The sequence below is a fragment of the Coturnix japonica genome, chromosome 27, assembly GCF_001577835.2.
Source record: "Coturnix japonica isolate 7356 chromosome 27, Coturnix japonica 2.1, whole genome shotgun sequence".
Lineage (NCBI taxonomy): Eukaryota > Metazoa > Chordata > Aves > Galliformes > Phasianidae > Coturnix > Coturnix japonica.
The window spans coordinates 3,138,273-3,206,736 of NC_029542.1; the positions used below are offsets into that span (position 1 = coordinate 3,138,273).

The window sequence follows — 68,464 nt, forward strand, 5'->3', positions numbered from 1 at the left end:
TGGCGGTGAGGACTCACCTGGTCACATTTACTTGCGACGGTCTTTGCAAGAGCTTAACCCAGAACTCACCTTGGTTGGAGCCCGAGACTGACTCTGCTTTTTCAGACCAGGGAGCGTTTCGCTCTAGCTGGGGGAGTGGGGGTTGGAGGGGGGGGCTCTTATTACCTTGATTGATGTAAAAAATAAAAGTAAATTCGACCTCCGGCACTGGGCTCCGGCTTTCTGTGCCCATCATCGGGACCTTCGCGATTATTTCTTTTTATTATTATTATTATTTCAAATGAAAATGGACGGCTTCTTCCCAGAGCCTCTTGCAGAGGGTCTCTGTTTCTCGACGTGGGGAGAAGTGTCCTTCCATCACACTGCGGGGCAACGAAAAACACCGCTGATGGGAATAAGGGAAAATCTAACTGTTTGAGTGTCGGGATTTTAGAGCCTTAATGATCACCCCGTATCTGTAAAACAACTCTGGTAGCAAACTCATGCATAGGTTTTGTACAGACGAGCATATAAGAGTCGTGTACACACACACATATGGTATCACAGACAGAGAGAGATGCGAAATATGCCTTTCCTTGATTTCAGGTGACTATTAGCACCCTCCAATGTTATTATTAGCCCGTTAATACAGGCTATATAATACTTACATCCCTATATACTTCAGGAAGGATTCGCGATGATTTATCATACCTAGAAATCTCTTTGCCCTTCACATTAAATATCCTTCTGTGTTGGGATGAGAGGAAGAAGGGCGGAGGGGCAATAGATTAAAGGAGGCGAATTGATCCAGACTGTTACAGCTGAAGTCCAGAAAACACTTTTGCCCTAATCACACCGCGCACCTTTTCCTTAACCAACATTTACGACGCCATCAGATCATCTCGCAATAAACGCATTTATCATAATAAGTCGGGAAAAACTGACCCTGTTACCCCGCACCGCCGGGCGGGACCCGCACCAAACCGGAGCCGCGCGTCAATCATCGCTTCCAGGGCTGGAAAAAAGAGAAATAAAAATTATAATTCTAATTAAAATTAAGCCGAAATGAGTCGGATCGCCGATAACGCCGTCGGGGAGAGGGCGGCGGGGGGGTGGAGGGGAGGCGGCACGCACACATACAAGCGGTGCTATAAGCGAGGTGTGCGGGGGGGGGAACACCGTGACTGGAAAGGCGAGGGATCCCTTTTTTTTCCCCCCCTTTCTTTTTCCACAGGCAATAAATTCAGGACTATAAAAATCCAAGAAAGCTAATGTAAGTTTTATTAAACTCTTTAACCGTCGCAAGTCGGAGGCACTCCGCAACAAAGCAGAGTCAGTGGCGCTCGGTATTTCACCGGGCTTGTAAAGTTCAATGAAGGTTTCTGATTCCAGCGACGTGGTGAATCACGCTGGTTCGGCTCCAGCAAAGCAACCCCGACATTATGCCGCAAAACACGTGAAGATGAATTCATACACGGAGCGGTTTTTGGATGCGATACGGATAGAAGCACTCAGCCGAGGGCATGGGGAGGGGGAGCAGGGAGGAAGGGGGGGGATCGTGTCTGCAGCTCGCTGCTCCGAGCCGTAATGTCACGCATATGCCACTCACATTTGAAATTTCATATTTGCCCCCATGATCGTACCACGTTAGCATCCATTTTCCGATGCCAGAGGGTTTGTTATTTACAACACCCTCCCACGACTCTCGCTTTTCCTTCCCAAAACGCATCTGTATGCGCATCGTGTGCATGTCGTGTAATGCACACACGAGTATGTGTGTATACGAAACCACTGGGGTGCGGGTCGGAGGGAGGGGGGGATGGGGGGGTAGGGGGGGTTGATTTCTATGTATTTTCTGCCTTTTGGTTTTTGTTTTTTGCTATCGTACTCTGGAGCCCGAGTGGCAAAGAATAGCTTTTATCTCCCATTCCCCCATGGTGGTTATTAAAGGCGAAGTGAATACATCAGCATCTTTCATTAAAAAACAAGGAAAAGAAAAGAAACCCGGACCCCCTCCCGGACCCCCCCCCCCTCCATAACAACAGCAAAATCTACGTAGGGAGATATCAGCCCCAGCTCTGCCCGTTTCGTGGCTTTTCTAAACTCCTGACGTTTTGCAACATTGCATAAACATAAAACAATCCATCCTTGATATGGAATGCAAGGGCGGATGACAGCGCAGCGCAGCCCCCTCGGCTTCGATTGATTTACGCCGAGACTGACGCTTTATCAGGCACACGAAAAAAGTTTGACCAATCATTTTGCTGGGAGCTCACAACACAGCAGCCCAACTGTACTTTGTTGGCTAGGAAGTTCGAGAAGGGGGTAGAGTACAAATCTAGATCTGTCCTATATATTTTTTTTTTCCCTTCATTGAACCGTGCTTTGTATGATGTCTGAGAATGTCCATTTCTGGGACTCTTAGCAATTACTATGTCGACTCTATTATAAGTCATGAAAGTGAAGACTCGCCTTCAGCTAAATTTTCATCTGGGCAATATACGAGTTCCAGGCAAGCTGGGCACAATGAACATCTAGAATTCCCCTCTTGTAGTTTTCAGCCAAAACCTCCTGTTTTCAGCGCCTCCTGGACTCCTTTGAATCCACATTCTTCTGGTACCCTTCCTGCCGTCTACCATCCATATATTCAACATCAAAGCGTCCCATCTGATAGCAGGTATCTACGGAGCTGGCTGGATCCAGTGCCCAGAGCAGAGACCCTCCCCGGGCAGGGATCTGTTAAGGCTGAGCCGCTGCTGGGCCGTCCCGGGGATGTCCATAAACAGGGAACACAGGAGTACAATTTAGAAACTTCTGCTGCAAGGGAAGGGATCGTTTCCAATCAAAGGCCCAGCTTCGAGGACAATAAAGTTTGTGAAGGAAGCGAAGACAAAGACAGAACAGATCAAAGTAAGTTATAAAAGTGAGGAAGTAAACAGTATAAAAGCTGGAGGAGGTGCAATAAAAGGGGACAATGCTGCGTAAAGTTTAAAATCAGGGCTTAAAGAAAACTCTCAGATGGCTGATGCCAACCTAAGGGGAGAGGTGGGGAGGGGAGAGGGGTGGCATTGTTTCTGGGGGGAAATACAAATAAATATTAAAACGAGAGTCGTCTCCGACCAAAACAGAGTCCAGAGAGGACAAAAGCTGGATCGAGCCGTCCTCCTTCCTACAGAACGCTGACTCCGGCAGCGGAGATCATTGCTGTAAGAGGGAGTGAGGGAGTGCGGGGCTGCGGGTGGAGAGAACCGAGGGACTGGAGGGGGGGGAGAGTGCGGGGAAACGCGGGGAGAAGGGCCGGGAGAGGAGAGCGGAGGTCGGGGGAGAGAAGGGAAAGGGAAAATCGAGGAGGAAAAGTTCACGTGGGGGGGAAGTAAACAGCGGCGGGGGCTTTTCCGTGCCCGCTGAGCTGCGCTGCGCCGGCAGATTGAAGGCTCGGGGCTCCCCTTCACCTCGGGGTTTGTTGTTTTTTTGCTGCCGTGGGTGTATTTGTCGTGAGCGTTTTGCTTGGTTTCCTTTTTCCCTTTTCTTTTGTTTTTATTCTTCTTTTATTATTATTTTATTTTATTCTTTTTTTTTTTGCACGCCTCCGCTTCTTTCTGTTTCCAATTACTCGTATATTCGTGCCTCACTTCAGGGTCTGACTGTTCCAAAGCCGAAATATCACTATTTCCAAACTCCCTCCGAGTTGAGTTAAAAAGAGAGAGAGGGGGGAGTGCTTCCAGCTTAATTAGCTCTTTATTTGTAACGTAGCCAGATTGGAGAACAGCTAAACTTCAGCCTGTGCCTTTTTAGTGACCTGGTTTCTCTTTTATTAGCCCTAAAACGCAGAATGAAGAATCGTTTTGATGTGTTTAATAAGATTATGGTTAGTGCTGCTTGTAATACGCGTTGTTGTTGTTATTAAAATGACGCAAGAGAGTTTGAGTGTGTAAGAATGGGGGGTCTTCACCCCGCACCGGTTCGGTTGGTACCCGGGGTCCATCTGGGAGGTGAAAGGGCTGAGAGGGAGAAATTTGGCTCCAATATCGCGGCGAATGTTTGAGCAATGAAAGGCGAAGTTGTTGCGGAGTGTTGGGTTGGAGAGGGCAGAGAAAGCCCCCGCTAAAGGTACAGCGTGCGGAGCGTGTGCAGGACACCCTGGCACAGTCATTCCGTGAATTAACTTCATTTTGGTTTTTCCACCCCATCTCAACCCCCCCTTCCCCCTCCTCAACCCCTCACCCAAGTGTAGGAGCAACAGTACTGAAAACGCGGTGTATTCCCCCCTCCGTGTGCACGATGGTGCGGGGGCATTCTTTTTTTCCCCTATCGTTTGGCTTGCACCGTGCACACTCACTCACACACACACTCACACACACACAAAAAGAAAGTCCTGTTCTATTGTGCTGGGCAGAGATCCAGAACAAACTGCAAGCGGGAGGTGAATGGTCGGAGAGAATGAAATATCCAGGTTCTGTGCTCAATGTCCCTGAAATTCAATATAGAAAAGCCTCGTCCAAGAAAATGTTATTAAGTCCTAAGTAAGCGCAGGGACCAGAGCTAAGAGGATGCAGTGTGGTTTCTCTATGGCGTGTGGTTACGACGCATATTTTGTTTTAAATAATAGTTTAATTTGGGCTAATGTGGAGAGGCTGCCAGGGCTGGGAGACGGAGCTGTTTTGCAGCGAGCACTCCCACCCATTTCCCTGACTCTTTCAATTTTTTGAAAGTATTTCACAATAATGAATCTCTAGGCCGGTTATGGCACCGGGATCTGTGAATTTATTTGCTAGGTTTGCAGGAAACCATGTGCCAGAGCCTCCCCTCATTTGCTCGCCCATTCAGGAGGGTGTATACAGTCAGTAAATAAAATACCCGCGTTTCAAATGCCTCCGATTTTAACGATCCGAGATGCGACCGAAAAAATAAAAGAAAATAAAACCCGACCAAATAAAAATGCGTTATGAAGCAGAGCCCTCCGTTGCCATTAAAAGATGGGTAGCAGGATTAACAGTATCAATTATTAACAGCTTTCTTCCTCTTTAATATTTAATTCTGCATATTAGATCGAGTCAATTACATTAAGGAAATAGCAGCGCAGATTCGGAGGAGGCAGTACTTACAGGGGAAGATTAAGCGGATTATTTGTAAAAATATTCCATATATTTCGTTTTACGTGGAGGGGAAAGTCGTGATGGGGCGCGTGTGTGTATGTATATATTTATAACGGCCCGTTTAATTGGTGTGAAGGTTTACGGCTTACGGCCATCATTTCAGAGGACGAAAGGGAAATAAAATAGAAATACGTGGTCTGTCCTTTTCCTTTCCCTCCTCTCCTCACCCCAACACTCCTCCGATATTTGCATGTGATTAACGAACACTCCATTATTCGCCCCCGAAGCGCTTCACCTTTGGGTGCGACCTCACCCAGCACTGAGTCTGCGGGGCTCGTATCTTAAAATGGTGTTTTTAATCCCTCACCTCCCACCTCCTCCTCTTCCTCCCTCCCAAACCCCCATCCCAGCATTGGGTTTAAGCCCGAAATGTGTTTTTATGCAGAATGTTCCCACGTAACTTCTCTCACACGCGAGTTATGGAGGGGGCTGGGGGGGGGAGGGGGGGGATTATATTGGGGCCGCTGTTCTCCCTTCACATCGGCCCTACAAACGTCCATGCTTCAGCATAACACTGTCCAGACCTCCTGTAGCAGAGTCCAGCCAGCCCTGAGGATGTTTATGGTATCGAGATCGTTTCTTGCCACGCAGCAAAAATAAGCAGGATTTATTCAAGGGGCCTTTTTTTTGCCCCCCCACCCCCCCTCCCCTTTCCTCTGCCTCAGTCCCCTCTACCCGCAACTCTGTCTCTACGGGAGTGCACCCGCAGACACGTGGGGAAAAGCATCTGAAATAGATGCGGGATTTTGGCTTTGCTTTCTCCCATAGCAAGGAGAGAACATCACTGCTGCACCTTGGGAATGGGTAGGAGAGGGGGGTGAATTCTGGCCCCCACTTGTGGGCAGGGCTCGCTTTGCCGAGGCTGGGCTGCTTTCAATCCGTCTCCCATCTCGGGTTCGCATATGCGTGTGTATAATCTTCGTATTTGATGGCATGATGAAAACCTTCTGAGAAACACTCAGGCTGTATCGTATTGATCTTGGTGCTTTTCTTTCAGCCAACCCAGCTGCCAGCTGGCTGCACGCCCGCTCCTCCAGGAAAAAGCGATGCCCTTACACGAAATACCAGACCCTGGAACTAGAGAAGGAGTTTTTATTCAATATGTACCTGACGAGGGACCGTAGACACGAAGTGGCCAGACTCCTCAACCTGAGTGAGAGACAAGTCAAAATCTGGTTTCAGAACCGAAGGATGAAAATGAAGAAAATGAACAAGGAGCAGGGCAAGGAGTGAAAAGCAGCAGAGCAGCACCCTCCCCTTCCTTCCCCCCCTTAACTCCCCCCAGCCCCCAGCTCCGAGCACCCGAGCTGCAGTGCTAACACACAACCCGAACCAAGGGGAAAACCTTCCCAATTCCCCATCTCCACCTTTGCATGCGAGATGTTGCTTAATATCCTTTTTATCCTCTTAGCGTTGCCACGTAGGAGGCAACTTAGAGAAAAAAATAGTGCAGTTCCTCTTTGGGGGGCACATGCTGGGTTTTGTTTCTGTTCTCTTGTTGTCTTTCTCTATTTCTTTTTTTTTCTTCTCCCCACAGTGTAACACAGACACAGGGCTCCTGTAGGAGCAGCAGCTTTCCCTGCTTGCATTCTCTCCATGGAAAGCAAGACGACAAACACAACCGGCCACAAACCCCCACCAAAGCACGCTGCCTTTCTTTCTCCACGTAAGGACAATGCTTCGCACTCACAGCACCCGGCACACACACAAACACACACGTTGAGGTGGCCGAGGAACCGGAGGATTTAATTAAACTGCCGCAAGACAGACACATTCGTAAGGCTTGCGTTTAATTGCACCCAACAAATCATTTTCAATTCGTCAACTTTACAGTAGGCAAATCGCTCAGTGACAGCCCCCACTCCCGACTGCGCTGGGATTCTGCTTCCTTTTTCTTTTCCTCTTCCTTTTATTATTATTATTTCTCTTTGTTTTTATGATGCGGGGTTTTATTTCCATCTTACCATGGTAGATATGTGACTTTGACCTGAAAGTTTAGTAGGAACCTTCCAGGAGAACCACCCCTCCACCCCCTTCCAACCCACTCATCTGGTAGTTTTATATTGGGTCACTTGGAAAAGGAGACCGGAGGGGTGGTGTTGGGGGGGAGGAGAGGAGAGAGGCTGTGTGTGGGGCACACTCAGAGCCGCATTGTAAATTATTTAGGAGAAAAAAAGGGCGGAAGAACCCCTGCCAACTTATTCCTAACTTTTAGAGGGGGAGGAAGAATGGGATTTTCTAGTTTAAAAACTACCTTCGTAGCGCTATTAGGGGAGGGGAAGGTTGTGTTCTTAGTGCTAGCATATTTATAATTTATTGTGGATTGACTTTTCCTAAAGCAGTAGGCTGTTGCAGAGATAAAGTGCCAACCCTGGCGTGTGTGTATTTCTTCCCCTCCTGTTTGCTGAGACGCTGTTAACGCTCGGGTGCTGTGGAGTTTGGGTTGCAGCGGTTCCTGGCTCCGTTTCCCCTCCGTTCCAGGGCCACCCCAAGCGTCCCCATCTCCATCCTCATCCCCATTCCCATCTCCATCCCCTTTCCCATCTCCATCCCCATCCCGGCTCAACGAGCTCTACCAGGAGCTCTACCAGGAGCTTCCCCCCCCCTCTTCTCCCTCCAAGCACTCTCTATAGCCCACCCAGCCCCGATGGTTTACGGCGAGGGCTCCCGGCATTCCGGACGGATGCTTTCTGCTCTGACAGATCCGCTGCAGGTTTCTCCCCAACCATGCAGGACTGAGTTTCCTTTATCTCTGTAAGACTTCACTTTGTTTTGGGAAGGGGGGGGTAGGAAGGGGTGGGGGGGAGGGAGCGGTGGGGGTGGGTGGGTGGGGGGTGGATTAGTACCAGTTGATGATATGGTGGCTATTGTAAAACGTGGTTGTGGTTGTGCTTCTGTGAATGTCGAAGCTCGTTTTCTGTTTCTATTGTGGCTTTTAAGTATACAAAGAGTTCCTCAGTTGTTAGTTGGTGGAAAAAGAAAAAAAATATATATGGAAATAAACCTCTCTCTTTTTCTTCGTGTGCAAGTTTGTATGTTTAGCTGCCAGGAGTCTCTTAAGGAACGAGGGGGTGTGAGGTAGAGCGTGTTTTTTTTGGGGGGGGGAGGAAAGGGAAAGAAGAAGAGAAATCTGTTTCTGCTGTCTGCGCGGATGAACCGGCACAAATCTGTTCTGATAAGCTGCTGGGCATCTTTAGCACGAGGGCTGTGAGGCTGCTTTTATCTGCTGGGAACAAAAATGGCCCTGGGAAGGAGCGATAGGCAGATTTGAGACAGTGTTCCTGTTTCCCCCCCCACTCCCCCCCGCTCCCTTTCCCCCCTCGATGCAGAGATAAGGGCTGGGAGCTGCGCTGAGAATCGCACCAGTTCAGTTCCTCGTGATCTCGGGGGTGGCGGGGGTGGGGGGGAAACAAATCCTCCTCTCGACCAGAAACCAGACCTGCTGTGTTTAATTCCATTCCCTCCCAAAGTTTGTTTTCGTGCCCAGACTTTTCCCGTTTGAAAAGTTCCATCCTTCAAGAGCTCCTTTGGGAATGGAAAGTGGGGGGTAAGGGAGGGTTGGGTTGAGTTGGGTTGGGTTTGGGAGGGAGGGGTTCCAGGTGTTGATAGAGCACAACTGAACTCCCTGTTGAGCCCACGGTCCCACTCTCCTTCCTCCAATCCGCGCTCAGAAAAGCTGTTGCAAAGAGATTTGGAGTTCTGGAGCTGAGGAGAAAGTTTGTGGCTTCAGAACCATTGCCCCAAATCCGGATTTATTGAACAAATATAAATATATATACATATACGCATCTCTGTATAAATCGAGATGCTCGGTTGGGGGAGATGATGGAGGAGCATGGAAAGCAGGCAACCATTTCAGTTTTGTTTGGTCCTTCTCAAGGGTGAAGGAGCTTCATCTGCTCCTCGCATTGGATTGACGAGCCCATATTTCGAGCTGAGCGTTGGGTTAAATCCGTGTCAGTGGATGTTCAGGAGCGCACCCATCTCATTGACATTGGATGAGTTCTTCCCTTTCCTTAAATCAAAGGGCAGTTATGTTTCAAATAACAACGGGCTTCTATTGGTTTTCATAGCATTAGAAGCATCAGCGCGGGTTTGGTTGTTCTCTTTTAATTTTGATCTTTAGGAAATATACTTGAAAATGTTTGGGGGGGTTGGGAGGGGAAACGTCTTTTGTAGCGTCAGCCCGGATGTATTTTCTGCGGATGTTTAATGCTCCAGAATAAAAATCGATCTGAGAACAACAGCCCCGATATGTCATTGTGTTATACGGCTTCACCTAAAATCCCAGAAATATTTTCTCGGTGTTTTTCCTCGTTCTTTAGTGCCTCATTAAGTGTATTATCAGAATCCATTTCTGCTTAGGTTAAAGGAATAAAAAAGGCTCCAAGAAACAAACGGAAATAATTCCGGTGCAGCAAGTGCGTCTCGGTCTCTTACAGCCTCGGTGCGTTTCTAAGTCTTATTCTTTTTCTCTCTTTTCTCTCTTCTTTTTTTACGGTATCAACTCGAAGATCGTTTTTTTCCGATTCCCTTTCAGGGCTGCAGTTCTTTTCCTCGCTTGTTTGTTGGTTCGTTTGGAAGCTTTTCGTCTTTGCATCCTCACATCGGCCGCGGGGCAGACGGGCATTGCGGGCGCGCTCGGTTTGACGGTCTCCGTTTATACCTCAATGCACGGAGATACCAGAAACCCCAAAGTAACACGGGGACACCCCACCCCACTGGCATCACCTCGGCTTTGACACCCCGTTCCTTTTGCCGTGGGCTCAGCGAGAGGTAATTCCGCCTCTAAATTCGTTTGACGTTTTATTGCTCGTGAAGGGAGAGAAGTGCCGGGAAAGTGCTTCTCTCTATTAAAGAAATCAACAAGAAAATACATAAAATAAAATAAGAAACCCCAGCAAAACCAAAACCAAACAGAATCCAAGACCCGCTCAGCCCTGCGGGAAGCAGGTAGTGAGAAACCCAACCCAGAATCTCTTTCCACTAATTTTTAACATAATGGGAGCTCTAAAGGGTAATTTTTCACTTCTTTTTCTTTCCCGAAGAAAATCCTTTCTTTAAGGGCAGCAACGAAAAGAAAACAATAGAAGAAAAAAGATATTCGGAGCTTACAGAGGGAAAAAGAGAGAGAAAGGGAAGGAACTTGTCATAAAAAAAGGAAAATTCAGTGCAGTGTGCTGCAATAAAAGAATATGACCGCTATAAAACTTTATAGGGTATAAATTTCTGAAGGTTAAGGAACTAAACGGCTGTAAAGCAAACAGTGCAAGAAAACTTTCAGGAACTCCTAAATTACTACAACGACTTGGGAATGTGGGGAAACCCAACGCGTAAATGTTCTTATTTCTGCTTCGGTCGCATATAAAGTTGCTTTCTTTATTCTTGTTTTGTTTTGTTTCCTAACGGGGGGGGAAGTGAAAAAATAGGAGATAAACCAGGGGGGAGAGAAAAGGTGGGGAGGGACTTTGGCTAATTTATTCTTCTCCTGCAGTTGCCTTGAAAATCCCGCACTCTGGATGATACCCTTTGTTCTTTTCTTTTTCCTTTCCTTTCTTTCTTTTATTTTTCTTCTTCTTAACCCCCCCCTCCTCCCCAATCCTTTCTCTTTCTTTAAAGCAATTCCAGGCTGCCAGAATGCAGAGCCTTGCACACAACAACACACACAGGGGCACCCCCGCACTCACACACTCCAAGTTCTGGCGAGACGTCTGGGCTTGGGAAGCTCTTTATCGGTTTACAGCCCTGGCCTTCCCCCTCCAGAGCAGAATGACCAATTGTTTAGTCTCGGAATTTGAAACAATAGTGGTTTTCAAAAGCAACCCCGTTTTGTCTCTTTTATTGCTAGCAGAGCGGCTGGATGATGGGGCTCTCGGAACGCAACCCTCCAACGCTAAGAAGCGAGAAGGATGAGGTCCATTTTTCTTTTCCTTACCCTCTCCTTTCCCCACCTCCCTTCCTTGGCAGATCCGTGCCCCCCCAAACCCAACTCTGCACCTCACTGAGACCCCCGTACCCCCGGCAGCGCTGCAGTACCTCATTTGGCCGCGAGGTGGCGCCATTGCTCCACGATAGACTAGAGCCCCCATGCGCGGTGCTCCGCGCAACACCTTGATTTCATTAACTGGCGAGCAGGAACCATCCCGAGGCATAAAATATAGGATTAATTATAGCTGTTTTGCCGATTTTATAGGTTACATCTATTTTTCTTTTATTTCTTTTCCCTTTTTTTTCCCCCCCTGCGAGGGTGAATTGTGTGATGCTCAAAGGGAAAAAAAAATAAATAAATAGAGGAGGGGAGTTAATCTGTCGGCTGGGATGGAGTGAGAGGTGGGACACGCATCTATTTCCAATGTTCATTTAAAGGGGAGAAAACGGATCGGTTTTGTCTTCTGCGAGTTCGGGTGGAGGTGGGAGGACAACTTAATTGTCTCCCAACCGAAGATTTACGTTTGGGGGACTGAAAAGGAGAGTGGAATGGAGAGTTCGGGCAGAAACGGGCACGTAGAATGAGGATGTTTTTCCTTGGCACTGTATCTTGGCCATTAGGATGATCTGTTCGATCTCAGCTCTTCGTTTTGTACGTTTTAGATTCATAAGCATCGCCAAAAACACGCTTATGTGGGATTTAGTTCTTGCTCTTTTTGGTAACGCTGCCTCTTCTTCGTGCCTAAAGACTCCGCTTAACAAGCTTGAAATACTCCTAAATGTCACAAAATAGTCCAACACGATGAACTTACAGCGCTTTATAATGTGCGCCATCCCTTCGGTAACTCAACAGCATCAAAACGCAAACTTTTAGCCCTATTAATTCACTTTTATTTCGGCCTTATTCCCCCCCACACCCCATCATAACTACGAGGCAACCACCGTGCAGACTCTCCAACCCTTCCGTTCATAACAAGGCAGGCAGAAAAGCCGGCAAACGCTGCCAGGAGCGTTTTCCTCTCGAATCGATGCAGCTTTGCTTCGGCTGAAGTTGTGAGGGGAAGAAAAAAACCATTCCCCGATCTGCTGTTTTCTGCTGAATAATGCCTCAAAGTTACAGCGATGCGCACACGGGAACGGCTCTCAAAGCGATTTCAAGCATTACCCAAAGAGGGAAAAGTCTCAACACCTCGAGATTCCGTCTCGAACCCATCCAGTGAGACGCACGTGGGAAGAGATACGGATAAAATAACAATAATAATCATAGCAATAAAGCAGACGGGGGGGAAATCGTGCCCTCGTGAAAGCGCAGAGCAGCGTAAAGTTAAGGTTTACCTAACAGAGGGTTCGGGGCCGTTCTTTTGCCTTTCTTGCCCGTGGATTCCCAATAAATCTCTCCTCCGTTGGGTCTTTATAAATTACCTCTACCGCACACACCCCACACACATCCGCACCCGTTCAGCTTTTTCTTCTTTCCCCCCCTCCCTCCCCTTCTTTAGAATAGAAACATTTTCCTTTCATCGGGAATCCGAGTACAGTAGATGAGTGATTTAAGATCACTATTGATTTGCAGTGCATTGATGAGTTACCGTCACATCACGGCCATAAAATCCTACCGCCCTGTCTATAAACGCCAACTTCCAACAACCAACTTTCCCTTCTCTCCTCCTCGGGGCTCCGTTTAGGAATGGGAACCGCTGTGGTTTTCAATTTTACCACTATCAAATGGATGCGGGGACGGCTGTAAAGGCACAGAGAGGGACGCGAATCCTTTGCTGGGGTTTCTTTGGCCAATTCAATGTTTGGCTCTGTTGAAAATCCGAGCCCCGCGCATCCCCACACTGCGCTATTCAGCTCTGTTTCCTTATGCGCACCCATTTCTGGGCTTTTATGTGCGAAGATGAAACCAAAATCTGCTCAATCGACGATAAAAGTGTGGAGAAAAATAAAATGTTAACTTGCCTTTTAGGGGGAGAAAAGCCTTAATTATACCACTGCAAGTACTCCAACAACAATAATTACTTGAAAAGGCTCTTAGACTCGGCTCAAATTATCCCTGCTCAAAAGAGGCGAAACGTGTTTACTTAAATTATTTCTCTAAGGGTGCTTTTAAAGTTTTATTCCGTTATTATCTTTGTTTTCTTTCTTTCTTTCTCCTTTCCTCTCTTTTCTTTCCTCGTACCTTCATTCCCCGCCCGCTCCCACAGCCAATTTTAATGCAGGCATTTTTACCACCACCAAAACGAAGTGACCAAAACCAGGGCAACTTTTCTCCTCTTTCTTTTTTCACGTTGTTTAGGGCTGAAAACCTCCCCTCCGCTCCAGGCAAGCTAAAGGAAAAGGGCTTTTTCTACCCAACGCCGTGAGGGAAGGTGCAGAGTAAAGCGGGGGTCTCAGGACGAAGGGGAAAGCGAAGTGTTTGGAAGTGTCTTTGAGTTGTCTTGGAGGAAGAAGGGTCGGGAAGCAGAGCGGGCATTGCGAGGGGGGACAGCGTTGGGGTGGGAGGGGTTGGGTCCGTTATTAGCCGGAATGCGTCTCCGTAAATACATATTTGCTGAGTGCGAGAAATGGATTTCCAAATCTACCCCCTGTGTGTTTTCGATGGTGGGAAATCGCAGCGTTGGCATCTTAGGGGGTGAGTTTGCTCCGCTGTTACGCCCATAAAACAGACGGGCTCGCTCTTGTTTCCCCTCTGCCACCCTTCCCCCCCCCACCCCCGACCCCCCCAACACACACACACCTCTTCTCCCCATCTTTCCTGGTAAGTCTCAACCAACAACAAGAAGAACAACAACAAAAAAAGAAGAAGTTGTTGAGGAGGGGGGCGAAGTGAGGAAGCGGCCATCAGTGAGCGAGCATAGAGGTTCTGCTCCGGAGGTGATAAGAGAAACAATACTCGGAGTTTGCAATCATCCCCGACCACATCTTTGAGGAGTCCTCGGAGTGAGGAGGGCAGGGGGAGAGGGGGAGGATGGAGGGAGGGGGGGGGGTGTTGCGAGAGAAGCACCAAAAGTCAATGTTATATACGAAAAACCATAATCATTTTAATTCAATATTGACACCTCCACATCTCGCCGTAATGCGGACGAGTCCAATCGAAACCTCTGTTTTATAGCAGTAGAGGAAAGAACTCGTAAAATCCTAACGGCTTTTATGTAGTGCGGTATAAACAACAACAACATCCCCGGCTTTATGGCGTTTTATAGTTTGTTAAACAGTTTACAGCCTTTTTTGGGGCTATTACAAATGCAATTCCCTTCATGCGATAGTTAAACCTTTATCAATAATAAGGAAATTGATCATTAAAATGTTAAATATGACTACCTCGTTTGTTTTAAAATATGTTTAGGGTAAGAAGCTGTATGATTTGATAACTTGTATTAAAATACCAATTACATTTATAGGACCTTTTAAAACTGCTAGCAATTAAATCGTGTTCTTTTACAGTTTTCCAAAGCGACCCTGACATTTAAAAAGGCTAAAACTGCCTCGTTAAAATTTCGAAATTAACGACTGGGAGCGTTTCTCTTTCATTTTCCAACACTCCCCAAAAATCAATCTTTGGGGTGGTCGAGGTGCGTGATTTGTTGTGAGGCGAGCGATATCTCATTAATGTAGGTAGTTAAACATATTTAATCCGTATATTCACCCCACCTCCTCTCCGTCTCCCTCCCGCTCCCTCTCTCTCTCTCTCTCTCTCTCTCTCTCTCTCGCTCCCCCTCGCTTGCTTTTCCTTCTTTATTCTCTCACACTCTTCCTTTCACAATCATGCAGTGCAGAGTCCGTGTGGAGTAAGGAGAAGCCAATAGGATGAGGTTTTGGTAATAGATGCAAATGATCATGAAAAGACACTGCAAAATATGAAACAACTCATTTGCGCCGAAGTAAATCACTGAAAACTGTTTATGAACTGGCATCTCTTCTTGGAAATGTAAAGCGAGAACTCTTTAAGTGGCGATCTTTTTTTTTTTTTTTTTTTTTTAAGGGGGTTTTTGGGGGGGGGGGGGGAGGAAAGAATTCAGTACCATGCAGGCTTAGAGTTTTGATTATATCCTCCTTTTATATTCCTGGAAATCACAAAGTGTCGTCGCTTTGCATCTTAGCGCTTTCTTTTTTTTCTGCCTAATAGACTCCGGTGGTTTTTTGCTTCGGTTGGGTTTTTTTTTTTTCCTTTCTTTTTTATTTTTCCTTTTTTTTTTTTTTCCCCCCCTCCCCTCCTTCCCTTTTCCTTCCTCCGTACCGATATTATTATTTAAATTAAGATGAGCTCTTATTTTGTCAACTCACTCTTCTCCAAATACAAAACCGGGGACTCTTTGCGTCCCAATTACTATGACTGCGGGTTCGCTCAGGATCTTGGGGGCAGACCCACGGTGGTGTACGGACCCAGCACGGGGGGCACCTTCCAGCATCCGACCCAAATCCAGGAGTTCTACCACGGAGCATCATCACTTTCCAGCTCCCCTTACCAACAGAATCCCTGCGCCGTGGCGTGCCATGGGGACCCCGGCAACTTCTATGGCTACGACCCTTTGCAAAGGCAGAGCCTCTTCAGCGCCCAGGAGTCGGACTTGGTGCAGTACACGGACTGCAAGCTTGCTGCCAGCGGCCTTGGAGAGGAGGCGGAGAGCTCGGAGCAGAGCCCTTCTCCGACCCAGCTTTTCCCCTGGATGCGACCGCAAGGTGAGGCGAGATGGGAAGGACAGCTAAGAGGCATTTCCTGAGCCCATAAAGTATCCCTCCTATCTTTCTTTCTGTCCCCCTTCCTTTCTTTCTGCCCCCCTTCCTTTCTTTCTGCCCCTCTTTCTTTCTGCCCTTCTTTCTTTCTGCCCCCCTTTCTTTCTCTCATTTTCTTCCCTTTCTTTCTTTCTCCCTTTCTCTCTTTCTTTCGCTCCCCTTTTCTTCCCCAATGACTGTATTTTAGTGCTTTATGGGGGTAAACTTTTGCACTTGTAAATTGCTTTATAGTTTAATTACCCTGAAGGAGCCCTTTTCTTCTGGGGGCTGAACGAGCCGGGCTTTCAGTGGAAGGAAGCGTCCTTAAAGTTTATGGCACTTTTATAGCCTTAAGAAAGCCCCTTCATTTTTTTTGTTTCGCGTTTGATTTGGGATTTCGGCGGTGCTGTTGGCTCTCCCCGGGCTGCGGTTCTTTTTGTGCCCTTACATCCCCCGGTGCCGGAGCTGTTGTTGTTGTTGTTCGGGTAATAAGGAGTGCGCGAGTGGAGGCTTTGCTGGGCTGCTCGGAGTGGGCTCGAGGTGACCCTCCCCACCCCCCACCCCCCCCCGCCCCCCCCCCCCCCCCACCACCATCACCCTGTTCCTTCAGAACCATCTTCCCTTTATAATATCATACAGCAGCCTTTCCTCTCGCTCTTTGCTTCCTGCCTCGCTTCTGCGAGCCCTTTCTCCCCCCCCCCTCCCTCCCCTCACCTCCTTGTGTGTGTGTATGTGTGTGTGTGAGTGTGTGTGCGCCCATTCCCGAGCCTGGTTTATGTATCTTTCAACCTCCTCTTCTTCCCCTTTCCACCCAACCTTTGCAATTCCCCAGCAGCCGCTGGACGGAGGAGGGGGAGGCAAACCTACAGCCGCTACCAGACGCTGGAACTGGAGAAGGAATTTCTATTTAATCCCTACCTGACCCGCAAACGGAGGATCGAGGTCTCGCATGCCCTGGGATTGACAGAAAGGCAGGTCAAAATCTGGTTCCAGAACAGGAGGATGAAATGGAAAAAGGAAAACAACAAAGACAAGTTTCCCAGCAGCAAATGCGAGCAGGAAGAACTGGAAAAACAGAAAATGGAAAGAGCCCAGGAGGTGGACGAGGAAGGGGAAGCACAGAAGGCGGACAAGAAATAAAAAGGAGTTTTGAGGACTGAAAGGAGAGCGCTGCTGGGGTGGAAGAGCCCCCGAGCCCCACGTTAATGGTAGTTAATGTAAGGGAGGGGTATTGGGGGGGTTTGGGGGGGGGGAACCAACAGCGCATAGAAAAGAGAAAGAAAGAAAAAAAAAAGACCCCCCCATCCCCCCCATTTTATTGCTGTAAAACAATATAGCTGTAAGCACCACTTTCCTGATTATCCTTTGATACAATGAAGAGTGATGCAAAAGCGCCGCGGAGCTCTGCCCTGCCTTTTGCCAGTTATTAACTAGTGGTAGTGTAACGCAATAGCTTATGTAAAACATGACTGTGAAATCTTCTCTCTCTCTCTCTCTCTCCCTCTCTGTCTTTCTGTCTCTTTCTTCTTTCCTTGGGGGGCGGGAGGGTTGGGGGGGTGGGGTGGGGGGGTGTTGGTTAACATAGCTTTCAATGCTATAGGAGTTCTGTGAAATTACATTCGTGCACTTTTTGTTTGGTTTTAATTATTCTTATTTTCCACTTATTATTATTTCTCTTCTTATGTTTCTTTGCGCTTTATCTGTATGTGCTGGAGGTAGCTATTGAGACAAACATCCCAACAACATGAAACTGCCTATTTATGCTAGAGTTATCTCTTTCTCTCTCCTTTTACTTTCCTTCCCTCTGTTCTTTTGTTCGCTTCGGGATTTTTTCCTTTCCTGTTTGTTCGTTTGGTTGCGATTTTTCAATGTCTCTTAAAAAAAATAAGAAAAAAAAAAGAGAAAAATAAGAAAAAAAAAAAAGAAAGAAAAAAGATCATGAAAAAAAAGCGTTTTTTCCTCTCCTTTAGTTAGCATGCGCACAGTGAAGCAAGTTGTAAAGTGATCCTTAGGTTAACTGTGAAAAAGAATGTATACTGTATACGTGAATTACTTTATTGGGGGAACTAATGATATATTTTGTTGTTCTTTCATCACTTTGTTCTATTGTCTAAACCTGGAAGCGGCGGAAGAAAGTTACAATAAAGTTTACAAGCGAGAATTCCGTGACATCATTCTTTTACCCTGCTCCATTTCCTCCAGGACCACTTTGATAGAAAGGAAATAAAAGTCAATTGTGTGGGAGCTGCAACCCCGGCCATCAAAGCCCGCAATGCCTGAGAGATGCTGGGCCGCTGCTGGGCCGGGCAGGGGCCGGGGAAGGGGCGGGGGGGGGGGTTGGAAGAGGTGGGGGGGACACAGCGATGGCTTCTGCTCTTGTTGTTGTTTCTAACTGTTCATGCGTGGTGACAGGTTGGGAGATGTGTGGAAAATCATCCCGAAGGTAACGTGTGTTTTCATTGCCCTTCTTTCTCTCTGTGTCTCTCTGCCCTCTCTCCCTCTTCCTAAAGCTTTCTCTGCACGACGGAGCCCGGCTCTGCTCACTTTCCTTTCCAACCCCCCCCCCCCCCCCCCGCCCCCCTTCTCTGTTCTGTGTGTCGAAGCGGTGCAGCTGAGCTCTCTGCTCTCCTGCCATAGCAAAGGGAGCGCGGATGGGGCTTGGGGATGCACACACATCCCCTTGCAACTTAACCTTGGGAAAGGAGAACCGGTGCAAACCCTAACGGCACATCCACCATTGTCTGAGCTGCTGTTCCTGCCAGTAAGACTTTATTCCTTTCTTACTCCCCCTCCCCTACCCCGCTCCCTCCAACCGATAAAAGAAAGGGGGAAAATTGAAGCTGATCTGGAAGATCTCTTTGCTTCTCCAGCAGAAAGCAAATCAGCCAGCTGGTAACGCTTTCCTATAACTGTAATTGAGTCCCGCAGAAGCGCTGACGCGCTAAACAAGGGATCTGTACAGCCTTTATTTTTCGCAACAAGAAAAGCAAATGCCAGTTCAATACGAAACTCAAAGCCCGTGGCATTGGAATAGATGAGATATAGAGCTGAATGGCATTTGAAGTGGGGGGAAGCGGGGGGGGGGGAAGAGCTTGGAACTATTAGGTATCAATCAGACATTTGTCTTTTGGGGGTGGTCGCAAGAGGGTCAAGGGGGGGGGGGGGGGGAGAGCATGTAGTCCTCGGAAAAAAGTGCTTCGGAGCCGGGAAATGAAGCGAAGGAGGGAATTTTCGACGGGATCAATAAAGGGATAAATAGAGCTCCGCTCCTTTTCCTCCACCAGAGAGAGACCGAGAGGAGCAGCGCTGCTCACCAACCCCCCCCGCCCCCTTTCCACCCCCCTTTCCCTTTCGCCTTCTCTTCTGCCCTCGGTCCTCCAGCTGAAAACTGATTACAGGTTGCTTATCGACTCCAGCACAATTTCACCCCCTTCCAGCATAGATCTTGGAGGGTTTTATATCGCATCAATTATTTATCATATTTTATAAATCCAGCAGCACTACAATTTTTTGCCCCCGAGGAGGGAGCGGGCGGCGATTGGCGCCGCTGGAGCCACGTGCCCGCGCGTCACATGGGCCGGGAGGAAAAAGGGCTCCTTTTTGGTGTAAATCTGGACTCTAATTCCGTAATATATCACGGTACCTCGTAAAACCGACACTAAAACGTCCCGACCTACAAATCACCCGGCCAAATTATGAGTTCATTGTATTATGCGAATGCTTTATTTTCTAAATATCAAGCCGCAAGTTCGGTTTTCCCATCCGGAGTCTTTCCCGAGCAAACTTCTTGCGCTTTCGCCTCCAACACCCAACGAGCTGGTTATGGGGCCGGCTCCACGCCTCCCTTCGCCTCCTCCATGCCCGGGCTGTACTCCAGCGGCAGCGCCGTGCACCCCCAACCCCCCGGCATGTATTCCTCGGGGTACGGCCTGGAGCCCGGCTCTTTCAATATGCACTGTTCCCCCTTTGAGCAAAACCTCTCCATGATGTGCCCGGGAGATGCTTCTAAGCAAAACTGCAACAAAACGGACCAGAGGGATTCAGATTTGCAAAGCGACAGTAACTTCCGCATCTACCCCTGGATGAGGAGCACAGGTAAGCGCAATCCTCCTTAAAGAAAGGAGACTGTGGTGGGGGGGGGGATGGGGGGAGTGTAAATTATTTTATGGCGTACGCGGGGGGTGGCGGAGGGGGAGGGGGGAATTGTCCCCATCTCCTTTCATGACGTTTCACCGAAAACGAATCTCCGGCTTCAAAAGGGTGAGAGAGAGAGAGAGAAACCCCCGCCATAAAGCCATCCTTTTAGCTTTAAATATTTATTAGTGGTGCTGGGGCTGTGTGTGTGCCGTGCAAAAGGCAGTTTGTCTTAGAGGGGACAGACAGAGCTGCAGGAATAATGGCCATCCCCTTCTTCTCCTATATTTACAGGATGAAGATCGCGCTACCCCTGTGTAGATGTAGATATAGATTCCGAAATAAACTATTGATGGGAGGTGCTCTCAAGCTCGTTTTGTTTTCTCTCAGGCTGCAAACCCTTCCATTGCCAGCCCCTCGCCACCGCATCCCAGACACCGCGATTAAGCCTAGCGTGTTGCCATCTGAAAAAGCAACACATCATCCTTGGCTCAATTAAAAGCCCTGTTTACAATAAAAACGCTGACATCCCGGCCGGGATCCGGCTGTAGGGACGGATCCAGGGACTGCGGGGTGACCTTCCAAATAACCCCAGACAGGATCTCAAAGCAGGGAACCCCACGCCAGGACTCTGCTCTGCCTTCATCCCCAGCCCTGCTCCGTCTCAGTGTCAAGTAACATTTCTTAAACATCCCGTTCCCATCGCACGGGAGTGCATGGGATGCGGGTAAGAAGCTCCTGGGGCAGGAATTCCCTTCACTTTGGGCCCCACTCGGGGTACTTCCCTGTGCTTCAGACACCCGTGGATGTGTTTATACCCGAGTGACCCTGGCACGGGAATGGGAAGAGCTGTCCTGCCTGGGAGCGAGGAGAACGCATGAGCTCATGTCTCTGGCCGCTCCGGTGCCAGATTGCAACTTGAGAGCATCCCTGAGAGCAGCCAAATCTTCGGAAAGTGTCGTGTTAGTAAACTTCGGGGGCGAGGGGAGTGCGGGCCAACCTCCTGCATAGAGAGGGGAAAGGAAAACAGAGGGGCAGCCAATGCTGGGCGGCTTCACAGGCAGGAGGTACCCTAGCACTGATTTGGTGGTCAGTCCTTTCCATTACCTGCTCCATAATTCATTCAGTTTCAGAGTTGATTTATCAAAGACCAAATATTTCTGGTCGTAAACACTTCGTCTCCCCTTTTATCCGGCTTTAGATTTAAGAAGCCCTCCACTCCCCACCCCCGCACAACCCCCCCCATAACCCACCCACCCCTTTCAGCATGTGACGCTACGAGGAACAGCGTTAGGAGGGTCTGGAAGAAGGGCAAACGGGGGGACCCCTCACTCCCAAACCTGGATGCTCTGTGATCTGCCGTGCTTAAAACCAGAGAAATTCGACCTCAGGGATCCCTCCTCCAGCGTCTGATGCCCACTGTGCGATCGCGGTTGTGGAATTTCATCAGAGTGCAGAGATAGAGTTGTCATCCCTATTCAGCAGCAGTTTATGGCTCTCCCTCAGCAGATTTTACAACCCACATTCCACGACCTGCAGATTCGTACTTTACAGCTAGCACGGCTATTTTGCTTCCCCCCCCCCTCCCTCCTTTTAATGACTGGATCTTTTCTTCCTTTAAAAAGGAAAAAGGGGGGGGAAGAAAAGGGGGATGGGGGGGAAGGAAAGAGGAGTCCGATGGAATGTGTGGAGGAGAGGCCGAGGGCTGCTGTCCGCCATCCCCACTTCTCCACGAAAGAATACATTATACTATAGATAGACGTCGCATTTACACAGAAAATAGAGAGGGATCACAAGGGCTATATTGTACCATTATTCCCACTTGCACTCTGGAAACGTCGGGTTGGAGAGGGGGGGGTGGAATTACGGGGTCGGGCCCCTTACAGACCCTCTCCAAACAGCGGAATAGCAGCGCAGAGGCTGCGGTAGGGTTGAAGCTCTTCCCATGTTGTGCACACTCGGAGGTAGCAGCCCCTACGTCAGCCACAGCCGAGCAGAAGCCACCGCTGTGCCCAAAAACATCCCCTGAAATAATTAAGACCATCACACACCTTCCCAAGCAAGCAGCCCGATGACAGCTTTAGGAGAGGACAAATAGTTGGGGTTGTGGAGGTAGCGGGCGCAGCTCTCGCTGGGTTCTTTTTGTGTATTTATCCCTCTTCCATCCGAAGTTTGTGGTGTTTAAACAGAAATTAAACAGGAGCTGGGAGAGCAGGAAACTTGGTGAAGTTTGCAGCTCCATCCCGCTCGGCTCTGAGGCACAGCGGGGCTGCAAGCGGAAAATCACCGCTCCCTTCTCCGAGATGAAGGGCGATTAAATTCGCAATGTTTTGGGGCCGAGAATAGGGAGGGAGAAGTGGGAAAAGCTTCTGGAGCAGGGAGTTGGTATTGAGAATGTGGAGAAAGGTAGGATCAGCTTGTGCTCTTCCTTTTGTGGAGCTAAGGAGGACGGGTGTTGCTGGGCATCAAAATATAACCCCCCCTCTGCCCTTCAAATCTAACTGATCCTAATCTGCATTTCCTTCCCAGGCACGGACAGAAAACGCGGCCGACAGACCTACACGAGGCAGCAGGTTTTAGAGCTGGAAAAGGAGTTTCACTATAACAGGTACCTGACCCGAAGGAGACGCATTGAGATCGCCCACGCTCTGTGTCTCACGGAGAGACAGATCAAAATCTGGTTCCAGAACAGGCGCATGAAGTGGAAAAAAGAGAATAAAACTGCCTGCTCCGGTTCCAGCAGCCAGGAAAAGGCAGACGTGGAGGACGACGAGGAGGAATGAAAAGGACAAAAGGTGGATCCAGGAAACGTGAAAGCTCACGGGAACAGAGAAAAAGAAAGGGGGAAAAACCACCCAGAAAAGACTGTATACTAAAATAGATCGACGCTAAGTGCATAAATAATTAAAAACTTAGGAATGATCCGTTGTGTTTCCTGACACTGACAAAAAAAAAAATACTACCTATATCGAAGTCTTTTTTTTTGTACAATAGAATGAATATCTACCTATTAAATGTGGCTTTAGAGTCAGAATAGACACATTTTTTTCTATGTGAGTCTTCCTATAGTCCAAGTAATTTGTAAATCTCCGTTTGTACTTCGCTGTGTACTTTTTTGGTATGAAGTAACGTGGTCGTGTTTAGCACCTTTAATTTAGAAGATGTGACCTGAAAATCTGAATGCAAATGATACTTAGCATATATAGAATCCTGTACATAATAGGAATTATTATTACGCCTTCTCCCTGTAACCTCTGTGGTTCTTTCCACGTTGCAAGGCTGTTTTGTCTGTGTATATTTTTACCCGGATTTCCTCCTTGTTGAATCCCTGGGAGAGAAAAAAACAAAAAACAAAAGGAGTTAATATTGTGCTACGTAAACTGTTGTATATCGAAGTAGCAAAGTATTTAATGGCGACGTGTTGCTTTTGATTTTTCCCTCGTCTGTGTTGATTATTCTTCGAAATAAAAAGGAAATCTCCAATCTTCTCGAACCACGTTGCGTTCCATTCCCTGTCCTCGCTAAGAACACCACTCAAGGCTTTAGAATCTATCTATAACTATATAAGAGCAAATGTGTTTATTAAAAGACCCCTTTTATATTAAAACCTGCCCCGACCCATCACCACCCTGCGCTCCTTTTTCATCTCAGCATCGCTCCCAACACTTGAGTGCTTTATTCTTTTGGAGAGACTCGGCCAAAACGCGATGAGCAGCGCTGAAATTCGCGGCCGCTTCATCTGCCTCCCTCTTTGGCCACGGCCGAAGGAGGAACGCAGAGAGGCCAGGAGCGTCCAAATCACCTTTCGTTGTAATTCTCTTCTTCTTAAACCAATTTACAGGAATAAAAAACCCCGATCTATTGAGCCGGGCCTTCACTATTTTCTTTATTCTTTTCCCTTTTTAAAGATTCTCCTTCCGCTCTTCAATTACTTTACTGCGGATTGGAACTCTTTTCATTAGCACCGAATAATGTTTAGCATCAAAGAGCGCATCAAAGAAATTAAAGCAATTAAACGGGGCGTGTGGGGGGGGAGGAAATCAACAATGCAAAACAAAAGCGAGCAAATTTAAGCACTTGCTCATGGAGCAGCCCCCGCCGCTCTCCCCCTCCCGTTTATATATTTACAGAGTGCGTGGCACAACGCGGATTCCTCCAGCGGAGGCTCCGCGTAACTTGCTCGCTAAATGAACGCTCAGGATGATGCCGGGGAAGCGCAAAGGGCTTCTGGTTGGGGAATGGCAGCTTTCCGCCTTCCTCCCCTCCTTCCATTTTCGCCACCCACCGCCACGGATGGCCCCATGGAGGCGAACGGGGCATCCAGCAGAAGGTCCCAGGGAAAAAAAAAAAAGGGGGGATGATGCCACGTCAAGGAGCCGCGCGCCCACATCCATAAGAGCGATTTGCAGAGCAGGCTGCATCTGCTAATTACGGCAAGCCCATTAGTAAAAGGTGCCACTTACGGTGGCATATGAACACTGGAAATCCAGCTCGAAGGAAGGGAAAACAAAGGGAAATCTTCCACATTTTCTTGGTGAATCCTTTGGTGAGATCTCTTGGAGAGGTTAAAAAAGAAAGAAAAAAAGAAAGCTGTCTAGAAATTTCACCCCAACCCCCCGTTCTGCAGCCAACAGCCCCCCCCCCTCCCCTGCCCCCCCAGCCCCCCCTGGCACGGAGCTGTGCCTCAAGCAGAGGGGATCGAAGAGGGATCGAGGAGGGTCTCATGGAAAAGCCGAAGTGTGTGCCATGGCGATACCTCCGAGACCCGAACTGCGCACCCCGTGTGTCCCTATGGGAGTCCCCGCTTTATAGGGGGGAAATGAGCGGATCCTGTAGGGTGAGCGGCCGTGGGGAACCCCTGAGCACAGCCCCCCCCGACCCCCCCACCCCGGTTTTACCCAGGGCACGATCACCGCTGTCCGCCTTTATTTCCCTTTTTGTTACCCCCGAAATCTGCGAATTGCCCTTTGCAGCAAAAAAAGGGTCCCCGTTGCATTGAAAAATAAAGAGACGTCCAAAGTCTCCCCCGAACCCCACTGTTTTAGTGCCTTTGCTCGTTTAAAAGCCAAACCCAAGCCCAATCTCTTTATTTCGGGGGAGTCATTATTGTTCATAGCCTATTACACGAGGAATTATTCCATCATTTCTCTCCAACACCCCCCTCCATAGAACCAAAGGGGGGAAAATATCCCCGAACCCCTTTTCATATTCTTTTATTTTTGTTTAAAAAAAAAAAAAGATGGCGGCTAAGAAAAAGACTGCTGTTAAACCGGTCATGAAGAAATGCAATAAATTCCTTGTTGTTTTATGAAAATTTACAACTTTGTGATAGAACTTTATGAGTGGCTGGGTTCTGGGATTGGCCAGAGCCGGTCATGTGGACTGCTAACCGTGAACATGAACTTTTTATTATTTCCCATGTGGTTATATTGCACCATTCTTCTGTCCGCTGCACCTTGGGTCGGATCAGTGTCCTCTATAGGGCTCTCTCCTCTTTACATTTTTTTACTTTTGTGTATAGGCTCGATAGGTCTAAACCAGGGGAGAGGGGAGGGGGGACGCCTATACACACATCCACACGCACACATAGGCTCTCACATCCGCACACACACGTAGGAAAAGAGGGTTTTGGGGTTATTTTTTCCTTTCCTTTTTGGTTTTTTTTTTTTTTTTTTTTGCTAATTCCTTTGTTAATTTGCCTGCCGATTTGGAATCTCAGTAGTAATGGAGGGACAGTGGAGATTCTGGAGCGAGTGGCGGCTATCATTTTTCAAAGAGGGAAGTTACTCCATTTTCTATGCAAATGACAGAAATGCAAGAAGCTATCACAAGTCAGAGAGGCAATCGACGGCTATCAGGTTGGGACAATATTTGTCAGCTAACAGATAAGCAAACGCTGTCTCTCTCTCCCTATATATTTTGCTTATACCACAGAAATGGACGTCAAAAGGTAAGGAAATAATACCTGTTTCTCTTAATTTATTTTTTTTTCTTTCTTTGAGAAAATGCGTTTGTCAAGCTGCTTTTTTTCCCTGTTTTATTCCCTATCTCCCTCTCCTCCCCTACCCAAAGGGGGGTGGGGGGNTAGCTGTATGCTGTCATTGCTGCACCCTCCTCTGGTGCTGCTCAGTTGTCACTGTATTCTAAAGTTCTGTGCAAATAGGCAAATTGTCAGTAACAAATCACAGAATTGTAGGGGTTGGAAGGGACCTCTAGAGATCATCGAGTCCAACCCCCCTGCCAAAGCAGGTTCCCTACACCACATTGCACAGGTAGGTGTCCAGGTGGGTCTTGAATATCTGCAGAGGAGGAGGCTCCATCACCTCCCTGGCAAAGCAAATGGGTTTGGTTTTCTATGCTCCGTGGTCAGCAATCTCTGTATGTAAAAGGCTGAGAGGCTTTCTTGTGATAAGAGAGCACAGGAACATAACAGCAGGAGCTGAGATCTGGAATGTAAGCCAAGGATGGGCTGGCTCGTTCCCAATTCCTTCAAATCAAACCAATGACAATCAGTTCTTGAAAAGGGGGAAGAAACAAAACACAGGGATTACAGGATTGAAAATACTGGATTAAACAGTTACAGAGTACTGAAGAAACTACATGGTGTGACCCTAGAATACAAAAAGCCCTTAAAACATGTACAAGGTAGGATGGATCTGGAAGAAACACAGGAAGACCAAGTGGAATACAAAGGTGAAAAAGATGGAGTTAAGAGATGTGGAACACAAATGACAAAGTAAGTGGGGAGACATTATAGTACCACTATCCTACTGAATTAAGTGTGGTTATTCATTTGACTATGCAATATGAGTTAACATTGGCAGAAATGAAAAATGTTACAGTTTTTCCACTTGTTGAGAAATAAAAAGTACCAACGAAGTCTACAGGAGACTACAGATAGAGAAATTAAGTACCTGCTTGACTCTACTCAGAGGCTGGGCAAAGTTAAATAGTATTTTCGCCAGGCATTAAAACCGGGGCATACAAGCAGTCATAAGGGTGAGTCCAGTAATACATGTGGAGGTTGGTGGCCCTGCCTGTGGTGGGAGGTTGAAGCTTCATGATCCCTGAGGTCCCTTCCAAACCGGGGCCATTCTGTGAGGAGGTCCCGATACCCCGGTTGTCCCAATAACTGTCACAAAGCAAACGCAGGTTTTTACTTGGACGTGGTTTAAGCGCACACGTCCTTTCCTTGCTCATATACACGCTGAATCCCACTCCGCCCTACACCAGCTCCGCTCCTCCCGCCCCGCCGTCCCGCTCCCTCCCCCTCATTCCCTCCCCTTCGCGGTGCATGGCGGCACTCGTAGTTCTGCGGCCTTTCCCGTCCGAACTGCGTTTCCCGTGGTGCCGCAGAGCAGCGCAGGCCGCGGGCGCGTCACGGTGCCGTGCAGCCAATCGCGGCGCGGCCGAGGCGGGCGCCGTCAGCCGCCAATGTTGTTTTCGCTGAGTCGAGCCGCCGGTGTTGTTGGCGGCGGCGCCATATTGGAAGGGACGAGCCCCCCGTTAGCGAGAAGCCCCTTGGCGCTGGCCCGGCCGCCGCCATGCTGTATCTGGAGGACTATCTGGAGAGTGAGTGTGTGCGGGACGGGGACGCCGGGCGGCCGGGCACGGCCGGCGGAGGGGAGCCGGGGAGAGGGCGCGGCGACGTGGCGGCGCCCCCCCCCCTCCCCCACGGCGGCGACCCCCCCCCCCCCCCCCCCCCCCCCCCCCCCCCCCCCCCCCCCTCCCTCGTGAAACTCCCAAATGAAGCTGACGTTGCAGCGCAATAAACCTCCTCGTATTTAATTGCGCTTTGCAGTGTTAACGGGTCTTTATGGCTTTCCATGCCGGAATACCGGGTAGGGTTTCAGCCTCACGTTGTGTTGGTCCTTTCCCACAGCTTGCAGCCAGGTTTTGTGCAAATCCCCCCGCTGTTCCCCCTCCGTGCTGTCTGATTTCCTAACGCTGCCTTAAGGGTAATAATTGTCCGGAGATGCGCGTCATTTTGAATGTGATTTTCATTTTTTCCAGCTTTCGGGTGGTTGAATGTAGTACTAATGGTGACTGTTACGAGGTGCTTTTTAAACATGATGTTGTAGGAGCCTGTGTGTGTGCAACGAGATTAAGATGAGATTCATTACTTAAGCATAAACCGTTTTATGACGTGACGATTTATCTCCGCTAACTTGACTGTGCTGGAATATCGTGCGGACGAGAGTAAATGATCGCAAGCCGTGGAAATAATAAACAGAAAGACAATCTTTAACAGCTATTTATTCCCAAACCTGTTACATTTTTCATTAATCACGTTGGGGTGAAGCTAACGCTGGTTTACTGCCTGTTCTCCCTTACGTCTAAATCTCTCCACACTCGTTTCCTTTTGCTTTTTAAATCTCCCCAGCGCAACAAATGATAATAATAATAGTAATAATAATACAAACAATTTATTAACCTTCCTCCAAATCCTTTTTACGCCGATCATTCCGCACCCTCCGAGGGCAACCACTTGTGGGATATCTCACCTCGGGGCGGGCAGAGAGCTTTAACCCTCGGCCCACGCGTGCCCCAGAGTGGGGGGTCCTCGCCGTTGCCTTCTTTGGCAGCCTCCCTCCTCTTTCATCGATGGAAATAAAACGCGATGCAGGAGAAGGGAGGCAGCTCCCCGCCGTGCCGTCCCCCCGGTGCCGCCGCCGCGCCGCGGGGCTCGCCCATTCCCCGCCGTCTGCTGCCATCTACCGTCGGCGGCGGCGGGCGGCGCTCCCCGGGGGCTCCAGCAGTGCCCAGTAGGGCGGGGGGCGAGGAGGTGGGGGGCGGAGGGGATGGATGGGGGCACATTCTGGATCCCGTCCTCTGTGCCCCACTGCGAGGCCCGGCTCCGAGTTTCAAGGGGTTCCCTATAGTGTTTTGCATCCCCGAGGCCTGGTGTTCTGCTTGGAGGGTTCTACAAGCTGCGTGCGTAGCCTGAAAGCGTCTGAATGTAAATGTTTGGGATGTATGTATATATGTAAATAGATCACCTACAATAAGATCTACGTGCACCCCGTATGTCCGTATGTTGAGCTGTGCCTACTCCGATGTGTGAACACTGCTTGTGTACAACTCTGTGTCTGTTCCTTGCCATATGTGCAGAGATTTATCATAAATGCACACGCACACATATATATAAACATAAAAGCTCGCATCTATCTATCTGTATACACACATGGAAGACGAAAGATAGCTGGTTGTTTGCAGAGCAGGAGCACAAGCGGAGATCTTGTGAACTGAGCTCCAGTAATGACGTACGAGGCACAGGCGAGGTGGGATTTCAGCTAATCATAAAAGGCAGAGGGGCTTTTATTTATTTATTGCTTCCAGTGGTCATTTCGGTGGGGTCTGGAAAAGATATGTCAAGTCGTGTACACAGAATGGAGGTGGTTGCTGGGGAAGGAGCAGAGAGTAAAGGCAGACGACGAATCACTTTTAAGTTACTGCGGGCTTTGAAGGGACAATGCGTGCCTGTTATTTTAAAAGGTTTCTCTCTCTCCCTCCCTCTCCCTCTCTTTCTCCCTCTCGTTTTCTCCTTCTACCATGCAGTTTCCTGGCAACTGTTTACGTCTGGACTGGTGACATTTTCTCTAAGAAAGTGAGATGATCGGTGCCTATGTTAAAAATAAAAAGGAGGGGAGGGAAGGGGGGTGGTGGAAAGTTTCTCTCTTTTGACCCGCAACAGCCTTGATTAAACCGTTCCATGCTGTAATTCCCAACACCCCGCAGCACTCGCCTTACGCACTGCACGATACGCGTCGGCTTTTCCCTTCGTCTGCTCACCGATATCCCATCCACACTTCCCTCTCTCTCAGGGTTTGCCTGGGTGCGATTTGACCACCCCAATGTTACCCCCCTTCTTTTCCCTCCCCCTCTTGCCAAATGTCACCCACATGCAATTAGGCAGTGATCAAACACTAACATTTACCATTCTTTTTTTTTTTTGTTAATAATTAGCCTCACTCTTTAATGGAACAATGGTAGATTATTATTGCTTCTTTTCAAAGATCCCATTAACAAGGTTATTACGCACTGCACGGGAAGTCAGGTAAATTAAACTTAAATTGCTGGGAATTCAGATTTAGGCGGTTATGAGCTGGGAGAGGGGGGTATTTATTTTACACCTTCAGGGCTCATTGTTTTAAACACGGTAACAGCGGAGCACAGAGGACTTCTGTCGGGTTTCCCCCCGATGTGATTTGGCTGTGGCTGAGCATTACAGAGAGGCTGCTCTGCTGCCAACTGCTTTCTATGTCTGACTCCAGGAACAAGGGTTTTTTTCAAGTGTTTTCGTGGTGTTTGCTTGACTTTATGGCTGCAATAAGTCCCCGGGTAGGGAAACCCCCGCTGTGTTCTCACTTCAGAAGGATCGGGAATTCCAGCTCCACATGAAAAAAGAGTTTCATTTTTTATTGGAACCAACTGCACTGAACTTTCCACCAAGTTCTTAGGCGGTTTAACTCTAGCACAAGAAATGCTCTGTTCTGTTTGCATTTCGAAATATTTGGGTGTTGTTTTAATCCCCTCATCTATCTGCCTCCCTCTGCTTTGTGGGGATGACGTTTGCTGGCCAGAAAAAGCGAAGCAAGAGAAAAGTAGGACCTTCCTGGGCAGATAGCCGTGATTGTGCGTACTGTAAATCCGTCCCTTTATCTTTATTGATGCCCTGCCAGCTGAGTGATGTCAGTCAGAGAGCAAAGACGGGTTCCCAGCGCTCAGTGAAACGCTCTCTACCACCTTCTGGCGTCTCCTGCGACTTTCCCTCTTTATTGCCCCTTCTCTGAGCCTGTTTTTGAGGAGATGAGGCCAAAGGCTGAATAAAGATATGCCAATGGGCACTGTCAGAGAGAGACCTAACTTATGGGCTACTGTACGAGCTTGCTGCTGAGTCCTTTATGCTCTGTGTCTGTGTCCCTCCCGGTTTGGCTGGCGCTGGAGGCGGCCAAAGAAAAGAGATTCGCGAAATAGGTCTCAGATTTATATCGGGAAAGGCAGGAGAGTGTCTGCGAAGTGGCCATGCCCATAAGCCACCTTCCATTCATTTCTTTATTCAGCCCTTTATTTTGCCAGAGCCATTTACATGGGAATAGAAACCACCTCCGTGCTGAAGGTACGGTTCTCTAGGATACAACATAGTGTAAGGTCCCCTTTCGTGTTCGCATTCATTTTAGGTGGCAAACCAATTATTCCTCTGGCCGGACCCTTCGGAAGATGAACACTGTTACACTCTTTATGTTTTTGGATATATCTATTTTTCGGTTTGGAAATCGTGTCCTCTCTTCTCCTTTTTCTCCCCATTTGCGGGGGCCAAGAGAGGCTTCGCCCTTCTCCTAAGAAGCAAGATGTATTCATTTCATCTATAGAGCGTCTATAATGTCAGCAACAAGCAATTAGCAAGTGGCCAGTTGCAATGCGTTTTGATCTCTTACATGATGTCGACATATAAACCGCCCTAATAACCTTCTTTAGCCATAAGTGCACAATATAAGCAGTATTTTACTACGGCAAATCCGAGGGGGGAAAGGAGGGGGAGGGAGGCGAGGGGGTGTCCAAACTATTTCGAGGCATTTATTCGCACATCAACCGTGAGAACTGTGAGCAAATATTAGAGCAAACATTTCAGCAGATGTACTCACGCACGGAATTATCAGGACATCCCATTTCTTAGCTCAGAATTTGCATGCGGAGCCGATCTTGTCAGACAGTCGCTGTTTTGGTAGCGCTATCAATATTGCGTAACTCTAATCAAATGTCTGAGCGGTGCGGCTCCTGCAAAGCTGTGAACTTCAGGCTTTCATCCGATGCTTTTTTTTCTCCTCGTTCTTCTCCAGCCATCGTTCAATCTTTCAATCCCATATTTGTTTTCCTCGCATACCAATAAAGCCGATCTACGTAAGTTTGGGTCCACGCCATGCACCGAGGGAAACTCTGCAAGAACAAATATAAGAGATATCAGTCAGAGAGGGGGGTGGAGGATGGAAAACTACTTCCTCTGCATGTTATTTCCTTGAATTATAAGGATTACGTTTCAGGCGAAATGTTCATCGCAGCCATGGCATGAAACAATCTTGGCTTTGCTCCTGTAAATACGATGTTTAAAATAAATTAGCTCGTAATAAGATACGACTTTCGTAGATACTTAAAGCTCCGTCAGAGAGAGCCGAGTTGGCAGCTGTACAGTGAGCTTGTAATGTATGTAATTCTAGATCTGTAGCACACACGGCCGCAGATCCAGGCACAGAGGAGTGCGTATGATAACGTGTGTCATTTCACCGCGTGTAAGAACCGACAGACAGATGGTTACAAATTCGGATGGGGAAAGAAGTCCTTCATACGATCAGTGGCACTTCTGGATTTCATTATTACTATTCTTATCGTTATTGTCTTCTTTTTTTTTTTTTCCCCTGTAAGATCTCTCTGGCTTTTCACTTCTGATAAGAGGAGCAAACTGAGGTGGGGGGGGGTGGGGGGGGACGCACCAGGTATTGCGGAGCTCATCCCCGGCTATAAAATCCGAGGTGTAGGGGGGGGATGGAGGGGGGGAATAAAGGGCTGAATGCATCCATAAATGAAAGAGGCGACCCCCAAGAGCAAAGTGTGGCTTTTAGGGGCTTCCAGCGTTTGAAGTTGGCTAAAAAAAAGGAAGAGGTGTTTTGCAGCGGGGATGGACTCGGAGAGCTGAGCACCGCGGGGTCTCCGAGGCAGAACCCCTCCACGCCACCGCTTTCCTCTCGTAAAACAATCCCGATCGGTGACGATCAATAAACTCAGCTTCTGAGAGCAACTCAGAGCTCCCTTTTGGCCATAAAAGGTCGGGCGTGGATTTGGTATTAACAAAAAAACGCAAGAGGGCACAATGCGGTACGGGACCGGGAGCAGAGCGGGATTTTGCAAAGGATAAAGGAAATACTTCGATTTTCCATTCATCTCCCCCAAGATGCGGCTTTTGCAGGAAAAAAAACCGAAAAAGACACAAAAAGCCAGAAGCGAAGGTTTGGGTGAAAGGAGCGCAGCTTTCTTTAACAGACGATGCAAATCTATGGTAATGAGCTAAAGAACGGACCTCAATAAGCTGTCAGCATTTATTTGCTCCCTTATCGGAAATCTGAGTTAATCAAAGCGGCGGGATCTGCTCCCTGCGAAGTTCACCCACCCGAACACCAAACTTTTCCCCCTTTTTTTTTCCTTTCCTTTAACGGCAGAAAAGCGCTCGGCTATTTTCGGACGGCTCGCGGGCTACAGGGGTTAAAGTTTTCCGAATGCAAACAATTAACTTCCCTCCTCCCCCCCCCCTCCCTTATTTCCCCCCCCCCCCCCCCAACCCCCCGGACAGGTATTTGTATGCTTATGTGTGTGAATACATCCGCGTGCACACCGTCATCCGCACACACCGGCTCTCACTCCCCGGTGCTGAAGTGGAGGGGGGGGATGGAGGAAGGGGGGTGGGGGGGGCGGTTTATTTATTTCTGAAGCTCTGAGAGCGCCGGGAACGCTTCTTTCCTCAGATATTATATATTTGGTTAAGGGGGTGCATTTCTGCTGTTTAAAAGGGAGGGAAAAGGGGGTGGATGGTTTGTTCTTGGGGTCCCTGGTGCAATCTCAGCTCCTCATGGGTGCTATTTTGCAACCTCAGGCGCCTGCTATTGGTCAGCCCATGATCAGATGGTTGTATTTCCTTGTGTCCCTCGCTGGCACCACGCCATCTCCCTTCAGCTAAAACCCAATCTCCGATATACTACTAATAGCTAAACCACTTGGACTATAAAACACAACAAATCATAAAGCCGGGAAAGGACGGCAGGCTCCTTCCAATGAGTTCTTATTTTGTCAACTCGACCTTCCCGGTGAGTCTGGCGGCGGGGCAGGAGCCCTTCCTGGGACAGATCCCGTTATATCCCTCGGGCTATGCGGATCCTTTGAGGCACTACCCCAGCACCTATGGAGCCACGGGAGTCCAGGAGAAGGGCTATGCCTCCTCTCCCTACTACCAGCAAAGCAACGGAGCCTACAGCCGCAGCTCCGCCTGTGACTATGGGGCCGGCGGCTTTTTCAGGGAGAAGGACCCTGCGTGCCCCCCCCCCAACCTGGACGAGGTCCCCTTCGCCCCCGAGCCGCGCAAGTCGGACTGCGCGCAGAGCAAAACTGTGTTCGGAGAAAGCGAGGAGCAAAAGTGTTCCGCCCCGGTTTACCCCTGGATGCAGCGGATGAACTCTTGCAATAGTGAGTTTACTCTTTTACAGAAATAAATACATCAATCTCCTCCCCCCCTTTCTTATTTGTTAACCGCCAGAGTGAGAGAGCGAGAGAGAGAGCGAGGGAAGTAGGAATAAGGTTCACTTTAAAGCCCAAACTTCCAGCGGGGAACTTAAGGCAACGTGAGAGTCTCCAAGTTCTCTTGACACGCACCAAAACTTCACGCCGTGAGGCTCTGCTCCTCTCGCCCAGCTCCCCAATAGAACAGCAGCAAACAACTTTGCTCCGTATTTAATCCCCAGTTACGGTATTTCTGCCCCCCCCCTTCCCTCCCCCCTCTTCCCCTATTTTTTTTATTTCACATTCCTATTTGCGTGTCACGCAGTTCCAGCTATTTATCTCTGTCTTTCCCCGAACGGACTGGGAGATTTCACCCAGTTCAGAGCTGGAGGACTCCGTACCGACCCGCACCCCCACGCACCCCCCTGTAGCCGAGCTGCAGTTAAATAATATACAAGTGTTTAAATATTCGAAAGGAGGGAGAGCTTACATTTTTAATGAAACTTACACATAATGAAAAGTCTGCCCGGGGAGAATATATATATTTTTTCCCTTGGTGATATATGACTTCTTTAAGTGCTGTTTCCTCAATCAGGAGAAGGGAAAGAAAAAAAGAGGGGTGGGGGGAGAAAAATAATAGAGGCTCACCACCCTCATCCCCGTGTTTAGATGCATTTGTTGCCTTTTAAAGTTCCGAATTGATGTCCATTAGCTCAGGGACATAAAGTGTTGTGTCCTCTTTAATGCAGAGTTTGGGCAGATCGATTCACTTCATTATTGCTTAAATGCTCAGCTCCATTACAGCTGCCGGTAGGGTGGAAAACAGCGGCGGGGGGCGAGTAGGGGGGGCTTGGGGGGGTGTTGTGGGGGGGCAGAGAGAGAGAGAGAGAGAACACCTTGCGATTTTTCATCGCGGACTGAGATAGATTTCGCCCCGCTGCTCAGCTCAGCGCTGACCCCGCACCCTGCGCAGCCCCTCGCGGAACCTCCGCTCTCGGAAGCTCCGCTCAGCGCCTCTCATCGCTTCTTAGGCCGGGTTGAGCCCCGCGGAGCATCGAGCAGGCTCCCAGCCCTGCGCACACAAGCGCGGGGCGGGGGGGCCGAGCTGCTCGGAGCCTCCAACGCACCTCGGGGTTTATCCCTTCTCTCCCCCCCACCCCCACCCCATACACACACCTATTTTTTCCTCTCTATTTTTTTAAATATATATTTATTATTATTATTTTGCTGCTGTCACAGGTTCTTCTTTCGGGCCCAGCGGCCGCAGAGGCCGTCAGACTTACACCCGCTATCAAACCCTGGAGCTGGAGAAGGAATTTCATTTCAACCGCTACCTGACCCGGCGCCGGCGGATCGAGATCGCCCATTCTCTCTGTCTGACGGAACGGCAGATTAAGATCTGGTTCCAGAACCGTCGGATGAAGTGGAAAAAAGAGAACAAACTGCTCAGCTCCTCGCAGCTGAGCGCGGAGGAGGAGGAGGAGAAAACGGCGGAGTGAAAGGAGCGTTTAAGAAAGAAAGGAGTGAGGGAGCGAGTGGGTGCGTGTGAGAGCCAGGAGGAGGATGAGGGGTTGGTGTGGGGCTGGCTGCGAGGAAGGGAAAACGCGCACATTGGTGGGACAAGAGCTCTGCAGAGAACGGCGACAGCAACATAAAAAAGTTTGGGCCACCAATGCCATGGACTCGTGTTCCCAATATCTGTCGTGTCCAGAACAAACAAAAATCAGGCTTCTATAGTTGCGTTTTTTTTTCTTCCTAGACTTCCCTCCCCATCCCCCCCCCCCATCCCCCTATGGAATATAATAATAATAATAATAATAAAAAGTAAAGAGAGTGAGAGAGAGAGAGAGAAGGGAGAAAGGGGAAAAAGTGAGAGGGGGGAAAAAAAGAAAAAAGACAAAAAAAAAAGGACTCCTACCCGTGTTTCTACCCTTGGTGTCACTGTTAGAGATCTGCTAACTCTGTATTTAATGGAAGTGCTGCAATATATGTCATTCGGGGTGTTTATTGTCTTAATTTTTGTAAAGAAATGTTTCCTGCACGGTTTACATTGGGGTTTTCAGTTGGGTTTTTGGGTTCCCCCCCCCCCCATCTTTCCCCCTCCCCCCACCCCCCCCTTTTCCTTTGGTAAATTAATCAAGCCCTGAGGTCTTGTAATGAGTTTATATATATTATTTTTCCCCCTTTATTTTTCTTTTCTTTTTTATTTTGAAAGAAAAACCTACTGAAAGAACGAGTACTACCTATAGGGATACAAAAGCAACAGCAGAAAAAGATTAAAAAAAAAAAAAACACAAAAAAAAATAGAAGAAGAAGTTCTATTTTATTAATTTTTTTGTACGTGTTGTGTTTGGAGTTTGTCTTAGGTATGAACATGGAATTCTCTAATAAAAACAAAGTCTTCGATCTCATGCACAGCACCACTGTCAGTATTGTTATCTTTCCCTTCTCCAGGGCAACTCGCCGTGCTGAAGGAGTGCAGAGTTATGAAGAGAGCTTTGCTTCTCTCTTTATGGCACTGCCTTCTAATCTGCAAGGACGAGCAGCTCCGAGCATACGGAAGTTACAGTGGGGAGATAAATCTGCTTTTCCCTCTTTTTGTCTAATCTGAAATGGAGGACCTTTCACCAATAGTATTTCCTCGCTGACATTCTGCTTTAGTAGGGCTCTTTTTTATTGTTATAGTACAAAGAGTTATGACGAAATCCTCTCCATATACATAATAAATCAAGGAAACGGGCAAAAATATGCTCTCATTTATCCACCAAATATACCTAACATTTGCCTAGCATCTTTCAAACATCTGCTCCCTTCCTTCATATCCCCGAATCAAAGTAAAGTGTGTTGCAAAAAAAAGTCCAGATTTCAGGGGAATTTTCCCTATGAAACGAGCAGGAATATAGCGTTCATTTAAAGGGGGACAAGGAGAAAGAAAATGGGTGGGTGGGTGGGGGGGAAGGAAGGAACAAATAAACAGGAAAGAAGCGATCTAAAACTCAGTCTAACGAGCTCTTTTAACACAGGAGATTTCTTTTATTTTGAAAGCGATTCCGAAGGCCCCTTCTGGCGGTCTGACTGCGCTCGGGATGGGACGGGGAAATGGTTTCTGCTCTGTTCCGAAGAGGAATCCATGGCAAACTTTGGTGGGCTTCGGTGTGAAACGAAACGAAACGCTTTTTTCCCCTGCTTTTGTTTTATGTCCTGATGGTGATTTTGGATTGGAAAGGAGCAAACAGGGCGGCCGAACCCGGATAATAAGATTTTCTGAAGTTTCACGGGGTTATGGGGGGGCCGAAAGCAATGCAATAGAATCTCCCCATTCCCATTGCCTTTCCCCAGTGCCATAGGAATACCTATGTACGAATGCATTCCCCCGTGCCACGAGCTGCTTTAATGTCAGTCACTTTTAAAATCAATTCATGCAGAAGCTTCACAGCTGTAGGACATTTACTATTATTGCCACGCTTTTCATTGCCCGTAATTATTATAATTATATGTCACTTTCAATATGGCGCATAATTTCCAATGAGTTGCAGACAAGCATATGAAATTCCTAAACTGCTTTGGGGGGAAAAAAAAGGAAAAGAAAAAGGAAAGAAAAAGGAAAGAAAAAAGGAAGGAAAGAAAGAAAAAATGAAAGAGAAAGAAAGAAAGAAAGAAAGAAAGAAAGAAAGAAAGAAAGAAAGAAAGAAAGAAAGAAAGAAAGAAAGAAAGAAAGAANAAAGAAAGAAAGAAAGAAAGAAAGAAAGAAAGAAAGAAAGAAAGAAAGAAAGAAAGAAAGAAAGAAAGAAAGAAAGAAAGAAAGAAAGAAAGAAGGAAGGAAAATAACAAGCAAATAACAAGAAAAAGGAAAATAACGTTTAACAAAGCACAGCCCTTTTCCCATCGCTTTTAGCTATTTCTGAGTGCTTTTGCTCCCCAATATTCCTTGCAGGTTTGCACATGGAAAGGAACAACGTAACACAATGCTGTGTGCAAAAAAGAGGACGGGAAATACTCGGGAACAAGAATATCCTAAAAGCAACGCTGTCACCGGCCGGACTTTGACTCTTTTTGCATTTTTTCCCCTCATTTCCCTTCTTTTTCCCCCCCTCGATGGAGGTGCGACCGCCCGTCTCGGCATTCACAAAGCTCTCCTTCTCCCTCGGAAATAAGCATCCACGACCACGCGTTGTCCCCTCACCCCCAAAAAAGAAGAAGAAACCCAGAAGGGATTTAACACAACACCTCCAAACTCAAACCCTACAAAAGAAGAAACAGCTAGTTGGGTCCAAACATCGAACCGGGAGTGAAGAGCCACGTGGAGAGCACAGAACCTCTGGCTAAGAGGAGACCCCAACCCAACACATCCCCTTGTTGGATATAGGAAAGAGGGGACCCCAAGTTGGGGTTGGGGGTGCGGGTCGGGGTTGGGTTGCAGTACACCCGCTCGGCCGGCAGGTGGCGCGCCAGTCCAAGGTGGCGCAATAGGCGCGCCGGCGCGCCCGGGGCCTCGGGGCGCCGCGCACCGACTTGGGCCTAACGACTCCGAGCTCGTCATTATTTGTAACCATAGAGCATGAATTACCTCTTGAGGTCATCAGTGAGAATTTACGACTGGTCAACAAAAGCACGTGATTCCCAAACGCACCCCCCACCCTCCCCCCATATTTGGCCGCATACATAGCAAAAACGAAGTACAGTGCATTGCTATAATTCATTAATACATCATAAATCGTCAAGCACAGGGTTATAACGACCACGAGCCACAAATCAAGCCCTCCAAAATAACCCAAATGAGCTCTTACTTTGTAAACTCGTTCTCAGGGCGCTACCCAAATGGCCCCGACTATCAGTTACTAAATTATGGGACCAGCAGTTCCATGAACGGTTCTTACAGAGATTCAAGCACCATGCATTCCAGCTCTTATGGCTACAACTACAATGGGATGGACCTTAGCATCAACCGCTCAGCCTCCTCTAGTCACTTTGGGGCTGTGGGGGAGAGCTCCCGCGGTTTCCCTTCTCCAGCTCAGGAGAGCAGGTTTAGACAGGCGTCTAGCTGCTCCTTATCTTCTCCCGACTCCCTTCCCTGCTCCAACAGCGAAAGCCATGGAGGCAAGCCCGCCCCGTCCCCCTCCGACCAAGCTACTTCTGCCAGCACCAACACAAATTTCACAGAACTAGACGAGACCAGCGCGTCCTCGGGAGCCGACGAGGGCACTCCAATAAGCAGCAGCATCCCCCGAGCGCAGGCAGAACCCATCGCAACCTCCACGGCAGCAACAGAAGGGCAGGCACCTCAGATATTCCCTTGGATGAGGAAACTTCACATTAGCCATGGTACAGCTACTTCTTTTTCGGTCGTTGTCGTTGTTGTTGTTTATTTTCGCACACCCCTCTTTTTTTTTTATCCCCCCCTCTTCCCCCCCCCCCCCCCCCATCTCCCCCCTCTTTTTTTTTCCCCCCCTCTCCTTCCCTTTATTCGGTGCTGGTTCTTTGATCAGAATCGCAGCTATTTATGGCTTTTTGCATTTCTTGCTCTGATCACTGCTTTAAAGCTGCCTCTGGCGCCTGGAGGGGGGAGAATTTCTTTTAGTTTCGCTATTCCGGCCGCGAAATGTGCGCTTATTTCAGGCTAGTAGCGATATGTCTATGGTGGGAGAAGGTAATTTAAAAATTGAGGGAAGGGGGTGTTCCTTTGGGGTGGGGGGTGGGGGGGTGGTGGCAGAAGAAAGGAAAGAATTGACCATTAAAATGGCATTATATGCACAGATGGATCTCTCCGTCCTTTCCTTCTCTTCTTCTGCTGGGTGTACGCTTGACATTCTGCTCTTGATAAAACCCAAATTGCAAAGAGATACAGAAAACAGTGAATCGTCCTTTACCCCCCCCCCTTGTCCCCCCCCCTCTACCCCCAGCCTCGCTTTTTTTTTCCTCCTGGAGAAAAGAAAGCAGCATTAAAGCAGATGACCCAGCAAGCAGACACACACACACACACAAAAACAACAGGCAGGGGTGAAAAAGGGCGATTTCAGGCTCTCGGTTCTTCGGTTAAATTATCAATATTGAGTTGTCCGGTGTCGGTTCTGGAGGGGCCAAAGGTTGGGGGGATTTCCACGTGTCGGGGGGTATGCGGGAAAGAGAGGGAGACTGGGGGGGGAGAAGAGGGGAGGCTGCTATATGGGGAATAAGCAGCTTTCCAAATTGCCCGAGGAAGGTGAATCTTTCACCTCGGTGTTAAAATATACGCAGATAAACATAAAGCCGTAATGATTAAAAAAAGAAAAAAGAAACCCTGGCAGAAAGAGTTGAAGCGAAATTCAAAATCCCGTTGTTGTCCGTGTTATTCAGACATGACTGGACCAGACGGGAAGAGGGCGAGGACAGCTTACACTCGCTACCAGACCCTGGAGTTGGAAAAGGAATTCCACTTCAATAGATATCTCACCCGCAGGAGGAGAATAGAGATCGCTCACGCTCTGTGCCTCTCCGAGAGGCAGATCAAAATCTGGTTCCAGAACAGGAGGATGAAATGGAAGAAGGATAATAAACTGAAAAGCATGAGCTTAGCCTCTGCGGGCAGCGCCTTTCAGCCATAAATTATAGAGGAAGGAATATCGAGGAAAGAAGAGGAAACATTAAATAAATCCGTAAATAAATAAAGCGCAGCAGATCTTAGTTTTGGAGTACTGTACAGTGAGGCACCTTCTTTTCGGCATGTTGTTGCTATTCGAAACTGACGTGTATGGTACCGTTATCCCAGGACTGAGTTCATGTCGTGGTTTCTGGTTTGTTTGTTTAGTTTTTTTTCCCGTTGGTTTCTTAATTTTTTTTCCTATTATTTTTTTTAAATTATTATTAAATTTTATTTCCAGATGCTCCCCATGCTCTCGTTGTTCTTCTAAATGTACGTGTCCGTGCTATCTTGATGCTTTCTGGAAAGCCAGCATGTTTTTATGTGAGCCCTATAAATGTTATAACTTATTTATGAGATGGTAACAGATAACGATTGTTTGTTTATTTGTTGCTTTTTCCCCTTCCTGGGTTTACTGCTTTGGGGGTGAGTTCTGCTCTGCCTGAGCTAAAATCGGGGGGTTCCTGCACTACAGTGGCAGTAAAAAATAGTAATAAATAAGAGGGAAAAAAATACAAAAAATAATAAAAAAGAGGGGGAAAAAAGGGGGAAAAAGGATTAAAAAAATATTTAAAAAGGGGGAAAAAGGAAAAAAAAAATCTCATGTATCTGTCTTAAAATTGTCCAGTCTGTGTTTTAGTTCAAACTTCAGGCCCGGATTTCCCGTCCCAGGCTGATTCTGAGATGTGCTCTTAGACGTGGGTAAACTTCACTATTCAAAAACGTATCAAATCGGACCAACGATAGAGTGCTCTGGTGTTTGTAAATACTAGGAATATTCCTGATGTGACTAATATAGACGGTTTGTAGTGGGCAGAGTGAATGCAATGTTACGTGTTAAAAAGAAAAGAAAAAAAAAGACAAAAAAAAAAGGCATCTGTCATGTCGAACTGCCTGGTAGTACTTTGCCTATACGCTTTTTTGTATTTGTTTGTAGCTTTCCTTGAAGTCAAATAAACGTTTCTCCTACTCACAAAGGCTCCGTTTCCGTCCCCCCTCATTGCCCCGCGATCCGCCGGGCTGAGTCGCACCGAAAGCTCCCGGTAGGGCCCTGAGTTCCTCCGGAGCTCCGAACCTCACCCACATCCCGCTTCTCACCGCGCAACTCCAACATAAAACTCCGTTTCGTCCCATTTCTCCCCCCAAAAACATCGCATTCTCCCCCCCCTACCCCCAATTCCAACATAGCAAACTGCTGGAAAGTACTCCAAGTTACAACGACGCGGTATAAATGTCCCCCCCACACACACAACACCACCCACACACGATATAAGTGCGTTTTAGGAACGGTCAGATCTAGATAAACACACACAAATCCTAAAAGCGAGAGGTATTTCTATCAATAGACACGTAAAACTGCGCTCTATGGCATCACGTCTCTGTGTGTTTGCATGTTTACCATACATAAAAAATGGACATACAGATCTATATGAACATCTCGACTGAATATCTCTGCCCTCAGCTCTAATCTCTCCCATCTCTCGGTGGTGCTGAGCTCGCATCCCATCCCTGCCTCCACTTTGAAATCGCAGACCGCAACTCTACCGACTACCGACACTCGCTCCAACGACTCATTTCGGCCTCAGACAACCCAACAGCCTCAAAGATGGCAAACGTTGCCATTCTGCTACCTAGGGAATCTAACCAGGCGAGAAGCACTCCAGCTTCGAGTCTCTCTCATTGGCAAAACGCCACTGCCAGCCCTCCGGCACAGCTCCGGCTTTTTGTTAGCAGCAAGTAAAGTTGGATCTTAAAACTTACCAAACTTAATCTCCCTCTGTTTAGGTACTTCTTAAGTGATTTTGAGAGGGATGTGAAGTGGACTGTCAGATCCCAAACCATTTGCTCGCCTTTCCTTGGTATTTTTTTTTTTTCCTTTTTTTTTTTTTTTTTACCAATAGCAAACTATACCAAAAGTGGGTATGACATTTAGATGTCAAATGGATAGGGTTTTATCTAGAAGTTAGATCGTAAAAATCGCCCAGACCTCAGACAGATACCCCTCACTGGCTCTCAAAAGTCACGTGAGGTCCATAAAGTTAGTTTTATGGTTTTGGGGAGTTGACAATGTACAATATATTTCACATTCTCTAGAATGTTAAGTGACACTTTAACTGCTTGGTTTGGCTTGTAAGGGGCAGCAATGGGTGAGCACTTTTCCAGATGAGATAAACGCTGCAATTGCAGGGAACATGTTTTGCGGGTCCAGTTTTCAGTCCAGAGAGCCAATAGACTGCAGCCCTGAAAGTAAGTTCTTCTGAAATATTATCTGCTCGAACTGTTTTAAAGGGTTTCTATGGAAAAGAAAAAGGAAAAAAAAAAAGCTGAGAGGGGAGGAAAGAGGGGCCGTCTCTCTTTCAGAGCTTTATTTCTCACTTTTTGAAGCTCCTAATTCTTATCCTCCCGAGAGCTGGAATTGCATTAGATTTCCATCACAGCTTCGAGGCCCGCCAGGAAACTTTGTGGAATGGGGAGGAATAGAAAACCCGTAAAGATTCATTATGATGGCAGGGAGAGTTCCATCCTATCTTTGCCGGGGGATGAGTGAATTTCAGACAAAGTTTGTTTTCGTCCTTCACTGTTTTAAAAGAAAAAGGATCCTGCTCGTTTGTTGGCGGTGCTTTGGTGTGTTTTGTAAGGCTGCAAATAGCCACCGACCAGGTCCATGCCTTTGCATTTCAATGAGCTGTGTTACGTCTGTGCTCTTCAGGTTGGGACCACGTTTGGACTGTAATTCTTTTCACCTGCTTGCCGTGGAAATTTGCGCTCTTCTTTTGCTTTCGGCCTTTGTCGGGATCGGTTTAATTCCTCCCCCCTCCCATCCGAAGTTTCCTTTCTTTTTTCCTCTTTGGGTTTCTTTCTTTTTCCTTACCCCCTCCCTCCCTCCCCCCCCCCAATAATAAGATTTCCGTCGTTCGTTTCTACCATATGGAGACACCGAATGACCGCTGTTATGTCTCCAGCCTGGTTCGAAGCGCTACAAAAACATAATCAGAGAGGCTGCAGTTTGCATACAGACCCTTGCGAGCGTTATGGAACCCACCTACATGTCACAGCTTTGCTGCTCTCTCTCTCAGAGTGACACCGCTCTGGAAAAGATGGGCAGCAGGGCTTTTTCTTTTCCCCTTTGGAATAATAAACAAGTTAGCGGGGAAGGGCAAGGGAGCAGAGGCTGCCACAGCTCGGGGTTGGGTAGAGGAGGCACCGGGCTGCCCTCAGCTCCACGGGTGGGGACGTTCAGGTGGCCCCCGGAGCTCCTTGACCGCTCAGACTGAGAGCGATACAGGAAACCTGGGGGTGGTTTAAAAGGGGAACATCTGCAGGAGAGGTGAGGGGACGTTTGGGCAGCACCTGAACCAACTCACGTCCATCCCCACCTCCTCGTTCCTTTAGAAAAAATAAGAAAAAGAAAGAAAAAAAGAGTTCAAAGCGGAGGTATAGAGCTGGGGGGGGGGGAGCAGTCTCAAGCTTATTTTTTTTCCTCCTTAGTGGGGATTTTCACGGTAAGACAACATTTGGTGGACACATGTCCGTCTCTTTACACAAAGCAGAATGTCCCCCTTTTTGCACACTTTGGAGATTGCTTTTCCTTCCTCGGGCTGTTTTTCCTGTCCTGCTCCATGTGTCTCCTAATATCTTTGCGATCATCATTTGAACTCTCGGCTTGTCCCCTGACCAGTCTGGGGGTGGCCGATGCAGCCCTGAAAACCTCCGTTCTGAAACGCGTAAACCTAAACGCAAAAGCTGGATATTCAAGGAGGGGAAGGGAACCTTTCTGATTCAGCAGATAGGTTTTATTCTGAGCAGCCTCTTAAGGTCTGTGCGAGCTGCAGCCCTGCTTTTCAGTTGATAATAAAGGTGGTTTTTGGTTTTGTTTTTTTTTTTATGGGATCCTAAAAGCATTTCAATGGGATAGACTTGAAATGCGAATTTAGCCACACAGACTGGATGGGCTACAGACATTTTGTCTCTGCAGTGTGAGAGGCGCTCGGAGGTGTGGGGCTGTTGTGAGAGGTGTGAACCGTCCTGGGGTTAGAGCAGTGATGGGCCTGGTCGTTCTTAACCCTTCTGATCTGTACTAGCGACTAATAAGGATTTGGGCTAATTCTGGTGATGGTGATTGAGGAAAGAAGGGTGACATCCCACCCCCTAAATATCTATCTGGAAATGTAACCTGACTACCAGTGCATGTGTGTACCCACCAACAACACGTTTCCACATTCATCCATCCACATATCTGTGTGTCTGTCCATCCATCTGCCTCTCCCTTAGCCCTCATGTGCATTAAGTTGCATCCCACCCAAACGTATTTGTCTCTTAAGCAAACTTTCCTTCCAAATCCAGTCTGGTGATGCTAGAGATGAGGTTTTGATCTCAAGAACCACCATTTCTAATCATTTTGGTGTAAGCAGCTTGTTATATCAAGGGGAAAAGATAACAGACCGAGCTATCCAGAGCAAAAGGAGACTGAAATGCTGTTTAGCTACAAGACATTGCAGCAAGGAGATGCCTGTGTGGGCTACAACAGGTAATGCTAGCAGCAATCCTTTGCCACCCCTTTATTTTAGCACAGGGATGGCACTGGATCTGTCACAGCAAAAGAGCAGCACTGGGGCTGTGTTGGTTGCTGGCACAACAATATCACCCCCCTCTCCTTCCCATCTATCTCTCACTTGAAACCCCACACTCTGTTCACTTTCTACCTGAATCACTGTACCGCTGTTTCCCTTTTGTTTTGTTCTGCTAGGTTATTTTACAAGCTGGGTTGGGGGGGGGGGGGGGTGGGTGTCGGTTGCTGTTTTTTTGTTGCGTTTACATTTGGAGAGGGGGGGGGGGGATTTTTCTCCCCCTATATGGTGTCAACCTCCAGCTTCCTGTGAGACACAGGGAGGAATAATTGGCTCCCATTTTACAGCCTGGGAAGGAGCACAGGCTCAGCACAGGCTTCCCCCCTATCCTTTAAAGAAAAAAAAACCTCCCTGTTGTTGATGGAAAGGAAGTATAAGGAGGATAAACAGGAAAGCAGAGCTCTGACCGTGCAGGTAGGTGGGGATTTTCCTTTGCATTTTTCATCCTTTCTCTCATTTCAGTGGCATACATCAGACATGGGACAATTATTCCTTGCTGCAGAAGACAGAATAAATACAGAATGCTTTCATACAGGGTCTGTGTGCAGGGAGAATTTCTTGTACACGGTTACAATAGGCTCTGGTTTTGCAGACCTGCAGTTGTGCAGATCTTTATACTGTTGTTTTGGATGCATATAAGGAGCAACTGAAACTCAAGGCCTCTCCAAAACTGAGCCTGGAGGTGGCTGAGTGTTTATTGGCTTCAAATATGCAAAGTCTACCAAACGCCTTGAGCATCCTCCCCACCAGCTCAGCCATTCCAGTGCAGTTTGAATGTCTCTGGCTTGTTACAAATGGGCACAACCAAGTCCACGTTTACCTTTCTTTTTTCTTTTTACTCTTTTCCTTCTCCCTTTGCCCTCTCTCCATCCCTGACGGTTTCCTTTCATTTAGTGAATAGTGTCTAAGCTCTAAGCTTCCCTGATTCTTTGGGGTTGGGGGGGGGGAATACCCTAAAGCAGTTGTTTCTCACCCAAGAGCCATCACAGGCTTCACAGATTGAAAGAGCCGCGTTGAACATCTGTATTAATTACAGAGCCCTTTCACGCTGACTTTTGGAGCACGCACAGGCTGTGCCGTGTCCCCAGGGACCTATGCCAGGATGGGACCCTGACGCTGAAGGGCACTGATATGTGAGAGTGAAAAAGGCGAAATATCACCCAGAAGTACCCATTTAGTTCCCAGCCTCATTCATCAATAAACGGGAGAGAAAACGCGTTTGTGAGTGACACAGAGATTTGGGGAGTGCTTCAGTGCAAAGCGGCTCAATATTGCAGTGCCATTGTCAGGCCATCTTGAACGTCATGGTTTATTTATTTTTATTACTTTATTTTTCTTTCTTTCTTTTATTTGCATATGTAGGGGTTATTTTAAAAGCCTTCGCTTCTTTCAGGGCTCCTTTGCTCTCTGAGGGGTAACAGTAAATAAAATTGAGTTCCACCCAGGTTTGAAAAGCTGCACCAAAAGAGTCAAAGCGGACTGAGATAGAAATGAAATCATAACAAAGAAACCCTACCAAAAAACACCCCCAAAACCTAAGTCCGCCAAGGTAACCGAGTTACAGATGTGCGCGATGGCTTATTTTATTCGTCAAAAAAGCGATTAAAAATCTGTTAAAGGATTTAATTAAGAGAACTAAATGAAAAGGAAGGGGCACAAATGAGTTGGAAGGGAAGGGGAAGGAAAAAAAAAAAAAAAAGCGGAGCTATTCTAAACGATTAAATCGCCATTTTAACAGTATAATGGGGTTTGCATACTGAAAGGAGAAATCAGAGCTCATATCTCATCAATAATTCATAGGCAAGAGGGATCATTCCGAGGTCAGCAGACTTGTACAGCCCTGGATCCTCTCTCGGAGGAGAGGGTGAGCATCGTATCACCGCGCCCGGCCCCCGGGGGCTGCTGGGGCACCTTTTTAAGACAAACACGAGCTTCAGGGCCGCTGTTCTTCTCTTTCTTTCTCTTTTTCTCTTCTGTCTCTTTCTATTTTTTTCTCCTTTTCTCTCTTTCTCATTTTCTTTCTCCCTCTCTCTTTTTCCTTCCCTTTTCCTCTCCTCTCCTCTCCTCTCCTCTCCTCCTCCTCTCCTCTCCTCTCCTCTCCTCTCCTCTCCTCTCCTCTCCTCTTCCATCTCCTCCCTCTCCTTACTCCTCTCCTCTCCTCTATCTCTCCTCTCCTCTCCTCTCCCTCTCCTCTCCTCTCCTCTCTCTCTCTCTCTCCTCTCCCCACAATCACCACAATGTTGTGAATTACGCTTTAGAGAATCCAAAGGGATCTCTTTTTTCTTGTCCTTTTTTTCCTGTGTTTTCCCCTTCCATCCTTTCCTTTTGGCCATAGGGATGATGAAAGGTTGGGAGGCTGTGCGTCCCTATCTACCTTGGTGGGGATGTGCTGGAGGCAGGATCGAGAAACTGCGCTTCTCAGCCTCTAATCTTTTATTTCAACTCTATTAAAGGGAAGAATCGATTATTTATCTATTTCTTTTCAACAGCCCCTTAAATTACCCCATCCTGCACACACAGCGACCTCCCCAAGCAGGAAAGCTTTCAGGGGAGGCCATCTTCCCCGCCTCCAGATCTGCTCTCCCAAACCTCTTTCCCTCCCCACAGCTGAATTTCATCTGAGAAATTGCTCTTTCTCCCCCATCCCATCCCCCGCTGCCAAACCTTTCATCTTTTTTTTTCTTTATTCTTATTACACGGTGGCCGACCTGAACGGAAACAAGTGACGGGATTATTTTTTAAATCCTTTTGATAAAGGGTCTTTCCACAATTAAGGGAACTCGAAAAGGACTTTCGTGGGGGTTTGCTCCTCCTTTGGGATTCTCTTTCCACTCTTGGAATGGATTTAAGAATGAAACTTTCTTTCAGGCCGTGGCTTTTTCGGTGTTTGAGCTGACTTTCCCCCATATTTTCTGTCCTAATGTAAAATAAATGATATTTGGAAGGAGGTTGATAACCTAACTTGAAAGGTGTCCACCCTGCGTAGTTTTTCCGTGTTCTGTTACCCTAAATAGCTTTAAAAAGAAACTATTTTGACAGCGAGCGTTGAAAGAATAAGACTAGTTCGAGGGTTTTTTCCCTTTGATTTATCTCTTTTTAACATGTGCATGTGTGTGTATGTATATATATATACACATACATATATACCCTTCAAGTCAAAACAAATTACTGCATTAGGATTCTGGAAAGGGACGTTTGCTTGGTGGCAAATCGGGGATGTGTTTATGCAGGTGGAGGCCTCCGTTGAGAGCTCGGGTGGGGAATCGGGGCTCAGGGGAGCGAGCGGGGGGAAAGAGACCCGGTGGGAGGGTTGTGTAACGAGCGTCTTTCGCCTGTAACGTCCCCAAGCCAGCCAGCAGAGCTTCGCTTCAGACCAAGTTCACTGCCAGGAGGGCCGGGGCCGGAGCGGGCTCGCTCGGCGCCACCGGGCCGGGCCGGGTCGGATCGGGAGAGGAGCGGTTGTTCCGGGGCTCGCCGCAGCGCTCCGGCTCCGCTTGGGCGGCCCCAGTGATGCTCAGCACCGAGAACTGTGAGCTGCAAAAATGGGCATAGCAGTATTCCTCTGGTTTTGCCTCTAAAAAAGGGAGGGAAGGAAAAAGAAGTGGGGGGAATAAGAAAGGAGGGAGAGAAAGAAACAGCGAAAGATTTGGAGAGGAGAGGAGAAGAGAAGAGAGAGAAGGAGAGGAGAGGAGAGGAGAGGAGAGGAGAGGAGAGGAGAGAGAGGAGGAGAGGGGAGGATGGTGAAGAAGAGGAGAGAAAAAGAGAGGAGAGGAGAGGCAAGGAGGAGAGGAGAGAGACGCCCAGAGGAGTGGAGAAGGAGAGAAGACGAGGACAGGAGAGGGAGAAGGAGTGGGAGAGAGGGAAGCAGAAGAGAGAAGAGGAGAGGAGAAAAAAGAGAAAAAAAATAAATGAAAAAAGGAAAAATAGAAAAGAGGGAGAGAATAAATTAAAAAAGGAGAAGAAGAAAAGGAGGGGAGTGGGGGGTGGGGGAAGAAAAGGAAAGAGAAGAGAAAAAAAAAATCCCCGACAAGCCAGAAGAGGCAAATTGGTTCAGTAACAGCTCACCCAGGTGAAGTACCAAATGCAAAAGAAATAATTCAAAGTCGGATTAATCCAGCTGCAGTTTAAGGGATGTGATTTGTTTTGTTTTTCTCCTGTTCTTCTGAATATAAGCCACAACAAAAGGAGATATGGGGGCACGCTGGAGGAGAGGAAGAAAGTTTGAGCAGTGCAAGGCAGCACGGGGTGAACTAGAGATAAACATCTGATGTTTGCAGAAGTCTAAAGTTGTTTAGTTTTTGCTTTGTCGTCCTCCCCACCACCACCACAAAAAAGGAGAATTTACGACTCGAAATAAATAAAATAGGGAGATCATTGTGCCGTTCGTTTGCAGAGACGTATAAAGTAACTCTGGTCTTGGGGGGCTTGTTAGTACAGCATTATGGCTCGAGGGGTCAAAAAGTTGAGGGTCAAAAGTTTACGCTGTGCGTGACTCGGTCCTGTGTATAACCCTGATAGACTGATGTCAGTGTGAGAAAAAAAAAGGCAGAAAGAAAGAGGGGAGGGGGGCCGGGGTGAGAGGGGGGGGCGAGGTGGGAGGAAGAGTCTCTGCTTATGGTGGAGATGGGAGAATACGATCGCTGAGGGGGGAGAAGAAAAAGGTGAGGGATTGGGGTGGGTGTCGATATGGAACGGGGCAGAAAGAGCTGGGTTTACGGAGGGGAAACGTTGAGAGTCTGAGTATTTTTACTAAGATAACACTTGGAACGCTATTTAGAGTCAAATTAACAGAATATAGAGGGAAATGGCATTGATTAAATCCAATTACGCCGAGGTCCCTATAGGATATTAACGCAAGCAGTTAAGAAATAATTTTCATTCCAGCGTCAGTTCTGTTTGGATAGGGTTTAAATTATACCGAAGGAGAAAAACAAAACAGCAAAGTGTGCCAAAAAGAAGTGCGGTGAGAGATGGGTTCTAACGCAGCCCCTCGGGAGCCCTTCCCCGGTGCTGGAGTTAAACTGTGCCCCCCCTCCAAGAGCTCCCAAGCCACAGCCCAACATTTGGACCAGGGAGACGATAGAGAAGAGAAAACCCAAAACGAAACAAAACCAATCCAAGCTCACAGCGCAAAACCGAACGCACCAAACAGCGACAAACCGCGGAATGACGGCCGCGATTGACTCCGTCTCTCCACCTCAACCGCGTGAAATGTGGGATAATGAAATATAGGGGAAATCAATGAGCTGAGGGCTGGAAAATACTCAATTTATGTACGTAAAGCCTCCTTAAAGTGCCCGTTTCGCCGCTCTGTCCGGTTAGTGCAGTTAATTCCGCCTTGCAGCACGCGTTCCGTCGGAACAGGGCTGCAATGTTTTCTATTTCTTCCTTGAAATGTGACTCCACTCCGGTCCTTGCAACAGTTTAATGAACTGATATAATAAATATTTCCCTTGGCATTTCAAAGTTATTTCTGCTCTGCCAGACTCGGAACCCTCCAAACTCTAAATATTATTTGCACTGGGACCGGGGAAGATCCTTTCAATCGCTCCTTAAGCAAACAGTGGAGACAAGGCAAACTCTACTGGAAAAATAAAAGCCCTGTAAATCTGCTTTTTTTTTGTATTCCCCCTCTTACACCCCCCTCCCCCCCCCGGCTTTTAAATATTTTCAGTGACTAAATACTTCTAACAAGGGTCATTTTTCTTGCAAGAGAAAGAGAGAATATTAGAGCCCTGGGAAAGGCGTTCTGGAAAATCCATTTGCTTTCCCGATGCCGATATATTCATAGAGTGGGTGAAATTCAAGAGAACGGAAAGCGTTTTGTTTCGCGTGATAAGGCTCGGGTTTAATTAATTGCCGTGAATTTGCTTGGTATTTATAAAATATCACTGTATAAGGGCTACCGTTTAGTTGTAACTTGGGTGATCCATCTCTTCGCCCTTGTAATTACTATACTTATCTCTCTAGAACAGTCATTTCTACTTCAGGTTTATAGAACAGGTAATGGATAATAAAGGCCATTTGTTTTCGGGATATTAAAACAAGCAGGTATAATTTCACAGCAATAAAAAGAAACACCTCCCAACTTTCCTTATAATATTCACTCCTACATCATAACGTTTAACTTTCAATTTAGGAATAGGCGTCTGCGCGTTCATTGGAAGTGGGTTCATTTGGAGGGATGTAAAGAGAGAGCGAGGGAAGGAGGGGAGGAGAAAGGGAGGAAATTAAAGGTATCATTTTCAAGGATATTTCTAATTTATCTCCTTTGCTCCGGACTCGGCCTGGGGGTGAGGGTCTCTAAGTGCTGAGAATACAATTCAGAGTGGATTTGCTTGCCCTTTTGGGTGGCTGGGTGTTTTTTTTTTTGGCAAGACAATCCATCCGAGTGTGCTTTTTAATCCCGATTTACTTTTCAACGGAGCTCTTTAATCAAGGGGAGGAACGCCGTGTTGGGGCTGGTGGTGTGAAGGCGGAGATCAATGGGAGCGCTCCCCTCCATCCCCTCGGGGGAACCCCCGCAAAGCTGCACCCCCCCCCCCCCCCCCCCCCCCCCCCGCATCCTACGCGCTGCCCGGGGCGCGATTTTTAAACGTTGGCTAAATAATAGCAATAATAACGATAAGAATAATACAAAACATCGCTGGTAATAGATTCACAAAAACAAGTAAAGCTTAAATCTTCGTGTTCCTGTTGGAAAACAGGTGTGGGAGGATCGTTTCTAACCCCATAACCACTCTTAGTGTTGTTTTCTATCTCAGCTTCGGTCGAGGTGCCGATAGCTCCTTATTAAAAAGTTCTGCTTTACAGCTCAGATATCCCGCTTGAACAAATGAAACTTTGCAGGGAGGATAAAAAACCAACTTGGCAATGGCCAGACGTCCCCTAAAAACTATTTTAAACCACCTCGAATATTGAAAAAAGCGCGCAGGCACCGTGAGGCCGGGGGAAGCGCAAAGTTGCGCGGGGGCGAAGGGGAGCGGAGCTGCGCGGGGTGAAGCGCGGGTCAGTGCGGCTCTCGGCGGCGGCCGCCGCGCCGCGGACACGCCTCGCTGTTTAACAAAGACTGACAAACTATGAGATTAATACCAAAACTTGCGGGTTTCCCACCCCAAAATGCGCAGAGGGCCTCCTGGCGCTGCCAGCGGCGGTTCCGCTCGCCTGTGGGGACAATGGGGGTTTATACTGGGGGCGGGGGGGGGGGGGGGGGGGGGAGGGGGACCAACAATCCCGACCGAAAGAAAAAATAGAAGAGAGAGAGACAGAGAAAGAAGAAGAAGAGAGAGAAATTAGTGTTCTTATCGAGAAATAATCTCCTTGAAAAGGCAACACGGGGAGAGAGAGCAGAATAGCCCCGGTTGGGTGGGGTTCCGGGGTAGGGGTGCTGGGTTTTAGGGGATTTCTCTCTGTTTCCGCCTTCAAAGCCTTACCAACTCCTGAGGGAACCTCCTCACCCCCCTCGGGGTTACCCTAAGGAAAGGACCACGTTTGGCCGAGGTAGGTACCGCCGGCGGCGTTACACCTGGGCGGGGGGCGGCCCCCTCAGTGCCCCCTCTTCGGGGAGAGATAGAGGAGAGGCGACAAAAGAGCAGCTCAGCAGCGGGAGTGCGTCTGTAAGGAGAGGTTTAATAAAGCCCTGCGTTGGCAGGTGCCTTAGGGTGGTTTGGAGGAGGGTGAGGGATCTCCCCCTGACTCCTTTGGGGGGCAGAAGATAGGGGAACCCCCCCTCCCCCCCTAACCATCACCACCACACTTCCCCCTCACCCCGAGCTGAGCCCACTTTGAAATGGAAAAGAGCCCAGAGAGATCCGCCGTGAGAAACTTCCGCAACGTGGGGAGGTTGGGGGACGAAAGGTGTGCGAAGGGAGGGGGTTTATGTGTGTGGGGGGGGGGAAACGAGGGGAGCCTTTTTAATTTGGGATCACAGCGGCGGGTGTGAGATCTCTTGGAGGTGTGGTGGTGGGGGGAAGAATTATGGTAGACGCTAGGGGTGCTGGTTTGCTGGCACCAAACCCCTTTTGTCATTGGAAAGGAGAATTAAAACGGATTTACTATTTTTTTTTTTTCTTTCCCAAAGAATGTTTGAAGAGGTTAAAATTAGGGAATACAGGCCCCAGTTATTTCTAGTCGGGCTCTTAGCCGCGGTTAGGAGGTCTCTACGGTCCTCGGCCGTGAAGAAATACAATAAAATAAATCAGGGAGGAATTGAAAAGAAGGAATAAAATTTAAGAGAAAAAGAACTCTGATGGGATTCGTTCAGACGAATTGTTTTATGGCTTCCATCTACGCGTCGTACGAGCAGATTTGGTTTGGCTCCTTACTTTTATGGCAGGTTTTTAGAGGGGGAGGTAAATCGTAGGGTTGCTACCTGATCCCATTGTAGGTGCGGGTTGGAGCTGCTCTGTACGGAACGGCATCAGGAGAGCTCTAAGCTCCTTTCACTCGAAATCTCCGTTTATTTTCTATGTGTGTGGGGTGGTTTGGGGCTGCCCTAAGGGCGTTTGTTCCCAGTTCTCAAAATACGGCTTCGCCGATTTGGCGTTTGGACGTTTTATCGCGAATAATCGACCGCTCCCCTTTAAAGTACTTGAAAAATATCAGGGCAGCGCGTGTCCCATTAGGGATGCAGTGGGACTTTCTTTCTTAGTCATAACTACATTTTTATAGGCCAAAAAGCTAAAAAACGCGGGCATTTAGAGCTATATTTCAGATATTTTTCATGGGTGTGGGGGAAATGCATTTCTCTTCCACGTTTAAAGGAAGAGGAAAGGCGGCGTTTCTGTGCCAACATCACTCATTTCAATACAATTAATACAGGAGAAAGTTGACCCACCCCCCCAAAAAAAAGAACTCTCCCTTTTGAAATAGGGAAATAAAACGCACTACTTTTAATCTCTTCGGCACCGGGAATTTTAAACGAAATCTCAACACGATGCTACCCTCATTAGTTCCGAATGAGGGTTCATTACCTAGACAGTATGAATATTTTATTGCTTTATATCCCTTTTATTTTCGGAAATGAAACGCCTTTGATCTTTTTCTCGGGTTGTAAAAAGAATTGCCTGTCATATGGGGGGGGGGTGAGGGGGGAGCGCACACAAAAACCTGTCGTCCCATCTGCCTTTACATTCTGTATTTCTTTTCATCTGGTTCTTTCCTCATCTTCCTTTTCTTTTTCTTTTGCTGTAACATCCATATACACTTTCTCCTCTCACTCAATCCCAGCCCCAAATCCTCGGCTGTGCCCCGAGAACGAAAAACGGACGGAATCGGAGCGTAATTAGGCGGATCTCACGGAATGAGGCGAAAACGGAGCCGAGGGGATTTACTTTTAAAGTCCGATTCTTTCTATTAGGGTCCGTTCGCGTTGCACACTCCGCACACGAACCCGTGGTGCGGCAAAGCAATAAACTACTGCGTAAAGGGATGGAAAAAGGGAGGTAGAAAAGCTCCGGCTTCCTAACCTACTCTCAGCTGATCGCATAGAGAGATGATGCTTCAATTCCTTTTCCTTCCTCCGAAGACTGAACATTTTCACCATCGTTATCTATAGATGAAATCTCGATCTCTAGAGTTGCAAAACTTTAGCCCTCCTCCTGCCCCCCTCCATTCCCCCAACCCCCTCCCAGAAGAGAATTATGACAGTAGCGAAGATCTCTGACCGAGGAGGATGCATCTGTCTTCTATATGTACCCTGTAGATCCGAATTTGTGTAAAGGAAGTTGGGTCACAAATTCGTATCTAGGGGAATATGTAGTTGACACAAACACTACAGGTCACAATCCCAGAAGGCATTAAAACAAAAAACCAAAACACAACCCCAGAACACTAAATAAAAGGGTGAAAACAAGGTCTTAACCAGAAACTGCTTTTATGGCTGGTAAGAAATCCTTTGGATTTGACCTTAGCTCAACTCTCGAGTTCCTGCGATAAACTTTATCATCACTTCCAGATAAAATCTGAGCTGCAAAGATGTGGGGGTGGGAGGGTAAGAGGGAGGGGGGGAAGGGGGCGTATTGCTGCGATCTGAGGGCTCGGATCTGCTTTGCTTTACTTCTTGCGATCACCGAATTTCCGCCGCAAAATAAATAATATATCGCTCCGCATCGCTCCGCGCTGTTCGTGTCGCGGGGAAAAAAAAAACCCGAATAGGAAGATTTCGGGACGGCTTTTGCAAAGCATCTCTGAGCTCCGGCTTTTAACGGGTCTTTATGACAAGAAGGGCGAGGCGGAGACGCGGGAGGATTTAGGTTCGTTCCCTTTTGTAATTGCTCATCAAGCCCCTGATTGCTCGCTCGGAGGAAGGGCTCCCTTTTCCATCGGTGCGTGGGAAACGGTCAATCTTAGAGCATTGCTAAATGTGATTTAGGAGAGCGGGTACCCCGAATTAGCTGATGAATTTCCTATCGATCCCAAAGAAGCCCTATTCATCTCTGCCAGGCTCGGGGCTCAATGTCCCCCTCCTCGCACCACCTTAGCAAGGAACGAGGTGAGAACATCACCCGGATCAACCGCAGCCCTCAACAGCATGATAAAAAATAGATCGTACCCCCTTAATTTTGCTATATTTTTTCCGAGGGGGGGAGGAGGGGAAAGGGGGATTTTTTGCTGTTTGTTTGTTTCCCATCCCCTTCCCCGCCCCCCCGCCCCCAAAGCAGGACACACCCCCGAGGGGTGTGGGCAGGGGGGGGGGGATGAGGTTGGGGGGGGACACCGCTCTTCGCCCGCGGGGCGCTGAGGAGCGAGGGGACAGCGGGGCCCGGAGAACGGGAGAACGGGGCCGGAGGGGAGCGGGCGCCCCCGGCCGCCTCCCCGGGGATGCTCCGGGCCCCGGGAGAGCCCGTGCCGGGCAGATTTCCTTATCCGGGGATCGCAGGCCATCTCGCCATTGGCCCGTTCTGTCACATGGACTCCAACTTTGTTCACTTGACAGTAAGTAGGAGGGTTTCACGAAACAGGAAAACGAGTAAAGGGGGGGACAGGAATAAATTTTAGGAAATATATATATATATATATATATATTTCGTGTGTGCAATTCTAAGAAATTAATGGCCATGAGCTCGTTTTTGATCAACTCCAACTATGTGGACCCCAAGTTCCCACCCTGTGAAGAGTATTCCCACAGCGATTACCTTCCCAATCACTCGCCGGAATATTACAGCAGCCAGAGGCGAGAGAGCACTTTCCAACATGAAGCGATGTACCAGCCGCGGTCAGCATGCAGCGAGCAGCTCTACCCGTCCTGTCAGAGCTCCGGGCACCAAGCAGCGGTGTTATCCCCCCGGGGTCATGTCCATCCTCCGGCCGGACTGCAGAGCCATCTCTCTGAGCCAAACCATCCCTGCGAGCCGGGCACCCCCAGCCCTCCACCCTCCTGCAGCCAAAACTCTCTGAACCAAAGCCCTTCCAATTCCTCTTGCAAAGAGCCGGTAGTTTACCCCTGGATGAAAAAAGTCCATGTAAGCACGGGTAAGTGAACTAAAGTGGCTTTGCTTTATACTAAGTAGCACCTCAAAGTCTTGTAGAAATCTTATTGCACCAGTTGTAAAATAACCATTCGTGGAGATTTACGATCGCCTGTTTGCAGAGCGGTATAATTACATCCTCCATAAATTTTTATTGCTCTGCTTGGCCATGTGCCTTTGAAGTCTCTGTTACCATCCTCCTCCAATTTCTTGCAGGCTACTTCTTTTTTTTTTTAATGGCAGTTGAATCTTCATAAGTTAAATTTTATGTTTTTCGTAATTTGTATTTAAGTGGCGGGTTGAGTAAACTTTTACTATTTTCCCTTCCTTTCCTTTCACCTTTTTTTCCCCCCATTCTTCTTCTTTTTTTGGTGCATGTGTGGTATTCAATATAAAAGGGAGCGTGTCTGCTCGTCTGTGTGCACGCGTACAGGGGAAAACTTGAAAGATTTAGGGATAATAGAGCGATGCCCGAGTAGTGGTGTGAATATATGAGTGCATACACACGTAGAGGGCATGGAAAATGTGGCTGGGGGACCTTATAAAAACGTTTGGACAGGAATACACGTCAAGCAACGAGGCTGGAGGTGGAGATTTGGAGATAGGCTCCGGGTGTATTTTTAGATTTGAGCTGTATTTCTTTAGTATTTCCCCCCGCCGAAAGAATGTGCGATGCTTTTGGAGGGGGGGTAGGTGTAGGGGGGGGGGGAGAGGACCCATTAAAGGAACAGCTCAGTAATTCTTCTGCTCTTTTGTTGTGTTGTTTTTCTTTTTCTTTTTCCCCCTCCTTTGTGTTTGATCAGTAAACCCCAATTATTCAGGAGGGGAACCGAAACGCTCTCGCACAGCCTACACCAGGCAGCAGGTCCTGGAGCTGGAGAAGGAATTCCACTATAACCGCTATCTCACCCGGAGGCGGAGGGTCGAAATCGCCCATTCACTTTGCCTTTCCGAGCGCCAGATCAAAATCTGGTTCCAGAACAGGAGGATGAAATGGAAGAAAGACCACAAGTTACCCAACACCAAGATCAGGTCTAACCCTTCCAACTCCTCCGCCAGCCTGCAGATCCCACCGGCAGCTTCTCAAAGCCGATCCAGCGGACCAGCCAGCAGCCTATAACTATTCCCTGTATGGACGGGGTGTGCGTGCTCGTGGGTGTGATTGTGAGTGTGAGTGTGTGTAGGGAACACGGGAGAATGGTGGGGTTTTTTTTAATGCTCTGAGAAGAGAAGGAAGGAGGGGTGCTTTTTTAATTTATAAGGGGGAACAGAGAGAAGCTCAGCTCCAACAAAGCAGAGCCGTGCTGCTGTGCCCCTCTTCCATTAGAAGAAGGCTGTAGATAGTAGTTTTCAGATTTGGCTAAGATGGATCCTTGTTTCATCTTTAATCACGCCAAGCTCTGCCCCATTTGTCATGTTTACTCTCCCGTACAAAGGATGGACCTTATGTCTGCTATTACCTCGACAACCAGCGTTCACTTTAATAAATGAGGCTCAGTTTCTTCAAGACGAACTGGATTCCCCCCCCCCAGACCCCCTTTTTTTTGTCCTTTTCTTTTTTTTCCTATTTTTTTTCCTCCTTTCCCCCCCACCCTTTATCTCCTACCGAACGTTTTTAACCCAGATATCCCAAAGATCCGCGGTGGAGAAAACCAACAGAACCGACAGCAAAATTCCCCGGAGTGCAGACGGGGAACGGAGCTCTCGGACACTGGGGGGGGGAGAGGGTGGAAGGGACCCCTGGAAAAAGAAATACCCCTAAAATGAGGCCAAGTGGGTAGTGGACAAAGTAACCTAGAGAATGACCACTTCAGCGGGACCCCCCCTCGCCGTTTTTGAGTCCAGCAGGTTAATTGCTTCACTTGTAAGACTGGGGGTGCAAAAGGGGGGGTGGGGGTGGGAAAGGGGAGACGGGAAAGCAAAGGATTTAGGTTAGGAACGTGGCGATAAGCGGCGGCACCTGAACTCGGCCCTGCAGCCCGGTTGGTGGGTGGGGGCGGGGGGGGAGCCCCTCTCCCCCTCTCAACCCAGTTTTTGTACGGAGACTGTGAATTTCAGACCCCCGGCAGAGGAGGGAGGGGGTTGTGATTGAGGAGGGGGGGGTTGTCTCTCTTCGGGTGAGCGGTTGGAGAAAGGGGGGGCTCTGCTGAGCCCCCCCCCCATCCCCCCCGACAGACTCCATTACCTCCTTTTGTCCTTTGCGATGTCCACGATTAAGTGTAAATAGCCGAGAAAAGCCAAAAAAAAAAAAAAAAAAAAAAAAAAGAAGTTAAAAAAGAACAACAATAACAATTGGAAATAAATTTGTGTTTTCTTTTTCTTTGTGAACCCGATCCCGTGTGGTCTGTTCGGTTTTTTGGGGGTTATTCTTTTTAGGGGGGGGGGGGGGGGGGGGGGGAAGGGTATCTTTTTATTCAGACGGAGAAGGCTAAAAAATATCTATTAAAGAAATTAATTAAAAAGCACCTCGCTTTTATTTATTTGTCGGTTTGGTTATTGTTGCTGTTGTTATTTTGCAGGGATTTCTGTTGTCAGCGGCGCTCCGTAATGAAAACAAAGGATGTTTGACTATGGGGTATATCAGCCTTAAGTACTGCTAAGCCTTACATATGATGATTTATTTATTCTAAGCATATATTAATACGCTCTTCCCAAACTGGTCCCAGACAAAACAGAGGCAGTCATTAGCGCTTTGCTTTGCTGGAAGGAATGGATGCAGAGCTGTATTTCTCTAGAGACGCTACTGGAGTTTAAAAAAAAAAGAAAGAAATTACAAAAAAAATCTAAGCCAACCCTTTCTCTGAGGTAGTTAATGCATTAATGAGTCTAATTTCTGCACAGATGTTTCTCGGTGTTTGCAGGTTTTCTGTGTATTTTTATATTACAAAGGAGCTGGCTCCTGCGATAGCTCACAGCCTGACAAGCAAATAGATAATCAAGAAGACAAATGGCTCCTTTTGTGCGCCGCAGCTCTTGTATTAATTTTCATTTTCTTTCTCATAGAAAGTATCGAAAATACTGTTCAGGACGAAATAACATCCCGGTTCAAAGTTAAAAAGAAAGAAAAGGAAGAACAGAGAGAAAGAAAAGGTGGAAGAGAGAGAGAAAAGGGGATAGAGAGAGAAAGAAAGAGAGACAGAAAGAGAGAGAAAGAGAGAAAGGAAGGAAGAAAGAGAGAAAGGAAGGAAGAAAGAGAGAAGGGAAGGAAGGAAGGAAGGAAGGAAGGAAGGAAGGAAGGAAGGAAGGAAGGAAGGAAGGCAGGACAGAAGGACGGAAGGAAGGATAAGGAAGCGCAGGAAGCGAAGGCAAAGGTGAGGAAGAAGGAAGGAGCAAAGAGGAAGGAGGAAGGCAGGAGAGGAAGGAGAAGAAAGGAAGGAAGGAGAAGGAAGAGGACGGAGGGGAATGGAAGGAAGGAGGTAAGGAATGGGAGGAAGGAAGGAAGGAAGGAGGAAGGTAAGGAGGATAGTGAAGCGGAAGGAAGAAGGAAGCAAGGAAGGAAGAGTAAAGGAGAGGAAAGAGAGAAAGAGATAGGAAGAGAGAAAGAAAGAACAAGAACATTTACAGAACGAAAAGAAAGAAAGAAAGACAAGAATAGAACATAAAGGAAGAGAAGACAATGATAAGAAAGAAAATGACAAAGAAAAGAAAAGAAGGAAAAACGAAAGAGACAAAAGAAATAAAAAGACAAACAAAACTAGAAAGAAAAGAAAAGAAGAACAGACAGATGAAGAAAAGAAAAGAGACCAAGAAAGAAAGGAGAAACAACAAGAAGACAAGAGACAGATCAGCCCAGAAAGAAGAAAGAAGGAGTGAAAACCTATTGTATGGAGGGGGGTTGAGGGAATGGGGCTCGCAGCAGCTGAAGGAAATGATTTTTCTTTAAAAATAACGGCTTTCGTTTATTTTTTCTGGAATTCTCCGGGACACCCTCCCCCCCCACCCCCACAAAGCAATACGAAGATACCCCCCCCCCTCCCTGCCATGCTCCACAAACCGAACAAAGGTGGGACAGCCTCGTCTGTGTGTACAGGCAGGCGACATGGTCTGTAGCGCTCTTCACCTTATTTGCAGTCATTCTGCTGCAGCCAACGATCATCACGCGCCTCTACATAAATTGCCCCTCACCAAGTGCCCCCCCCCCTGTCTTCCCCCACCCCACCCCCCACCCCAAAAAAAAAGAGAAGAAAAAACAACCCAAAAAAGAGCCGTTGTATTTCTTTTTGTATCGACATTTTCAAACGTTAAAATAATATTAGCGCAGTGACAGGGGTCGGGTCTGTGACACGTTCAGATGGAGAAGAAAAGGATTTATGGGTGTTTTTGGGGTCGGCTATCGCAATTGTGAAGATAGCAGCAGAGAACGCGTAAAGCTTCTTTATTTTTATATTTATTTTATTATTATTATTATTTCTTCCCAGGGTGGATTTCAGGGCCTGTTGTCGTATGGCAGTGCCGGAGGTGGGGGTGAATTTTTGCTTGCTGGTGCGTTTTATTTGTGCGTTTCTAGCTTTGATGTGTTGTGGGGGTAAAACCAAACCCTAAAGGGTGTTACGTTGGAGATAGTGAAGAGATGGAAGGGATCGTTCTTAAAAAAAAAAAAGCATATGCTTCCAGGAATGCGGGGTCTATAGAGGCAAATCAAAGCTGGAAAGTATGAATAGAATAGAAGGGGGAGAAAAGAAGATTTCTATAGGACCTAAAAGTTCACAGCCATTATAAGCAGACAGAAGCCAAGAAAAATGCGAGAATTATACAGAAAATCATTAATCACTTCTTTTCTTTAAATACTTATCCTTTTCCCATTGTTATTCAACAGCAAATCTCCGCAGACCGTCTGTTGGGGAAAAAGCACCCGGAGTTCGACCAGAATCTTCAGGGGAAATAATATTACTAATAATAAAATCTGGATCGTAAAGGTGAAAGCTTTATATTTGGGGGAGAAAACCCAAATCCTCACCCAAGTCCCCCCTCCCCCAGACCTCTCACTTTGGAAGAAACCACCCAAACCATGAGGGCCGTCTCTGGGGCGTTGGAAAAAGGATGTGGGAGCGAACCAGGTAACAGAGCTGCTCTCTTGGCATGCATTTCTGATCGTTTTATTGCCTCCTTTCACCAGAAAGTTCGGGGAAAGCAAAAGGACGACAACAACAACAGCAACAAAAAAAAAAAAGAGAGAGAGAAAGAAGGGGGGAAAATGGGCAGAGAGAAAACCAACACGTGAATGCTCGTGCGGGGTTTTCCTTCTGTTTTTGCTGTTTATTGTGACCAAGCAGGGACGTTTGCGAGCTGTTGCGGGAGAGTTTTCCACCTCGAGTTTCCTCCTCTGCCCCTCGGGGCTGCTCGTGTCCCCCCTCCGTGTTTTGGGGGAGATTCCCTCATATTTCTTCTTTTCTTTCTTTTTATGTTTTCTTTTGTTTTTCTCCTCCCTCTTTTCTTTCTCTCTCTCTTTTTAAAATATCACCTCTTTTTTTCCTGTTATTTATTTTATTTATTCCCCCCCCTCGCCTCCCCCCCGCCCCCCCCCCAACCTTTTAATGTCCTCCCTGTTCATGTCCACGCAGGGAAATGCTTTGCAAAAAGGTCCTAAGGATTCGGGGCTGTGGTGGAGCGATGGGGATGTGGCTGCTATAGAGGGACGGAGGGGACACTTGGGGTGTCCCGGAGGTGCCCCATAGCTCGGCCACATCTCTGCCACGGGGAATTGGTGGCTGTAAAGCAGGAGAGGCAAAACTCAGAGCCTGAAGCGGCTTTCGGGAGCTGAGAGTTCACTCAGAGGACACGTTTTCTGGGCGATTAGCTGTGTATTACGGGCAGGGGCTGACCTCGCAAACCCCTTGACCTCCCCGAGGCCGGACATTGTGCGGCCAGTGGCTTCAGCCCGGACTGCGGGGAAATCCGCGTGTGCGGAGCGGCCCTGTGTGCCCCCGAGCAGCGGCGGGGAAGGTGGGAAAAGACCGGGAGCGCCGTCATTCTGTTCAGCACAGGATTATTTGTTGGTGTGGAGGTTTTTGGCCTCATACTTAGTATTTGTTGCCCCCTCATCCCCTCTCAAAAAGAACTGCTTTCCCCTCATCTTTCTCGCCGCTTCACTTGAAAGGGCCGAGAGCTCTCAGTGTTGGCTTGTTTGTCTGTTTCTTTGTAAGGGAGACAAGAGGCAGAGAAAGGCGTTTGGGGGTCTGGAGGGAGGCTTTGGTTTGGCTCCGTGCAGCTGACTGTTCGCTGTACCAAAAACCAAAATAAATAAATAAATTTGGAGGGGAAAATGGGGAATAAAACACCAACCAACCAAACAAATCCCAACTAAACCGAGCCCCCTCCACAACCCACCGAGGCCACTTTCCTCGCACGTCGCCTCTCTCGTTTTCAGAAATTCCTTTGTTTCCGAGCCGCCCCCCCATCTTCCCCCCCCCCCCCCCCCCCCCCCCCCCCCCCCCCCCCCCCCCCCCCCCGGCGCTCCGGAGCCGCCTGACTGTGGGGGGGGGGGGTCCCACCCTTGGTAGGGACCCCCCAGCTCCGGTGCCTGACCCCCTTTGTCTCCTGGTCCCCAAATCGGACTAAAAACGGGGAGAGAAATCGTATTAACCCAACCGAAGCGAGAATGAGTTACGGGAAGGAAGGGAAATAGGGGAAATCATTGGAAATCATCTTAAATATATACGTGTGCGTGGGTCTGTACGGCTGTATGGGAAGAGTGAGTGTTGGGGGGGGGGGGCTCTGCAGCCCAGGTATGGGGCCGGGGCTCTTTAAAAGCTGCTCCACTCCGACTTTCGGAGTTTCTCAGCCCCTGTGACAGATTTATGATCCGCAATAAGACCGGAGTGTTTAAATCCGTAAATCAATCTCGCTTTCTCACTATATAAACGTTCATTTTATCTTTAGAAAGGGAACGGCTTTGATCACGGCACCTCGGAGGGTGAAGCCGCTGTTTATGGCCGCGTTTCCGACCCTTTGAACTGGGGGCTTGAAAAAAGAGAAATGCGGGCTTCTTTTGCATGAAACAAACCCAAAAATGCCAGAGGTGCGGGAAGGGGAGGGAGGGGGGGTAGAATCTGCCCCGTTTGCTTCTTTGGCCGATCTGTTGTGTTGGGAATGGGCGTTGTTTGGGTTTTTGGTGGTGGTGGTTTATAACCGGACTGCAGCCACAGGGACACTTCGTTTTATGACTAAGAAAAGAATATATATGTAATGAAGTGGTTGTGTGAAGTGAAAGTTGCGGCTTCTGAATTGCCCTGAAGTTCCCATACCCCCCCCCCTCCTCCCCCTCCCATCCCTTTCCTTCGAAGTTTCTTCCTTCGTGGAACTCTTCCAGCCCCTTTGAACCGGATTATTTTCCCCTCCCATCCCATACCTTGAGCCAAATCTTTCCTACAGCTCCTTTCTAACCCCAAAACAAATCGGTTCCTAAATCATCGCGACCTTTTGGAAACGAAGCGCTGCCCCACTCTCTCCTTAAGGGCCGGGGTGGAGTCAGGATCTTCATCCCACTCTCCCTATCCTCGTCTTAAAGAGGAAAATAATAATAATAATAATAATAATAATAATAATAATAATAATAATAATAATAATAATAATAATGACGACTTGGAGACTTTCAGATGCACTTTTAGGCTTTACAAGATTTATCCTGTCAGAGGGATGCAAGGATACATCAGTTCTCCTTGCAGACACCCGGTGTGAGGTGGGCCGGGCTTTGCTCCGTGTTTGGGGTGCAGTGCAGGGGATCCCTGTACTCCAGGGGCAGCCCCGTGTAGGGTCGGTGCCAGAACTCGGCGGCTGCCGCCTTTGTTACGGATTCCCTTTTGCAGGATACCGTGAGTTGGCAGCTCTCTTCAGAGCCGCGATGTGATTTATTTCGAGGCTTATTTATTTATTTGTTGGTTCGTTTGAAGGCAGCGAGCGCCGGCCAAGCAATGAGAGCGGTGGGGAATGAAGGGCCTAAGAGGGAAGGGAAAGGGAACGATAGGCTCTGTAAAATGTGGAACCTGGAGCATAAATCGCCTCAGCTGGTTTGGAATCCAGAACAGGCGTTTTGTTCAGTGCGAGACTGTAATAAAAATCTGAGTGTGGAGGGGAGGAGAGGAGAGGAGAGGAGAGGAGAGGAGAGGAGAGAGAGAGAGAGAAGAGAGAAGAGAGGAGAGAGGAGAGAGGAGAGAGGAGAGGAGAGGAGAGAGAGGAGAGGAGGGAGAGGAGAGGAAGAGAGGAGAGGAGAGGATGAGGAAAGTAGGAGAGGAGAGGAGAAAAGACAAAGAGCACAGCGTAGCTCAGATGAGACCAGCCAGCCTCCAGGAAAGGTTTAGAGAAATATTTAAATGCTCTCAACTTCAGACAGGAGCCACGATGGGGAAATAAACCCAAAGCAAAGCCCTTTGGTAGACAAGTAGATTAGATTCGCAGTGCAGCCCTGTGCGCACACACACTCACACTCTCGCCGGGCTGTGCCAGGCGGCCCTGCAGCTGCTGTGGGGAGAGGGCATCTCCAGCTCGAGAAAAGCTTCGTTCAGTTCGAAACTTACTTAAAAAAATACTGTTCCAGTGGAAGGTCACAGTGGTCCTTTGAGTATGAAACTGAAAGACCCCCTTCCCCCTTCCCCATCACGTGATTCATTAAATAATTAATGCAGAGGTTGCAGAATAGATATGTATTCGTCAGGAAAATCGCAGACATGGTCTCCTTGAGTCTGACGTGAAATTCAACTGTCCTTTAAAAAACAAGCCTATAGCTGAGGGAAAAAAAGAGAGAAAGAAGGAAAGGGAGGGGGGGAGGGGGGGGGAGAGAGAGGGAGAGAGAGAGAGAGAAAGGGGGAGAGGAGGAGAGAGGGAGAGGAGTCTGCAATAAAACAATTCTCAGGAACCACGAAGCCACGCCGAGGGCTGGATTATTGTAAGTAGCAGGGGCTTCCCAATTCCTAGCGTGTCTATATGTCCATGTAAATTTATTGTTTGTTATTAATGTTATTGTCGTAAAATGTGACAAATAGCCGTCTTCATTTCCTCCCATTTCTCTTCACATGGTGCTATGTGTGTTTATACCCATCGAGGCATTTCATTGATATTTTTAGGAATATTCCTCTCTCCCCCTCTCCCTCTCTCTCTCTCTCCTCACAACCTCTTTTTTTTTTTTCCCTCTTCCCCCTTTCTTGATTTATTACAATAAACATGTCAGCAGCAGTGCGGCTGCCATTGTGTGTGTGTTTGTGAGAGAGTTGTGTTGTTTATAGTGGTGTCCAAGATAAATCATTTCTCGAGTGAAAATGATGTGCAAGCGATGATATTTTAGAGCGAAGATCTCTCTCTACCCCACTCCCTGGAGTTGATTATTTCAGACGATTTACAGTAATAGATCAGCAGCTAATATGAAAGCTCTGTAGCTGGGGGTCTTAAATTACAGCATCTGTGATTACCAATTAAGGAGAGATTTGTATAAATTTGGTAAACCGGGAACGCCTCATTGGCATATAAACCTGGTGACAGAGGACGACCTTAATACCAAAATTACAGCTCGGAGTCCTGCTTTGCAGCATCCCTTTATCAACGACAATTCATTTTCTTCCCCGTTCCCCACAGTTCCTTCTCCCCCCCACCATCCCCCCGACATAAGGACTCACCGGGTACGGACACGGTTTGCTCGAGCCGAGCGAGGAGGTTTACGGGGCTGTCCCGCTTTTAATCGGACACAGAAATAGGAATTCAAAGGCAAATAAGAAATTGCGTCGGGAAGGATGCAAAGCTTTGGGAGAGGAAAAGCTCCGGTCTCGAGCAAGAGGTGGGGGGATGGGGGTTAGTCTGAGAAGCTCAGAACAAAGGGGACCCGCTGTAAGTGGGGCGCTGCCGAAGGACCCCACGGGGCGGATTGTCCTCACAACCCCCACCCCCCCCACCCTGACAACAGCTCAAAGGGGGGATGCTCTCGTTGAGGGTAATTCGTTGTTCTTTTGTAGCAGGAAGATAACTTTGCGTAGAGCCCCGATCTCGCTGAGGCTGTAATGGTGATGGATGGAGAAATAGAGTACAGCGTTCTTGTGATGAAAGTTGGAGAAGGTGCTCTCAAGGAATCGCTTTGTATTTAGGGACCCGGGGCCCGTTTTTCCTCGCGAAAATCACACAACTACAAGAAGTAATAGCAATAGGTTGGAGTGGCAGCAGGACCTGGCTGGCAGCCGATACCTTTTAGTGATTGCTGTGCAAAACACAGCTGAATTTAGACAGGGAAATCCCTCTCAAGCTGCTGAGCCACGGTAGCAAAGCTGAAGCTTTGGGGACAAGGCGTGTGTCCGAGCCGGGGTCATCGCTACCTGCTTTAATGTCAGAGAGAGGAGAGAAGAGATGGGGAGGTGGGGATTGTCCCCCAAACAACCCCCCCCCAGCTCCGAACCGGACCAAATTGGTCCCAACCGCGAGTGTTGAAAGGGAAGGGGGGAAGTGAGAGATGGCGTTTTTAAATATTTTACAAGCTCCAACATGAAGGGAGTCAATAAAACTGACAACAGGAGCAAAGATTAAATGTTCGCACCGGATTCTCAGATGAGAATTCCCCGCTTTTCCCTTTCCTTTCCTCCTCCCTGCTCACCAGCCAAATCTAACACCGCCGAGTGGGGATATTTAACTCTGTCTGCTAATGTAAACCTTTATGTAGCAAAATTAGAGCAACTCAGCGACTTTCATTAAATATTAAGGGAGAAACAGGGACGGTGACTGAGCCAGAAATGCAGCATCATTCTCTGTCAAGTTCCATGTTAGTTTAAATTGTCGGCTTCAGATGGATACAGCCACCTCGCGTCTCTCAGCCACCGCTTTTTCTCTCCCCCCCCACCCTCCTCTATTTTAGTCAGTGGTATTTTGATTCGTTTTGTTACGTTTTTTATTTTTTTTATTCTCTTTAGGCTCGGGATATTGAGCGTGAGAAATGGGCACTTGGCGGGGGGCGGCTGCGAGCTCGGAGCGGGGGAGCCCCCCGCAGCCCCCGCCCCGTTTAAATCAATACCGGGGCTTTATTCAGCCCGGTCCAGACGCCATTGTGCGAATGTCGCCCTTTAATGACCAGATGTCAGGAGGAGATGGGCTGGCCGAAGGCTGCCGGGTCGCTCCGGCCGAACCTTCGTGCTGGGGACATTGGCCCGACCCCAGGGCGCTGCCATCCCGACCCGGGAAGAGAGTCCCAGACCCTAAATAGGATCCCAGACTCTGGATAAGAGACTCACACTCTTATTAATAGGCGCAGAGCCGGGATAGGATGCCCTAGATCCAAGAGGATGGACCATGCCAGGGATGGGACCCCAGCCTCAAACCTCGGAGGTCACCCGAGACCCAGGGTAGGACCCAAAACCCAGAGGGAACCCTCCCAAGGGTGGTATCCGAGTGGGTGGTGGGAAGGAGGGGGGGAAGGCAGAGCTCCCCCAGCACCCTCTCCGGGGCTGCAGGAAGGAACTGGGCTGGAGGGGGAGATGGGAGGGGGATTCTGCCAGATAGAGAGATACTGGCTGCGCTCAGAGCCCACCTCGCTTCTTGTTTCTCCCTTATGTGCTCCCCACTTCTCCCTACACAAATCCCGCTTAAAAATAATAACTAAAATCATAATCA

General features: G+C 48.1%; 6 protein-coding genes and 1 long non-coding RNA gene across 8 annotated transcripts; 6 read left to right on the forward strand and 1 right to left on the reverse strand.

The window, feature by feature from the left end:
• The first annotated feature begins 2,228 nt into the window (after positions 1-2,228).
• Positions 2,229-6,842, forward strand: HOXB9 (homeobox B9). Its single transcript, XM_015885607.2, has 2 exons — positions 2,229-2,889; positions 6,133-6,842. Exons 1-2 carry the CDS (start codon positions 2,382-2,384, stop codon positions 6,366-6,368), a joined length of 744 nt encoding a protein of 247 aa, XP_015741093.1. The 5' UTR covers positions 2,229-2,381; the 3' UTR covers positions 6,369-6,842.
• An 8,230-nt stretch (positions 6,843-15,072) lies between these two features.
• HOXB8 (homeobox B8) lies at positions 15,073-17,021 on the forward strand. 2 transcript variants are annotated; one of them, XM_015885612.1, is made up of 2 exons: positions 15,073-15,746; positions 16,612-17,021. In XM_015885612.1, exons 1-2 carry the CDS (start codon positions 15,326-15,328, stop codon positions 16,917-16,919), a joined length of 729 nt encoding a protein of 242 aa, XP_015741098.1. In that variant the 5' UTR covers positions 15,073-15,325; the 3' UTR covers positions 16,920-17,021. The 2 variants fall into 2 exon arrangements, with proteins under 2 accessions (XP_015741098.1, XP_015741099.1); XM_015885613.1 differs by having other exon boundaries at positions 16,615-17,021.
• Positions 17,022-18,937: 1,916 nt separating this feature from the next.
• On the forward strand, positions 18,938-23,406 carry HOXB7 (homeobox B7). The gene is made up of 2 exons (XM_032440913.1): positions 18,938-19,874; positions 22,443-23,406. Exons 1-2 carry the CDS (start codon positions 19,475-19,477, stop codon positions 22,694-22,696), a joined length of 654 nt encoding a protein of 217 aa, XP_032296804.1. The 5' UTR covers positions 18,938-19,474; the 3' UTR covers positions 22,697-23,406.
• A 2,343-nt stretch (positions 23,407-25,749) lies between these two features.
• HOXB6 (homeobox B6) lies at positions 25,750-35,952 on the forward strand. Its single transcript, XM_015885614.1, has 3 exons — positions 25,750-25,863; positions 33,556-34,142; positions 35,415-35,952. Exons 2-3 carry the CDS (start codon positions 33,734-33,736, stop codon positions 35,672-35,674), a joined length of 669 nt encoding a protein of 222 aa, XP_015741100.1. The 5' UTR covers positions 25,750-25,863; positions 33,556-33,733; the 3' UTR covers positions 35,675-35,952.
• LOC107325113 lies at positions 30,022-43,042 on the reverse strand. The gene is made up of 2 exons (XR_001559616.2): positions 42,553-43,042; positions 30,022-31,850 (listed from the first exon to the last, which is right to left on the reverse strand). It is a non-coding gene; the product is annotated as an uncharacterized LOC107325113 (long non-coding RNA).
• On the forward strand, positions 37,968-41,771 carry HOXB5 (homeobox B5). The gene is made up of 2 exons (XM_015885605.1): positions 37,968-39,497; positions 40,509-41,771. Exons 1-2 carry the CDS (start codon positions 38,951-38,953, stop codon positions 40,754-40,756), a joined length of 795 nt encoding a protein of 264 aa, XP_015741091.1. The 5' UTR covers positions 37,968-38,950; the 3' UTR covers positions 40,757-41,771.
• Positions 43,043-56,134: 13,092 nt separating the features above from the next.
• HOXB4 (homeobox B4) lies at positions 56,135-59,152 on the forward strand. Its single transcript, XM_015885608.2, has 2 exons — positions 56,135-56,891; positions 57,691-59,152. Exons 1-2 carry the CDS (start codon positions 56,471-56,473, stop codon positions 58,005-58,007), a joined length of 738 nt encoding a protein of 245 aa, XP_015741094.1. The 5' UTR covers positions 56,135-56,470; the 3' UTR covers positions 58,008-59,152.
• The last annotated feature ends 9,312 nt before the right edge of the window (positions 59,153-68,464 follow it).

Bases quoted from the DNA above. Each gene is read 5' to 3' on its own strand.
- HOXB9 (XM_015885607.2), top strand. From the start codon at position 2,382: ATGTCCATTTCTGGGACTCTTAGCAATTACTATGTCGACTCTATTATA. The intron at 2,890-6,132 runs GTAAGTTATAAA...CTTTTCTTTCAG, and splicing joins CAAAGACAGAACAGATCAAA to CCAACCCAGCTGCCAGCTGG.
- HOXB8 (XM_015885612.1), top strand. From the start codon at position 15,326: ATGAGCTCTTATTTTGTCAACTCACTCTTCTCCAAATACAAAACCGGG. The intron at 15,747-16,611 runs GTGAGGCGAGAT...GCAATTCCCCAG, and splicing joins CCCCTGGATGCGACCGCAAG to CAGCCGCTGGACGGAGGAGG.
- HOXB7 (XM_032440913.1), top strand. From the start codon at position 19,475: ATGAGTTCATTGTATTATGCGAATGCTTTATTTTCTAAATATCAAGCC. The intron at 19,875-22,442 runs GTAAGCGCAATC...TTTCCTTCCCAG, and splicing joins CCCCTGGATGAGGAGCACAG to GCACGGACAGAAAACGCGGC.
- HOXB6 (XM_015885614.1), top strand. From the start codon at position 33,734: ATGAGTTCTTATTTTGTCAACTCGACCTTCCCGGTGAGTCTGGCGGCG. The intron at 34,143-35,414 runs GTGAGTTTACTC...CTGCTGTCACAG, and splicing joins GCGGATGAACTCTTGCAATA to GTTCTTCTTTCGGGCCCAGC.
- HOXB5 (XM_015885605.1), top strand. From the start codon at position 38,951: ATGAGCTCTTACTTTGTAAACTCGTTCTCAGGGCGCTACCCAAATGGC. The intron at 39,498-40,508 runs GTACAGCTACTT...CGTGTTATTCAG, and splicing joins GAAACTTCACATTAGCCATG to ACATGACTGGACCAGACGGG.
- HOXB4 (XM_015885608.2), top strand. From the start codon at position 56,471: ATGGCCATGAGCTCGTTTTTGATCAACTCCAACTATGTGGACCCCAAG. The intron at 56,892-57,690 runs GTAAGTGAACTA...GTGTTTGATCAG, and splicing joins AAAAGTCCATGTAAGCACGG to TAAACCCCAATTATTCAGGA.